Genomic DNA, 72,089 nt, shown 5'->3' with positions numbered 1-72,089 from the left:
CATTTTGTGTTTATACAGTATACTTTGACCACTTTACTGATGATAATCAAGGCGTGGTACAAGTGTAACAAGGATATTTGACTTCAGACAAAGAAACAGAAAACACAAACTAAACATGACCTGAATTAGACAAGTGACCCCTGTAAGAGAATAAGGTCAAGGTCATGTACTTTAAATTGACCATGTTAAAACGCATCATAACAACGGCCACCTGGCATGATGTTGGAGTCCCACAGGACCTGAGACCATATTGTGTACAGTACCTTGGGTTGGGCACGCTGACATCAAAGCGAGTCCACAGGCCACAGTGCTCACAGGCACCAGAGAAACAAACATTACAGGACTGGATCGCTTTCTTTAACAAACTGTGAAGAAAGTTGTTTCGTCAATTAATAGGCATATTAATTAAAGCAGTGGTTCTCAACCTTTTTGGGGCCAGTCCAATATCCAGGTCCCTTACCACCCCAACACCCAATTAAAAATTAGATTAATCTACTCTGAAAAATGATGTTTATTCATTATTCTGTGTTGCTTATATAATTTAGAAAACATGAATGCCAAAAAACTGTTTTTGGCAAACCTGTCTGTTAGAGTATGATTATTAGCCTACTATTAAGAGTAGCCTTAAGCGCAATACAATGCAATACATGCTCCTTCCAACGTACAAACTTTCAGAGAGGGAGTTGATGAAAGCTACATTTATTTACATCATAACATCGGAAGGAGGCAGAGCATGTATTGACCTTTAGACTACATATCATCGGTGTGCGGGACCAACCAGCTAACTCCATTTTCAGCTTCTTCTTTTTTTCCAATGAAAAGTATTAATGTTTGGGCCTGTGTATTATGGCATGTTTGTATTATGTTTGGGCCTAGTGGTCCTGGCATTATACCCACCAATCTGGGCCCCCTACAGTCATATGTGAAACCTGTTGTCTCCAACCTTGGAGTCAAATTTGACAATCTGCTCAAATTAGACAAACAGGTAAATGCTGTGGTCAGCTCCAGCTTCTATCATCTGAGACTGCTTGCCCGAATTAAATCAGTTCTGTCCTTCAATGATTTTGAGCACGTCATTCACGCCTTTATTTCCACACGTCTGGACTACTGTAACGCGCTATATGTCGGGCTAAATCAAGCCTCCTTGGCACGCCTGCAGCTAGTCCAAAATTCTGCGGCACGCCTCCTGACAGGAACCAGCAGGCGTGAGCACATTACGCCCGTGCTGGCCTCACTCCACTGGCTACCTGTTCGCTTCAGAATTGATTTTAAAATGTTATTGTTTGTTTTTAAATCCCTGAATGGCTTGGCACCTCAGTACCTCTCTGACCTCATAAAGGTCTATACCCCCCCAAGGTCACTGCGGTCTGCTGGCCAGCTAAGTCTCGAGGTCACAGTAGGACCAAATTAAAGACCAGAGGCGACCGAGCCTTCGCTGCCATAGCCCCCACCCTATGGAATGCGCTCCCCCCCATGTTAAAAGGGCCCCCACCATTGAGACTTTTAAATCTCGGTTAAGACACACCTTTACACCTTGGCATTTTAACCCCGCTTGAGAGTTTTCTGTGGTCTATGTCTGTGTGTTTTGCTGGTGTTTTCTGTGTTTTTAGCATATTTTAGCTTGTATTTTGCATGATTTTCTGTACAGCACTTTGTAAACCCTTAACCCTGGTTGTGAAATGTGCTATACAAATAAAGTGGATTGGATTGGATTGGATTAAAAAGCGCCTCTGACAAAAACTCCCAACTCCATTGGATCCTCAAACTGTCCGTCAACACCACGCAACCCCCTCACGCGCTCCCGTCCGGTTAGGTGTGGACTGTCATCCACGCACCATGTGCTGCCAACCCTAGGAGAGAGCGACAGTCGGCACACCGACTAGACGGAAAACACAGCTAGGATGTTAATTCATCCTTGACAGAACACGGGGGCCCTTCAGTCTCTCCCCAGCACTATATGAGGTCTTTAACGTGCTCTGGGAGCCTTGCGACCCCGCTGCCGCCTGTTAGTGGCAAGGGATTGGGGAGCCTACCCCCTAACCTCATCCCGTAGTCGTGTCCATTTGGTCAGCTAGCTGAGCTAGCAGCTAGCCACAGTTGCAGCCTGAGTTGTACTTGGTCGCGCGCCGGTCGGATCGCAAAAAGCATTAATTCCATGGCGTGCTCCCCGACAGGAGGCGGGTGTGGTCGCTGCGTTCGGCTCAATGTACAGTCAGGCCATCACAAGCTGAAAGCGACCGCCGGAGTGCTACAGTTACTAAGCGAGTGATGCTCCTGTGATCGGTGGGCTTTGAAAAGAAGACGCCGGGAAGCAGGAGACTTGAACTCTCTATCCAGGGTAACCTGGGTGTAGACCTCAAGTGGAAAGGGGTCTAGCCTGGGACTGCGCCCCGGTGGGGAGGTTCGAAAGACTTAAGTGGTTGTCAAGAGACTCACGAGCACGTTGGGTGATGCCTAGCAGAACATTTATGACCACGGGGGTAGCTGCACGGTCCATGGCCTCAGAAGGGTGCACACTTCGGGGCTGTGCGCGTGTTGGCTCCTTTTGTGCTCTGGCTTGATTTGATTCACATACAGCGAAGTGAGGTGTTTGTGTGTGCTGCTCAAAATATCTCCCCCTTATGGTAATGGTCAGTGCGTTTGGTGTACATTATGAGAACATGCCGGGTTTTGGGTGCAGAGTGGATGTCAAGTGATTTCATACATTGCTGACATTTGCTTTACAGTTTATTGCCAGTTGCGGTGGGCTGACTGAAACCTACACTAGTGTCAAAAGAATGCATACTTTACATCATCGATTTTGGTGCTAGATGTATCCAATTACCTTGCTCATCATTGACCTAACGTTTATTTCAATTACCATGTGACCACTGATTGACCAAGGTGTGATTAAGGTTATGTAATTTTGCTGTCATTAACCTTCCATTTCTCTGAAACAGGTCATGGGTTGCAGAAGAGAAGTGTACAATTTTGTACAGCCCGAGGATAATGTCAATTGACCTGTGCATAAAGCACAGGAAAGTTGTTTTGTTGTGTTTCCAATTACATTTTGTGTATGGTATGTGTTGTTGTGTATGTCAAAAAGGGTAAAGGAGGGTGGCACCCTGGCCTCTGCACATTCCTATGCTGTGTGCCCTGCCGGGTGTCAGGTCAAGGAGGGAAATAATATAATAGCAGATTGATATTGAGATACATAGTATAATGTTAAGTGACTTGTAGAAACTTTCATGTCGAAGTGTTGTAATGTTGCCGTTAATTTTTGTTAAATGGATATGCTTAGACTTATGGCAGAGTGACCAATACAGAGACACTTAAGTGTAAGGAAGGAGAGACAGTGACACGCACACACTCTCATACACAAGCACGCCACAAATTAGATAGTATAATAGTACAAATACAGTCGATAGTCCAGATAGTATAATTAAAGTCCAAAGCATAATACGGGCCAAAGACCTAAGTGAAAGACTTGCCACTAGACAATATTTACTACACAATTTTTTTTTTATATCAAGGAGGGTGACTACACAATAAATTTGACTAGTACCCATATCACTCTCAGCCAGACAGGAACATAACATTGTTTCATGGGGTTTAATCAGAGTGATTCTTTATAGTAGGGGGTACTAAGTGAAAAATCGTTACGCGGCGGATAAAAGCATGAAATTTGATACAGATGTCCCTTGGGTCATCCTAAAACATCCTAGAAGGGGTGCCCAAAAAAATCTTAAACAGGAAGTGAGTTATGGACAAAATCCAAAATGGCCACCTAAACTGTTGACCGTTGACTCAAAAGACACCAAAATAATCTCCAAAAAGCATAAAATGTGGCACACATGTCCCTTGGGTCATCCTAAGACATCCTAGAAGGGGTGCCCCAAAAAATCTGAAACAGGAAGTGAGTTATTGACCAAATTGAAAATGGCCGCCTAGTGTTGTCGATTGACTCAAAAGACAACTAAAGAATCTCCAAAAAGTATAAAATGTGTCACACATGTCCCTTGGGTCATCCTAAGACATCCTAGAAGGGGTGCCCAAAAAAGTCTTCAACAGGAAGTGAGTTATTGACTAAATTGAAAATGGCCGCCTACAGTGCTGGCGATTGACTCAAAAAGCCTATAGAATCTCCAAAAAGCATACAATTTGGCACATATGTCCCTTGGGTCATCCTAACACATCCTAGAAGGGGTGCCCAAAATAATCTGAAACAGGAAGTGAGTTATTGACTAAATTGAAAATGGCCGCCTACAGTGTTGAAAGATGATGCAAGATACCTAAATAATCTCATAAAAGCATGAAATGTGGTACAAATGTCCCTTGGGTGATCTGAACGCATCCTACAAGGGGTGCCCAAAAAGGTTTTAAACAGGAAGTGACCGCCTAAAGCAGTTGACACAAAAGAAAACATAAAGGGACGTCATAAAAGTGTATAATTTGGTACGTACATTGAGTGCTTCTTAATATATCCTAGAAGAGGTTATTTATTTGCTTGTTTATTAAACTTTTTAGGAAGGGACCATGTTGAAGAAATTCTAAATGGCTGTTTAAACAGTTGACCATGGCAGTCTGCATATTATGCAGACTCAATACGACAGGTTATGCAGTGCATAACCTGCCGTATTTTGTAGTCTACCTTCTGTTTTCATTTCTACATCACTTATTCATTTTACTTTCTGCATTATTTTTTTATTGTACTCTTTGAATCTTCTTTATTTATCTAACTCTCTGCATATTCTTATTTATTTTACTCTGCATCTTATCTTACTCTGCATATTCTTATTTTACTCTCTGCATCTTATTTATTTTGCACTTACATCTTACACTTACATCTTACACTTACATCTTCTTGCTTGTTTTACACTCTATCTTCTCATGTATTTTCTTCTTGATCATTACTGTTTTTTTGTGATTAGTGTTTAGTAACTACATGTATTCATGTGTGCCATTTCGCAATTACCAGCACATTGGCATAATGCTCTGCAAGGTAACCCAGCATCCCGGCATCTACACTTTCTCGAACAGAAGGGCTCAGCTTTGCAGCCACACTTGAGTTCTCTACAAACTTAAGCAGCCTCTGGCAAGAGTGTCCATAAAGGTGTCCACGAATCAGCGACTTTAATCCATCCATATTTGTCAGGAGATGGTAGAGATTGCATAGCTTTCAGGCTTCTGGACCAAATGCCAGATTGGCTGCTCGATTTGAATATTGTAGCAGTGTTTTCCATTGAGAGACTATTAAAACTTTTTTTGGCACCCCTTAGGATGCATTCAGATCACCCAAGGGACATTTGTACCAAATGTCATGCTTTTATATGAGATTATTTTTAACTTTTGCATCATCTGTCAACACTGTACACGGCCATTTTCAATTTAGTCAATAACTCACTTCCTGTTTCAGATAATTTCAGGCACCCCTTCTAGGATGTCTTAGGATGACCCAAGGGACATGTATGCCAAATTGTATGCTTTTATGAGATTCTTTAGTTGTCTTTTGAGTCAATGGATAACACTGTAGGCGGCCATTTTCAATTTTGTCAATAACTCAGTTCCTGCTTAAGATTTTTTTGGGCACCCCTTCTAGGATGTCTTAGGATGACCAAAAGGACATGTGTGCCAAATTGTATGCTTTTATGAGATTCTTTAGTTGTCTTTTGAGTCAATCGACAACACTAGGCGGCCATTTTCAATTTAGTCCATAACTCACTTCCTGTTTCAGATTCCTTTGGGCACCCCTTCTAGGATGTCTTAGGATGACCCAAGGGACATATGTGCCAAATTTTATGCTTTTTGGAGATTCTTTTGTTGTCTTTTGAGTCAACGGTCAACAGTTTAGGTGGCCATTTTGAATTTTGTCCATAACTCACTTCCTGTTTAAGATTTTTTTGGGCACCCCTTCTAGGATGTTTTAGGATGACCCAAGGGACATCTGTATCAAATTTCATGCTTTTATCCGCCGCGTAACGATTTGGCCCTTTTTTGTGCTTAGTACCCCCTACTATTAGAGACAGATGTAGTATTGAGAGACCAAACAGAGAGATTTTTACACGGCCCGACATCTATGCTGCCCAAGGCCACTGAACGACCCCAGAATACATAATAAGTTTGATTTTGATTTTGATAGTAATGTTGGGGGATGTAATCTGATCGTAGCGATCTCCCTGGCAGCTTTAGGCACATTAAATATGGGCTATCCCAATACACACCACAGAAACATTATATTGCCACCTGGGCCCCAATGCTGAACTTGACGAAGAACACCCCTGCACGATATCTACGCCCGACCTTTGACCTCAAGGAGGGTACGGATCTGACTGGCGCTTGGGGGTTGGGGCCCCTGTGTATAATACGGGGGGCTCCGGTCTCAGGCCCCAGGAGGGTACGGACCCGGGGGGCTCGGGAGTGGGACCTCCGCCTCTTAGCTCATTCAGTGCCAAGTACATTCGTTAATGGCACTGGATGGGTTGGGGGGGGGGCCTAGTCTTGGGCTCTGTCGGAACCTCCTCCTCCGGGCTCGGAAAAGTGACCACCTCAACCAGAGGAATTGGAGAAGAAACCAAAAATGCACACAGAGAAATAGATAAATGATTTTTTTTAAATATATATATATTACACATGTTAGAATAGTTGCTTGTAAAGGAAAACTCAGTGGGAATGCCCCACTGAGGGACCCTAAGTTTAGCAATGCAACATGGAATCAAATGATGTAATTGTCCCCAATAAGAGCTCATGTCCAGATGGTAGGTTTGGGACTGCCCCAGCCTAGTTCAGAGTTTCCCCTTCAAAGAAAAGGGTTTTCCTCGGCTCACATGACTCAAAAAGAGAATAATGGGACCTGATTTTTTAAACATGAAATATGTTATGCAAGTGGATAATTTCTATAAAGTACTGTTTAAGTGTTTAATCTTGTGTTGTTGTGGGTACTAAATTCGTACCCAAGGAGGGCTTGATGGTCCATTGTGGAACCTTGGGCCGTCAACCTTTACTTTATAGAGTGCAGTCAGAAGACAGGCCTTGATAGCCACAGCGTTGATATACTGAATGTAATAGATAAGAACTTCAGAATTCTCCAGGCGCTCAACCGAACGCTTGTTTGCATGCAGACTTAGATGTGGAGCGAATTGCCTTCGTGATATATCAGGTCGTATTGTTTTAATATCATTAATTTGCTGTTCTTTTATTCACATAGTATAGAGGGAATCTCCCTTGTTTGTCAATAAAGATGCCTTGCGCATGTAAAAGGTAATTTCTGTGTATGTCGTCTATAAACTGGACTTTAGGGTTTATTGAACCAAGAGTGACAGGTCTGTCACGGCACATCAGCAGTGAGCGAGGAGGAGGACCACGTAAACAAACTCCCCGTAGTCTGTTAAAACTATGCAGTGTACCTGTTTATCAAACTTAGCACTGACGCTAATCTTATGAAAACAAGTAATTATATTTCTAAAATCTATGAAGTGTTTAATAATGAGGAGAGCAATGTGACAAGAAGAAAGGAGTTCATAGCATTTCTGTCGCGCTAGTTCTACTCAAACTCTCCACTCCAACCCCTCTTTGCAGAAGTTATTGTAATATTTAAAGTCCAGTTTATTATTGTAGGTCTATATACTGGAAGTGTCATGAAGCATCAGGGCATTAATTCACACGTTGTGATGCATTGTGAGCTTGGAGATCCATTGTTAGCTTTTGGGAATTTATACCCTTTTGAAACCTCTCCCTCAGCAGCGAGTGTAGCCCTGAAACATGACTGTCATAGAGGATATGAGAATTAGCCTACTTTTAAAATATTCCTACATTAACTGGAGACGATATTGATTTAAATAAAAAATATGTTTCCAAATGTATGGAGTGTCTTTGTCAACATATCTTCTTGTTTTCTTAATAGTTGATGTGTTTCACATTTAATTTGCCACTTTAACGAGTTACCCATAATGTTAACATAGCAGAGGGTAAACGGCAGACAGACAAGTTGTCGCATTTCAGTGACATAACTGTCTTTACGAGCGCCGGGCGCCGACAGGCAGGACAGGCGGTCGCCTGCCCAACTAAGATCTCGCCTCCCCTAGAAACCCCAAACAACCCGAAAATGTGTCATTGCTTGCTTAATGTCCTCAAAGTCATGCATCCAACAAGCTTTGAACCGAGCAGATTGGACCTTCTGTTCCAGAGATAATGACCAAAACATATTGAAAACGGCCACTTTCGCCCTTTTTCTGGGTATTGAAAACCTCAAGGGATGCGTCTGTGACGTATATACCATGCGACCACTTAAACTCTAGATCTCCGATGCTAGCGGTTTTGACATACTGATGGAGTATATTATAGTACATGTATATTGTGGGTAGTATATCGAGATGACAGATATGGGACATTAAAAAGGATAAATTAAACAAATGGGACAGTTTATTAGAACACAAAAAAAGACGCTACAGCCTCAGTAGTTAACCAGTGAAATTACGGTATTTTACAATGCCTCTCATAGAGATTGCATTGAGAGCTGCAGTTCATCGTTCTAACGGACCTCGATTAGCGGCGCTGTGTCAAAAGTGGGCGTGAATTTGTAGGCCTTCCGCTTCCGGCCGTGTGTCTCTATACCATGACAGTCATGGTGCCGAGAGTTCCTGGTTTAGAGTGGTGTTTGATTTTTTTACATTGCCAACTCTCACATGTACATAATCATTCAGATTTCAAATATAAAGTGCTTACCCGCGAGCCACGGATGTTACAAGTTGAACCCATATCTCCCGTATTGTTCAATAAAAAGCATTTTAATCCGATCATCAGAGTGCAATACACCTCCCAACCATTAGTGTCGCATGGTTGAAAGCATCGGAGAAAATTTGGAGAAAATGGCCGGCGATCGGAACAAGCCAAACCCTAGACTATCCTCGTTTAAAAACCTACAGAAAACACAATTGTTAATCTGGCAATGAACACGGAGCTAAAGCAGTGTGTAAATCCTGCATTATATTAAATGACGCACTTCGCCAAATGGTAATGGCGACGGTACGTGCCGTTCACAAAACAGTCTCTAAACTGTACTTCAAATTAACAATAAACATTATTGATGACTTAATGGCTGTTGGGTTTTGATATTATGGTAAGTTTAATTGATCATATCTTGTAATAGTGTCTCTACCAGGCGATTAAACACGGTGCATATGTAAACATGTTTTGTAACAAGGAGCGAGACAAGAGGTAACCAGAAGACTCGCACCAAAACACGCTCGCCCCCATTTTTCTCACCGACCAGCGGTTCTTGTATTCTTGTATTTGTTTTACGGTTTGAAATAAGTTCAGGGTTAGGCATAGTTTTACTGAGGTTCAGTTTAGGAATAAGGTTATGTTTAGCAGTTTAGGCATAGTTTTACTGAGTTTAGGAATACCAGGTGAATACCGGCAGGTTTGCCCCGGGGCGACTGTGTTTTGGGGTGAGTGTTTTGACAGACGGAGCTGGAACGAGGGAAACAGATCTCCGGTCTCAGTGGTGCTTGTGCTGAAACTTGACTAATGCAATAAGATATAAGGATAATCTGATAAACCACATGAACCCCAGTTTACGTATTCTGGGGGGAACATAAACCAAACATTGCCAATCTAGCTCACAGTTACAACGCGTCGCGTTACAACGCGTCGCGTTCCGACGCGCTGTGAGCTCATAGATTGTCAATGTTTGGTCTTTTTAGTCACATATATCTTAATAATAAGTCAACTTTTCCGAGGGCGAGTGGACGATTGTGTTCCAGCTGTCCTTCTGATGGATTTTTCTTGGCTGACAATGTCTCTATCGTCCATAAAATAGCTCTGAAAGTGATCAAACGATCGTGTATGATGTAACTCTATGAGGCAGATCGTTCTGTTTTCCCCCGGGACAAAATCGAATGGGCGTTCCTGGGCGTTCCCGTCTATCTCCGTGTGTATCTATTGTTGTTCGGACTCCTAACTCCATTTCAGCTGGATTTCTGCTCGTCTGAAACTTCTAACTCCACTTGCGCTGGATTTGGGTAAAATGGTGATAATATAATGACACATGCAAGTATCTGACAATATATAAAGTCACTATACCAACTTTGATGAGGCAGTATTGCTTTGTTTTAAAAAATATAAGGTTTTCTTCATTTTCTGAAAAACGTTTTAGTTTAATTTAGTTTTTTCATTTCCTGAACAATGAGCGTTTTGGAGTTAGCAGGTTGCGTCTGGACAGCAGAGATATATGTACTGTACTGTACAGTATGTAATCACTTTCCAAATATACCAGATCTACAAGCTAACAACACGTCATGATGCAAAGCATGTTAGGGGGTACCATAAGGGCGTCCAGGCTTGTTGGGACACTGCTCAGGGGCACTGGTCCCCGGTGGACCCATAACAGAACCACCACTGCATCTGTGACCATTGGCAGTAGACTGAGGTGTAATATTGATGTTTCTAGAGATGAAGACATCTCTGGACCCATAGAGTACCGTCTCTCAGCTTCCCCTATACTGTAGCTGCCAGACAGGGGGGAAAAAAACTAAGATGAAGTCGAATTCCCAGTTCCCCTTAAAATAAAAAACAAAATGGCCGTATGTGATGAAGAAATAAGCCTCTCCTGTTGCCTGAGGGCCATTCATTCATGGGTGGGAGCCAGAGTGGATATTTATACAGGCTGTATTATGTTGTATGAGTCATTCTGGGGATAGATGAATACAGCATGTTCTCTCCATTCTCTATCGATCTAGGCTAGCAGATACCGCCTGGATTTAAGCTACGTGTGTGTGTGTGTGTGTGTGTGTGTGTGTGTGTGTGTGTGTGTGTGTGTGTGTGTGTGTGTGTGTGTGTGTGTGTGTGTGTGTGTGTGTGTGAGTGTGCATGTGTGCGTGCGTGCGTGCGTGTGCATGTGCATGTGCATGTGCATGTGCATGTGCATGTGCATGTGCATGTGCATGTGCATGTGCATGTGCATGTGCATGTGCATGTGCATGTCTGTGTGCATGTCTGTGTGTGTGCATGTCTGTGTGTCTGTTTTTCACAACGGTATGTATGTTGCATGTAATACAGGAACCCACTGAGCTCACACATTTTCATCGATGCATACCTCTTCAACACATGCATGCATGCACACACACACAATCTTAGATCCATACACTATTTTAAAGTAGTCAGTCCATCAATACATATTTGCGTACAACCTACAGTATTATTCCACTCAAGCAAAGACAGTCAAGCACACATTATGACACCAGGAATGTGTTCATTTTCAAATCCATTTTTCTATCTGATTTTGTTTGAAGTTGAATTACTTCAATAACACTATCTTTGGTAGCAAATATTAATATAATATTATTATATGTGACACTGGGTTAGAGGAAAGGTTATGAAGGGTGGCAGTGGCTCAGATGTTAAAGTGGCCGCTTGGGAATTGTAAGGTTCCTGGTTCAATTCTCTGCTCCTCCTGGCTTAGTGTTGGAGTGTCCTTGAACAAGACACTGAACCCCTGATTGCTCCCGATGAGCTGGTTGGTACCTCTCCTTGCCTCTCCGTCAGTGTTTAAATGGGTGAATGTGATGCACATTGTAAGGTGTCTTTGAAAAAGGCACTACTGTATATGAATGCACCATTTATGGGATCACTGAAATGGTTAGGGTTAATTCTCCAGGGAGCATCACCCCCCCCTTGTCACTTGTCTCTCTCTTTTGTTTTCCCTCTGTCTCAATATTATTTGCTTTTCCTCTTATATTGCCTCTGTTCCTCTCTCACTTTTTCTGTCTCCCTTCCTTGATCTCTAAGCCTAATGTGAACGCACAGTTACAACTAGAGACATTTTTGTCTCCGCCAGGCCGAAAGGCATGGCGAGAGAGTATGTTTTACCCCCTGTCCGTCCGTCCGTCCGTCCGTCCGTCCGTGTGTCCGTCCGTCATTCTGTCTGTGGACAGCTAATCTCTGGCACCGTTGGCTTGCTCGCAGTGAAACTGTGCACACACACGCCCTGGATGCCACAGCAGAGCCTCTGCCCCAAATTTTTCACATGGGCCTTTTTTAGCGCCACCAGGAGGCCGATTTGTGCAAAACATATTATTTGACAGTACTCCTACAGATTTTCTCCAAAAATCCCGCAAATCGGTACACAGTATCTCTATAGTCATTAAACGAAACAGGTCTTTCAGATTTTTCATATTCCATCCTAATTGGCTAAAAATGGCTTCCAAAGTTTGTAGGAGTGCTCCGTTTTGAACAAAATGCCTCAAATCATAAACACAGCATGCAATTTCCTTGAAATTTTGCACGCAGATTTCCACTATGCCGAGGAAGAAATGCCACTTGAAAATTTTCTAATCAGCCTCATGGTGGCGCTATAACAGGCCGATTCGTGTTTTTACCTATAACTGCACCGATCTGTGTAAAACTTTGTAAGCGCACTCCCTAGAGGTCAAGGAAAAACCTTTGCCCTGCATTTTTCACATCTGCCTTTTATAGCGCCACCAGGAGGCCGACTTATATAAAACATTTTTTTAATATTACTTCTTCCGATTTTATCCAAATTTCACGCAAATCGGTACACATGATCTCTATAGTCATGTGATCAAGACGGATGTGTTTGATTTTTCAGATTCCATCCTGATTGACTAAGATTGACATCTAAGGTTTGCAGTAGTGGCTTGTTTTGAACAAAATGCCGCAAATCATGAACGCAGCGTCCGATTGCGGTCAAACTGCACGCACATTCACACTATGTTGAGGAGCAAATGTCACCCTTTTCACATTGGCCTATTATAGCGCCACCAGGAGGCCACAATAACCTACCTGACCTGGCGGAGACCTGTGCTCCGAGGAGCACTTTTTCTAGTTATCACTCAATTAATTCTGAATCTGCTTACATTATTCAGGAAGGGTAATAAGTCCACAATGCGGGCCAAATTAATAAAAACTAAAAACATTTCTCATTCACTCTGACAACAACTTTTAAATGGATTTATAGATGATTCATCTAGCCTATAATACTACAGTATGCCATGCTAGACCATACGATTTCTACTGTATTAACAACAATAAGAGATTGATATTAGGGATTCCCATGTGACCCACAGAATTCCCACAAGACAGCAGTCAACATTTAGAGTCCTTTACAGGACAGGAAGAAATGATGTCCGTACAGGATGGGGACAGGCTTGAAAATATACATTTTGAACAGGAAAGGAGACAATGTTTGACAAATTTTGCAAATGACATAACAGTACAGGATTTACTTAAGTGTCACTCTCTCTATTGTGACTAAGTCTCATACGGTATGTGACTATTGACAACCTGTTTGAAATGTCAACACTTTTTGCAGATTTTTACATTTTTAACTAGATAGAGGCTTGAGTGGTCCGGACTCTTAATGTTCGGTTTAGGCATAGTGTTTGTGAGGTTATAGGTTTAGGGTTAAGGTTAGATTTCATTTAGGCATAGTCTTTGTGAAGTTAAAGGTCAGGGTTTTGGCGCCACCAGGAAGAGGGAGTCCCTTGAGTGCTCGTCACTTGAGCGCAAAACCCTGCAAAGCCCTGCACCTGCATTATCAGGAACATGTACAGTTTCAGTTTTGTGTGTCCTTTCCACTAAACATAATGACAAATATTCTACATGTTTACAGTTTAGGCAATTAGCAGCATGTTAAACTCGAAGAATTATTCACACAGCTAATTATTAAATACAAAATAAATAATTATCATAACAATTAAACAATAATGCTTTCTTCTGTTCCTGTAACATTTCATATGAAGGCATTGGGTGGATTATTAAATTGTTCCTCTGCAGTCCAAAACCCTGAAGCTATTTGGAGCTTTGCGGATCTCATTGCTATTCGAATTTGTTTTAGGCTAGCTAGCCAGCTGGCTGGCTGCAAATATGATTAAATCCCAGTGTCCAGACCAAAAAGCAACAGACACAGCCCTCAGCTGACGTCAGCACGAATGACAAACAGACCAGTGGTCAGCAAGTGCCCCAGTCTACTTTTCAGTGGTTTAGACACTGGCACTGGGCCAGGCAATATCTGCCATGTTGGAAAGACTGGTGCTGAATTCACACCAGCAGAGGTACAGTATAACACTGGCACGTTCTGAGAAAGCAGCAATGCATTGTCTATGGCGAGGAGTGACTGCTGCTTTCCCCACTGCGGCAGGAGGCGGAGCCAGCAAAAAGTGGATTAAAAGTTGATAAAGATCAACTTTACCGCTGACGCTTGTGTGACTTGAGATGAACAGAAACGGATTGAAGTAGGATACTGAATATTACTAACAAAGTTTTACACCAGCAGTTCTGTGATGTGATGTTAATCAAGTTTGAGCAACTGCATGGCCTATCATTTACAAAAAAATTATGTATGTTGCTTACAAACAAGTGAGAGTGAATCAAGGGCCTGGGTCTCTTAGCGACTACAAATAATGTGTTTGTTTTGTTTGTATCGAGCAGGTGGATGTGTGGCATCAGATGATATAGGAAGTTATCATTCACATAGTCTTTCAAGCCAAACAACTATTCCACAACCTTTGAATGCAAACCATTTGAATATTGTGTGAGCCAACAGTCTTGCTTGAGAGACTATCATTGACACAGGAACATATAAATCTACAAACACTCTCCTGTGGTGTCATTATGATGGCCATTTGTTTCATGTGGTAAATTCCACCCATCAAACATGATTTGACTCTGGGGAGGTCAACTAAACGTATCTGATCCCTGCATATAAATATATGTGTATTATTATTACTTCTGTTTTATTGCTGCTACAATGTATGAGGAACAACAACTAAATATACTGGGGGAAAAAAAGGAGATAGCGGGAGAGGTGGAATCCCCACAGTCAGGGCACTCGGAAGCATCTACAGTAAAAGCATTCTGGAACTTCCTGTGGAACCTCCAACGAAGTAGTAAATTATTCAGCTCATTTTAATCCTCCACAATCTGGAGAGCAGAGGAGCCCTAAATGGCTTTGTTATCCCAGCCAGAGAGACACAGACAAAGAGAATGCGATAGAGAGTGAGAGACATGTCTTGAGCATGCTGCCAGTAGCCATAGTAGTGAGAATATGTTCACATTTTGTGAATTAATCATCTCAGACCCAGTCACCGATCAGTCTTGCTCAAATATGGAGTTCCACACTGCTGTCATCAGTATGACATCATCTACTGTATATGATAATATAATATAGTATAATGAGATTCTCTGGCAGAGATATGCGCTCCACATGAGCGCACCTTTCTTTCAGTACTGTGGTGGCTCTTACAAACCTCAGGTTTTCTCCCTGTGTCCATTGCTGCAGAACTCATGCATGAAGGCCCTTTGACACCGAACACGGCAATGGCACAGCTACAGTACGTTCTAATACCCAATATTTCCAATAGCGTGCGACGGCGGTTTGCTGCTGCAGCGAGCAAAGTGGCACGCTCAGTCCAGAGGGTTCTGTGTTGAGCTCCACGCACGGGATGGTCAAAGTTCAACCTTGCTGAACTTTGACTGCTACGCTCTGTGATGAATACAAGCTTGGCAGAAACACGACATCCAGCCAGTGTGTTAAACATGGCGGTAAAAGTCAGCGTAACAACAAATTACATACTCTGGTAGCATGGAGTGGATACTTGACAAATCAGGATAATAAGAGCAGAATAGTGATGAACATACACAAAGAGGGTTCAACTGCCGCTTCTGTTGTTTTGCACCTTGCACTTCCAAACCTCCCAGTTTGGAGGGTGTCTGTTCCATATAAAACTTTATGAAACAGCTGCCTCTTGTACAGCTGATGTAGGACTAGGTCTATTCTGCCTCACGGGCTTTTGTTAAATTTGTCCCATTCATATCAGCTGACCCTCATTCCAACTTCATTGGTCAGAAGTGATTTAGCTGCTTGCCAGACAGCGTTATGGAGCATCTGCCCCTGGAGCTGCTTTAAGAGGCCTTGTCAGTTAGTAGTGATTTAGCTTCCTGCCAGACAACTTTATAGAGTATCTGCCTCCAAAAGCTGATATAGGAGTTTGCATCAGTCAGATGTGCAGTTCAGACAAACAATGCCCTTGTGCCAATTGAATATTGTCGCTGTATGTGTCCAGTGGAAACCACTGTCCAAAACCGTAAATGTTTATGAAATGAAAAGAGGGTTCGGACAAAAGTGATATACAGTATACTGCCAACAAACTCTTCTGTGGTCTGAACTCTGAACGCCAGACCCCGCCCCGGCGCCCGCTCAGTAATCTGTTCAATGAATCTGCCTCGCTCATTTAGATGCGCTGTGGGAAATTTGTCATTGAAGGTTTTGCCATTTCTTGCAACAGGTTGTGTTTATGCCTGGTCACTAGAGAGGGATTTCAGAGGTGTTTGTACCTCCTGGGTGTTGGCTCATGAGACTAGTACCTCTCTTCAGCCAACGGCTCTCAAAACTATCGCTGCTTTCACTGCTGGCAGAATGTGAGGTGCAAGAGCGTCTGGACTTATTTCGGACAGACCCATCCGAAGTACTGAATGACGTCGGTTTGTAGTTTAATGCCTACCCTGTCCGGACGTCGGATTGAGTATGTGCCAGGCTTTAGTCACAAGCTCTAACATTTTTCATTGATTAATCACTTTTATCACTTTGCCCTATTTTGGGCATGCCATTATAGCCAAATGTTTTGAAAGTATAAGATAGGACTTAAGTGGTTAAATATTTGTAAAACCTACAGAAAAACGTGTGTCCGGCCTGAGTCTGGCCGTCTATGCTTGAATGTTTGTGTGTGTGTGTGTGTGTGTGTGTGTGTGTGTGTGTGTGTGTGTGTGTGTGTGTGTGTGTGTGTGTGTGTGTGTGTGTGTGTGTGTGTGTGCGTGCGTGCGTGCAGGGTGACAGAGGTACTGTTGCATCAATCAGCTGGGTGTTGTGTACCATAGAATGTCAACACATTTACAAGGTTGTCCTGTGGTCACCAGTGCGCTGTCCCATTTTACTCCATTTTCACTGTTCCCATTGAAGACTTTGGTCTGAGTCAGCACTTCCAGACATCCTGGGCTTGTTGTGCCCTCTACTGCTAGCACGGGTATCTGCAACAGCATGCATTTGTATGCTGGGGGGGAGGGGGCGGGGGGGTTACATCAACAATAGGGACTAAACAAGGCTAAACAAGCAAGTGAAAAAGGCTGGCTCTGTCGTTGGTAGCTAAACAGGATGGTGTGGAGGTGGTGACGGAGGTGAGTAGGCCTACAATGAGGAAGCTGGTGGCCATCATGGGTAACCCTTCCCTCCAGAGAGAAATAGTAGGGCGACTGGCGAGTGGTGCAATGACACTAATGCTCGATTCACCATCAGGCATCCCGCTCAGTCCTTGGTTGTGGTCAAATGACCAATATGACTCTGGCTCTCTATCCATCAACAACCATAATAATGATAATCGTAATAATAATAATAATTATTGTAATTATGGGCTGGTCATAGCTGAGTTGTTAGTGAGCCCGCCTAGGGAGCCAGAGGCCCTGGTTGCCCCAGGTACGATTCCAGGCCAGGCCAGAATGTGTCGGTGAAATGAAATATGTCCCTGAGCAAGACTCTTAACCCCTAATTGCTCACAGGCCCTCATTGGAAACAAGACCGCAAGGACTTTCATGAACGGACCTGTTAAAGGAATTATATGATAGAATCTTGGAGTTTTTGATTGTGTAGTTGCTGACACCCCCCTCCCCCCCACCACTCTCCAGGTGGTTAGGTCACCTCTGCCTTGCATCCATTCATCTGCAGTTAGGCAGCCTGTCTTGTTTCATCTGCCTGGGTTGTCAGTACTATTCCCTGCGGTCACCTAGCCGTCCCACACTCCGTCACAAACATTAGCACAGAAGCCTGCACACACACTCACACACACACACACACACACACACACACACACACACACACACACACACACACACACACACACACACACACACACACACACACACACACACACACACACAGAAACACCCTGTCTGTTTGTTTGCTTCCTAACAAAAACAATGTACTTCTGAACACCCCCTCGCCCTCTCCCTTATGCCCTTCCCCCTTATGCCCTTCCCCCTTTCTTCTCTCTACTCTTCTTCCCTCGTTCTTTCATTCCTTTATTTTCCCCTGTTCCTGCTCTCCCTGGCTTTCATTTAAAACCCATTTCATCCCCTGGCCTTTCCTCATTCCATTCCCATCTCCTCCACTTTGTGTCACATAAGCACATACATGTATGCGACTGTCATGCACACACACGCATGTGTGCTGTGTGCACTGTGCGCGCGCGCGCACACACACACACTCACACACACACACACACACACACACACACACACACACACACACACACACACACACACACACACACACACACACACACACACTCACACACACACACACACACACACACACACACACACACACACACACACACACACACACACACACACACGCACACACACACGCTCAGGCGCACACACACACACACACACTCACGCACAGACGCTCACAGACCCGCACATGTATGCACGCACTCGCTCAGTGTACACACACACACACACACACACACACACACACACACACACACACACACACACACACACACACACACACACACACACACACACACACTCATCTCATCTGTTTAAGGATTCATAGGTCTTCCCCCAGTTTCTTCCCCCAGTTCTTTTCTATTTATCTTCTTCCTTTCTCCAACTCTTTCTCCAACTCCTGTCCCCCCCATTATTATTTTGTATTTTGTATTTTGTTTCGTTCTCGTCTTTTTCTGTCTTTATCTACCTTTCCTTTTGTCCAGTCCCACCTCTCTCCCTTTTCTGTTGTTGTACTTCTCTCCTGTTCAAGCTCATTTGTTGTTTCCTGTTATCCTTTTGTATCATCTGCCTCGATCATCTTCTGTTTCTCTTTCCTCCTCATCCTTTTATTCCCTTGTTTAGGGTCCTGCTAGTGGTATAGGGCTCTAAGAATGGAAATGTCGGCCGCTGTCGTTCTAACACTTTGGCAGTGGTGGAAAAAGTACTCAAATGTTTTACTTAAGTAAAAGTATCAATACTTCAATGTAGAAGTACTCTGTTACAAGTAAACGGCCTGAATTAAAAATGTACTTGAGTAAAAGTGCAAAAAGTATTGGTATCAAAATGTACTTAAAGTACCAAAATTAAAAGTAGCCTACTATAAATGTTTGAAAATAGCAGATCTACAAGCTCACAACGCGTCACGATGCGACGCGTTGTGAGCTTGTAGATCGGCTATTTTCAAATCGCCTAGGTATAAAGTAGGGCTAAAGTGTTTTATAACGTAATAATTTATATCTGCAAAGTAACTAGTAACTAAAGTTTTCAAATAATTGTATAAATATATAATAAAAGTGGTGTAAATGTACTACATTACATTACATTACAGTCATTTAGCAGACGCTTTTATCCAAAGCGACTTACAATAAGTGCATTCAACATAGGTAGGGAACAAAACTACTGTACTTATCACCAGAAGTCTTAAGTGCATTTCCTGCAAAAACAAGCAACCAAGAGTATACCTAGCGCTAAGGTAAAAGTGCAATATATCAGCTACCTACTTTCTTAAACAGATGAGACAAAATAGCAAAATCAAATGAGCACGAGCTAAAACAAATCTAGTTACTTTACACCACTGCACTTTGGTCCCAATCAACATCTTGAAAACTTCTTGATTGCATGACATTTATTGGGCACAGAGAGTGAACTCGACTGATTTGGGTGACCCCATGTTTCCTCTAGCACCACCCATAGGCCCAATTCTCATTTGCTAAATTGAATGGCCAGATTGCCAGTCTCTAAAGACCAAGGTGTTTGCTCCCGCAATGTCCAAACGCTTCTGCCAACCCATATGTTATTCATAAGCTCTGAAAATGTTTAGTAAATAAGTTGGATATCATGGTCATTTTCCCACTTCCGTATTTCCTGCACTGTTGCTTCAGTAACTCCTACTGGACTGTGGACTTCTACTATTAGTCAGTTAGTTAGGTAGCTGCTGAGCAGAATTGGAAAATCCCCAAAAATATTTTGAAATACATTTTTGTGAACACAGTGTGTCACGATTGGTTGAAAACCTGATGTAAGATGACAGATTTTTCTTCTCAAATTCTAATTTAATTTAATTAAATTATGAGACTATCTCTGGAGCATTTGAAGAGTTGCATAGTACATTTGTGGGTGTTGATTTATTCTAAATCTGAGAGTGTATAAAGTAATCAAATAAGGGTCCATTTGGTTACATTTGTACACTTTCAAAGTTAAAAAACGGAGGACTTTATTGTGTAGACTGGCTTGAGAGACTATTGGATTGGCGTACAGGTATATTCATGCTTCCCCGGAGGATGAACCCTACTGATTAAGGTGAACCCATAACCTTTTCCTCCAGTGCCACACCAAATTGTCAACTGCATGATGATCCTGCATTTCCAGGATTTCCTCCCTGCTTTTGCTACAATTAATATTGCATAATTCCTTGCATTGTTCAATTTTTCATTTGACAGCAAGGCAGTTGCATTATTCATTAGCTGTGTGAGATTGAAATATGAAGCCATGGAGAAAAAGGGAGGAGGAAAAAGGGTTGAAGTTGTGTTCTCCAGTGTGCGTATAATGTAATCCAAGAACAATGTCGTCATTAGAGGAGAACCGTGTAATTCACATTTTAGGTGATTTCATGTTCGATTTGTAATTTAAATTTGAATGAAAATGTTTATGTGGTCTAATATGGATTATGATATTACACAATTTACAACATTCAGGGCAGGAAATAATTGTAATCAAACTCAAGAAATCTATGCATTTTTTTAAAACTAGTTAAATAGGGAAAAATTAATAGTTTTAAAACTTGTTTGTGACTAAAGGTTTGGTAAATTATAGGGCATTCCAGAGACTAGGAGCATTGAGCATAGAACACCAGATTAACCAGCTGTTGTTCTTACTCTTGATAGACCACTCCCAGATGACATAAGAGACCAAGATGGCTCTAAAGTAATAACTTTTTCCATCCGCAAACAAGCATTCCAACATCAGCAGTGCCTACAGCATGTTGAAACCCCTGACAGAATTTAAGCAAACAGGGACAAAGGCCTTAAATGACAGTTAGGGCCTACTGTGCAGTGGCATGCACAGGCGATTTTAGCCTCTGTCAGGAGGGGGGGGCAAGATTTTGTCCAAAAAAAATGAAACACCATCTGTGAGGAAGTGAACACTAACAGTATCGTTAACGTGGTACACTATGGAAATAATGCCATTCAGATAATCCTTTATACCAGAGATTTTCATATTAAAGGGACTGAGTCGAGCATATACAGGTCATTATGGTTATATCTGTAAATTGCAGGTAGCCCACATGGGCTCACAGATCAACAAATTGTCAACGGATAACACTATAAATCTACTGTCACCAGTATGGATAATAAAGTGCCAATACATCATCCTATAAACATATGAACACTGAATAAAAAAGGTACTCCATCTCATCTGCAAAGTAGCCTACATAAGCCAATAAAAAAATTAAACTAGCAGTTGCAAAGTAAGCAAAACAAACAATGTAACAAATAATGTAACTTTCCATGTAAATGTCACAGCTTGCTTACATGTTATATCCTTCACGTACATGTCAGGGTGATAGATAGACAGTCCTTATTATTGTAGTTTGATAGATTGTCAGAGGAAAAAACTATGCTCTGCAGGGCAGAGCCGAGATCAAAGAGACAGAGCTCCATCCATGATGTCACCTTATTAACGCCTTGTTATAAGCACCTAGCAGGCTTTCATTTCACACACCATCTATTTACAGCAATGCCACTTATATGCAAATGACAAATCCGTATAAGAACTCAATAAATAGCTTGATTAATCAATTAATCAATCAATAGAACAGAACTGGGATGGCCAATCGTGGGGGGGAGGGGGGGGCTATACAATTGGCATTTCTTTTTTAATTAATTGAGAAAAGAAAAACGTGGTTTTCAGTTGTTCTCTCTCTCTATTACATTTGTACTAACACTGTTATTCTTATAAAGACTGAGCAGGTCATGTTCAGTGCTGTGGACTTATTGGTTGTTGGGGGTGCTGAACCTGTGATCCACCTCCGATTACAGGATGGTGTCATGCTGAGCCACATTGCTACCCCAAACATACAATGTGGGTCAATTCAATTCAATTCAATTCAAAGGAGCTTTATTGGCATAAGAAAACATAAATTTACATTGCCAAAGCAAGTGTCAAAAACATAATGAAACAAATTAGATGGGCTAGGCACCCACAGGGAATCGTACAAACATACAAGGCAGGCGATAGAAGTCAGAGACACAGAGATAGAAAGAGAGACAGAGAATAGTGTTCAGAGTGAATTTGGTGGAGTATCACTTGACTTTTGGCTCAGTTTACTTTGTGTTGCAAACTTGCAATGAATTACACAGAACACTCTTTCTCTCTGGGTTTGATTGAGATATTAGATTACAGTGCAACATTGCATATAGTGTGTGCAACTGTGCGCACGCACGCATGTGTATTTTGTGCGTGACTGTAGGCCTATGTGTATTCATGAGAAAGAAATGAGGACTGGGAGGCAGGGGCTTTAGCCATATCCCCGGACAAGAGATGGCTCTGCAGCAGTCAGTCTGGCACTTTTATGCAGATATGCATGAAGTTCTGGGTGTCCGAGTGTTGGTCAGGTTGTCATAGGGATGGGAAGGACAGACGTCTTGATGTGTTAGCCGATCTAAGTGTGCTGGAAGGGGTGTAGAACTGTATCATATCCTTGAGGTAGGGGGGTGCCATGCCCTTGTGTAACAATTGTAAACGTTGTAAACAGGCAGACCAGCAAGGAGAGAATTTCAGCAGTCAAGCCTGAAGATGACTGAAGCTTGGGTAAGGAGCTGTGTGCACATTCCTTAGTGAGGAACGGTCTGATCCCTGTATGTTGAAAAGCACAAATAGTAATCGCTACAATTACTGTCTAGTAAAAACTGTCAGTTTGAGCAAAAGTCACCAGGGTGTTGTCGAAGGAAATGGAATGATCCTGCAGAGGGCAAGACTTCCCATGGATGAAGAACATCTCTGTTCTGCCTATGTGTGTGAGTTTGCAAATCAAAACAGAGAGAACACACATTAGACACTTTAGAAAATGGAATTCCTGCATGGATTTCTGGGCATTTGCAGAGAGTTACCATGCATGCTACCCACTGACCGGTCTCTCCAAAGCCAAAAAGGGGGCATATACTTACTACTAACTCCTTCTCTCCCTCCTGTTCTCCTCTATATCTCAGTGATGAGAGGGGGTGTGTACCGCCTATCGTTCCTCCCACTCCGTCCCCTTCTATCTTGTCTCAGTGAGGAGGGAGGAGGTGTCAGAGCAGGTGTCACAGAAGTCCAGTATCGATCCACGTCAAGACGGAGGACGCACCTGAACACGCCCCCCTCTGGGATCACCTATCAGTTGGATGTGTCTCTGACCCTAACTCTCTGTCTCTGCTCTCCTGCTCCTTCTTAGAGAGAGAATTAGACAGAGAAGGAGGAAGAGGGAGGAAGGGGCAGAAGGAGGAAGAGAGATAGATGGCAGAAAACCAAAGACTCAGTGAACCATACAAAGGCCAGTGGACAGTAACTACCGTAAGTACATTCTTTTTTTTATTTTTTTGCAAGCTCATGACTTTCACTCCGCTACATTTCAAATACAAATATTGTACTTTTGACTCCATTACATTTCTAGAAAGGTACAAAAAATATTAACTAACCTATTTCAAATACTAGAAGTTCGGGCCGCTACGCGACCCTCACATCTAGAGTTCAGGCCGCTACGCGTCCCTCACACCTACGTTGCACCGCCGATCCGACCAATATGTCTGAGTCATATATAGTCATATATAGTGTAAAGCAGGGGTGTCAAACTCATTTTGGTGTCCGGGCAAGATTGGTCAAATGGTGACTTGAGGTGGGCAGGAACTGAATGCGCGCTCACACGCATTCAGTTATACAGCATTGTTTTTCAATCTGTTGTCTTGTCTCAGAAAACAAACAATGCAATTTGTAATAATAATAATAATAATAATAAGGGTAATAATAATAATAATAATAATAATAATAATAATAATAATAATAATAATAATAATAATAATAAGGGTAATAATAATAATAATAATAATAATAATAATTATTATTATTATTATTATTATAAACCATTTTAAGTAGAATAATTTGAAGTTAAACAATACCTGGTAATGTGTGTGGGTGGTTAAATAATTACATTTATAGAACAGTGGTGTAAAGTAACTAATTACATTTACTCAAGTACTGTACCTAAGTAAAGATTTGACGTATTTTTACTTTACTAGAGTATTTCCAATTTCCAGAACTTTCTACTCCACTACATCTCAGTCACTGCTATAACTACAGTATATCACTTTAAAAAATGTTTTATGAAGATTAGCTACTTTAATTATTTACATTTACAAAAATAGCAGATCTACAAGATCATAGTGTGGCACTCAGTGCCGCACTATGAGCTTGTATATCTGCTATTTTTGAATAGCCAAATAAATCTTAAAATGACACAGATGCTTTCCACAGAGAGAGATTATTGGGCAGGAAACCTTGACCATTACAAATATATAAATCTTTGGCCTACAAATATATACACTTGGGTCAGTGCAATGAATGGAGGAGTCTGAAAACCTTCCCAGAGTAAAACTTCTTTGGTAAGTATATTTGGTACCCAATACACTTCTAATATCTGATAATAATATCTAATAATCTGATCCTGATAGCATTATTGCAGACGCATGCGCTGTTGCCCACTACAGACGAACACCAAAACTCTCGCCCCAAAACAGTCACCCCGGGGGAAATCCGGTGATATTCACCTGGTATTCCTAAACGTAACCTCATTAAACTATGCCTAAACCTAACCTTATTCCTAAACGTAACCTCAGTAAAACTAATAATATGGCTAACCGTAAACTTATTTCTAACCTTATCCTCAGTAAAACAAATACAGGAGTACAAGAACCGCTTGTCAGCGAAAAGAAATGGGGGCGAGCGTGTATTGGGGCGAGTTTTCCGGTTATATTATATTGACGGCACGGTGGCTTGAAGTTGCAAGAGATTCTCTCTGTATGTTGACACAAACACACTGGAGCGATTTAGAAGCATTTTATAAGAAAACGAACGCTTATGTTGATATAACGTTAGTAGGCCTGTATGTGTTTTATTGTTGGACATGCGGCAGGTTATAGCCTAACATGGGCTTGACAGCCCCCCTCTTCTTCGCGGTTTGGCGGATCTGCTGAACGCCATATCGGCCCGCTCAGACCCACGGCACTTTCATCCCTGAGTAGGCCTACCTGCCAGGGGAGTACATGTGATGGCCCCATGAAGACAAAGCCACACATTTGCATTCCTATGGGCGAGGGTCGATTGGCTGTGTGTCCGCAGCGGACTATGAGTTTAAGGCAGCGGCAGCCTGAGCCCATGTTATTGTTCTCGAGGGGCTGGGTTCACACCTTCTTCAAACGGCGCGGAACACCTCAGCAGTACTCGCGGACCAAAATTGCCAGGGTTGATAAACACTGTGTTAGATGTTGTATCAATTTACTATTTTTAAAAGTATTTCGCAGGCCGCTATGGACCTTTCCACGGGCCGCAAAACGCCCGCGGGCCGCGAGTTTGACAAGTCTGGTGTAAAGGCTTTGGTCAGAGCAGAGCCATATAAGGAGACTTGGGTCACCTCTGTTCACTTCATCGGGCCAGTCTTCTACAGAGCCTTCTATTGGCGAATATAGTGACAAAGCCCTGAACCGGAAGTTTACGGAATGCGCTGGAGTCTATGAATGGAATGCACTGGAGTCTATGAGCATGTGTCACTATTTCGAGTTTACAAAAACCAGCGCTGACCGGCGCTGTTTTCTGCCCCAGAGGTGACGCAATTCTCTAATACAAGGCTCTGTTGGACCGGCGGTTCTGGACAACTGGAGATACATATTTGCCTATATTAGGACATAACGGTCTGGACAACCGGATTGGGTTTGTTTATTGTTATGCCTGAGTCAGAGTGACGTGGCCGTGGTCCTGCCTATATATGGGCGTATGGGGTTTGTTTATGGTTATGTCTGAGAGTGACTTGGCCGTGGTCCGGGCGGGCGCTTTCGTTAGTCAATTTTAATATACTGTAGGATAGTGAAAATAGCCGATCTACAAGCTCACAACGCAACGCGGTGCGACGAGCTAGTAAATCAGCTATTTTCCCTTTTATTTTTTCTGATTTATTTATTTCTTGGTATACGTTTCAATTACAACAGTGTCATTTGCAATGTTACTTTGTAATTTGTACTATTGAAGTATTTTGAGTATTTACTGTATATATTGTATACTTTGTCCACCACTGACAAAGGTACAGAGTGAAAGAGAGAGGGAGACTGTATCCTTGGCACGCACAGTGATGGATGTGGTACTGTAATCTCTAAAGCCACCTGGAGCATGAGTCTGACCGATTCTAACTCTCTCACCATCAAATGAAAAATTCTCACTATTTTCCCTCTCTGCCCCTCTCAATTTTTTTCAATTCAAAATGCTTTATTGGCATAATAAAATAAATTTTGCATTGCATCCTAACAATACTAAATGAATAACAAGCAATATAATGATAATGAAAACAAGTGAATAACAAACAATGAAACAATGATAACAGTGATATGCAGCAGTTAGTGAGTTTGTTTAGCCAGATGTAATCTCTCAAGAACAGATTCAGAGCTGCGCTACTGGATCTGTCGGGAGCCCCTTTCAGAACGTGTGAGCGTTCGCCTACAAGTGGGCGTGCCTTCAGATCAGGAAGCAGGCCGCCCTTTAACCAAATCAAATGTAGTGGGCGGGATTTACATCTGTGCGCTCGCTTCCCACTGAAAACAAACCCAAACTAATTTAACAATAGCGTCCTAGGAGCCGACAACAGCACGGAAAGTTAGTAACATTTTAACTCGTTCTTTCATCATAGAAACAAGTGGGCTAATAACCAAAACAATCCATGTTCTTTGGGAGAAATGGTGTTAGTGTTCCGTGGAGAAATATTGTTTGTGGGAATGAAAACATAAGCGCACCACCGGAAGTGGAGGGCTGAGGGCAGACCAAAACCCCAGTTTCCAGTTAGCGTCGGTCTATTTAATCACTCCCCCCAGAGTCAAATGCAAAAGTGAAAAACGCTGGGGGTGCTGTTTTTCCTTTTTATTTTACGATGGGTTCCCAGATTGAGCCAGATGTGCTAGGCGCTTCTATCTCTCTCTCTCTCTCTCTCTCTCTCTCTCTCTCACGCACGCACGCACACACGCACGCACGCACACACGTACACACTCTCTCTCTTCAGTCATTTCTTGCACGTCTTCCTTCTCTCTTCCTTATGTCTCCTGTCTCTCTACATCTAAATAAAGCATGAAATGCGGAAAAGAAAAAAGAAAAAAAGAACAATACCCCAAACTTAACATTTCCCAAAGCAGATAATCATGTAAGGTGCTGAAAGATTTTAGAAATGCATGGAAATCTTAAAGAGCTTTGCATGCTTTAGTCAGAGGATAGTACTGTAGATGCTGGGATATTGCTTGGGTGAACATTTGCCTGGAAGGTCTGCTTCAGCTAGGTACTGGTAGTCTTTGAAGTTGAAAAAGGCACCACAGCAATCTTCTTATAATTACAGTTTTTCTTAATTGCTTTGGCTCATTTCTCAAATGGGAATGAATATTCTCAAAGCAACATTCTCCAAACACACGTGGGCACTTCAGGCAAATCAGGTGAAACTGGTCTAAAGAAGGAGGAATTTCCCATATCTTAGATCACTAGTCACACATTTTCTTTTTGTATTACATTATATTGTGCTGTGTACGTTTTCTGATTACTGTTGCATATGGCAGTTACTTTATGTGAACACACGCACGCACGCACGCACGCACGCACGCACGCGCACACACACTAACCCAATAACTAACCCAATCTCAAGTATCTCTCTCTCCATTAATTCTGGACACCACGTCTTGACATCATGCTGTTTTTTATACTCATACTGACTATCAAGATGGTGCAATTATTTTTTTCTTGAGAAAAGGTTGTTAGAAGGTATTGACCTTTTCAACTCCCTACTCCCTGCTCAGCCCAGCTGGATGCAAGTCTCTTCTTTGGCTACTTTGTTGATTGCTGCACCCCACTGTATTCTATAAATGTATGAAAATGCTGGGAAAATGGGCTCTGAATTAAATGCATCTGAGGCTCACACAGAGGATAATTGCCAATTAATATCGCACACACAACAACAAATGATGGCTACTGATTGGTGGCTTGCTAATTATACATGAACACTTTCTGCAGCAAATACAGGCAAACAGGCAAACACCAACATCAGAGACATGAAGAGAAACATTTGTGGGAGTATGCCCATGTATGCTTTCTCATCCTACTGTAGATACAAACGCACACAAGCAGCACCCATTTACACCAACATGTAAATAATCGATTCACTTTAATCCCATACATACAGTATATTCACGCACACATGCACTGAGGAGTGAGGACCCCCTCGAACATGAGATGCTGCATCTCAAGTGGCTTATCCTCCAGTGAAATTTCAAATAAATTAATCAACAGGTGTTTTATTGAAGATAAGATAAATCTTTATTGATCCCGGAGGGAAATTCAGGTCTCATATAGCAACAGCAGTGAGAATGAACACATGCTGCTAGGGTTGAGCATCCAAATTGACAAGTACCGGGTACCCAAAAGTGATTGGAATAGATAGAATCCTAATAATTTAAGGGTCCTGCACCAGGTGTACAACAGCTGGATCAGAATTTTTCTTGTAATTTACATAGCATTTTATTACATATCTTAAAAATGTGCTCGTTTGCCTGTTAGCCTATCCCAGTGTTTTTTGTTCCCCCCCCCCCTTTTTTTTACCAATTTTTTCACCCAGTGCCGATTGCCTATGTAATCCTGGGCGCTACTCTCCCTCTGCCAGCCTGGGAAGAGCCCAGAACTGAGCTCATGCCTCCTTCAATGCATGAGGAGCTAGCAAGCCGCTTCTTATCACCTGACAGGGGGGAGTTCCCCCGGTAGGATGTAGCGCGTGGAAGGAACACGTTATTCCAACCAGTTCCTTTCCCCTCCATCAGGCACCCCTGCTGACCAGGGGGAGGCAGTATAGAGACCAGGACTACTGCATGTTTTTTTGTGAGGGTACCTACCCTAGGGGACACAGGGAGAACATGCAAACTCCACACAGAAAGGCCCTTTCGCCAACCCAACCTAGGGTATGGGCACTGATGACGTGGAGGAGAGGACACAGCCCCAACGCCCACAGCGTCCCCGGCGGGAATCGAACGCAGGACCTTCTAGCTGTGAGGCGACAGCTAGGTATGGTAATCCTAGTAATCTGTGTTCTGTTTGCTTGTTTGCCTGTTAGCCTATCCCAGTGTTGATTGTCTGTTTGAGTTCACCTGTGTCTAGTTAGTCTGTGTCTATTAGGCCTGTCCCTGACTAAGGATTTGTATAGTCGAATCTGATTGGCGACTAATTGCCAATAGTCGACTGGCAGTCGACTAAGGACACACCCCCCCCCCCCCAAAAAAAGTTTGTTGCCTTGTAGTATTTTTTTTTTTGCATGATTCGACTGAGATTGGCAGTCAAATCAGTCTGATTCGACTGCCAATCTCTCAGTCAAATCATGCAAAAAAAGTTATGCAATAGAGGAACATTCCATTTAGGCTGTAGGGGTGCTTAGTGTCTGATTTAACATATACTATTGGTTTATCCCAATAAATCATGATGTATATCCTATTTTTGGCAAACTATTAGTTAATTAATATAAAAAACTAGGCCAATCTCTCAGTCGAATAATAATACTTCTTTTAATATTATTTTTTTATAATTCGACTGAGAGATTGGCAGTCGACTCAGACACCCCTCGACTAATTAGTCGACTATTCGACTACCAGAGGTCAGGCCTAGTCTATATATTGTATATGCCCCTGTGTGTTCAATTCTTTGTCAGTTTGTCATCGTATTTGATGTTGTCAGTTCCTTGTGTAAATCCAACTTATTCTAGTCCTTGAGTATTTTTGAAGTTCCTTGTTCCTAGGGTTCCTCGTGTTTCCCTTGTGTGGGTTTTTGTTAATAAAACCTCTTGCAATTTCACTATTCTGCCTGTGCCTGTTCGTTCTGCACCTGAGTCCTACACCTCAAGAACCACAACGTGACACGACACTGTCTCTCTGCATTTGATGTATGCGCTTGCCTTGCTAATTGTAAGTCGCTCTGGGTGAGAGCGTCTGCTAAATGCTTAAATTGTAAATTGTAACTAATGCACAGGTCACAGCGGGTAATTCAAGTTCAAAACCCTCCTTTTTGTTTTCTCTCTCTTTCAGTGGCAGTCACACACTTAAACTTAAGAGAGTCAGTTTGTTCTCCTTCACAACAACAACCTTACTCTACCCTGAGCTAGCAGATTTGTCAGCTCTAAATAGGTTACCTTGATTGCTGCTACTGCTCACCTGTGCTTTCTCCAGGGACCATGTGAATGAAGCTTTGCATGCACAGCATCCAGACTAAATGGATGCATGCACATTGTTCTGTGTTTCTCCGTACAGGCGTTTTTCTTTGTCAGATGATGAAAAACATGTACGCTGGTTTTTCATCCGAAACCAAGGCGTGGCAGAGAAAACAGTGTGGGATTGTGCACATAGAAATTCGCATATAGTTCATATTGATGTGATTAAATGTTGGAAACACTGTGAAAATGAAAATGAAGAAGAAGCGTAATTTAACAGAGTGTGAAATCAAAACATTAGTTGACAATTTAGCAAACGGCATGGTAGTGGCATAACCCTAACCCCAACCAAAGAAAAATAAAATGTGAGTGGGAAGAAAAAAAATCTGCAGTAAATATGTTTATGCTATAGCGTTGCTTCAGAGCAACGAATTGTGGACGAATATTAATAGTGCCAATAATGCCTGGTATCCTGGATCAAACAACTGTCAGTGGCACTGTCACCAACATCCAAGAGAGACAGCAATACCCAGGTCAGGTGTGTATTTGTTTATAATTTTTAAGATTCATAGTGATTTGCACCATGGGGAAAAGGGCATTGAACCTCAGAGAAACTTCTTTGTGGCATCAGGCTCTGTCCATGGTGCTGAATACCACACACACACACACACACACACACACACACACACACACACACACACACACACACACACACTCACACACACTCTCACACACTCTCACACACTCTCACACACACACACACACACACACACACACACACACACACACACACACACACACACACACACACACACACACACACACACACACACACACACACACACACACACACACACACACACACACACACACAGTGGATCAGAATATCCTTAAATCAGGACAGACTTGCCAAAGAGGAGTGGATGATTCTTGAATATTTATTGACATCTTGCAACAAAAAGTTGTCTGTCAGTTGGCTGCTTCCTTGATTAACCCTTATGTATTAAGAATTAAATGTAAATAGTAATTTTCTAAATTATATCTGTTGGAGTTTGACCAACAGTGCAGGTAGCAGTTGTAGCATCAACGTTTTAAAGCAACGCTCTGTGTTAATCAGACGGTTTTAATTTAGCATTTTCCAACCAATTAGTCTAGAATTGGATCAATGAGTAGCAGGGAATTATTTTCACAAGCAGTACAAGGCAGATAAAAGAAGGAGCTTATATCGTGGCTATGCCCGTGTTATGATTTGCTTTTGTTTTGCTTTTTCAGATGAAAGGCAGTGCTCAGAATGTTATATGACCTGTGGCATCTATTCAGTCCACAGTGTTTTCCATGTGATACTGAACATGCAGAGAGAGAGAGGGGGGGAGAGAGAGAGAGAGAGAGAGAGAGAGAGAGAGAGAGAGAGAGAGAGAGAGAGAGAGAGAGAGAAAGAGAGAAAGAGAGAGAGAGGGAGAGAGCGAGAGAGAGAGAGAGCATTATGGAAGATCCTGAGGGGGTTTCTGCAGATTAGATATTCTTTCCTTATTACGTTCCTCTCCACACCCTCATTGCTCTCTCTTACTTCTCCCTACCACTACCCTGTACCTTTGCCTCCTCTGTTTATTTATCTTCCTCCCTACCACCTCTGTCATGACTTTCTTCCTTTATTTGTATGAATGGATACTGTGAGTCTCACAAACAGTTATATTATCTAGTTATCACAAGAAAAGAGGAGATTACCTACCTGGGTTGTATTTTAGAGGCTAATCTTTCCAGTGAGAAATGGCAACTAAAGTAATAAAGAACAAGATTTGTGTACAGGATCTCCTCACTGGTCAGTAGGAATACATTGAGAACTCTAGCTGGAGTACCATGGTGCCATAGCACCACAAAGGCCTTAAAAACAAGGCTCCAGACATCCCAAAACAAACTGGTCAGGCTACTACTTGGCCTCACACCTACAACTCATCTAAACCCTGCTCATTTTGCAAGTGTGGGATGGCTCAGGGTACACATTTTTCTTTTTGATTACAACTCGTTTATACAATATTTTTGCATAGTATCGTATATTTGTCTGTCACTAAATTATTCCTATGAATTGAATACACAGGACCCCAATGGAAACAAGCCATAATGCTTTCTTGGGTTCAATCCTTTCAGCATTGTATTTGTAAAACTGTACTTTCTGTGCTTTTTTTTTGCAAACTGTTAATAAAGTATTCAATCAATCAATCCTTTGCCCTCCTCATCCTCCTAGGCTGTTCCTTCTCTGTGAAACTGTAAACATATCCTGTCGTTTCACAATTACTCTTGTAGAGAAAGATGACAACAACAAAGGCTCTGTGATGCTTCAGATACGCAGCTGATGAGCCTGAAATCTTCAGGGAGATTCTAATTTGCTCCCTGTCATTTTCCTTTGAGGCCAAGGTGGAGAGAGGGAGAGAGTACTACATGCAGACAGTGAGCGAGATAGAAAGAAAGAAACTAACAGACAGAAAGTTGAAGAATCGGACAGACTGACATTAAGACAAACGGGGTAGCAAACAGTCAGAGACAACAAAGGGGGAAAGAGAGAGGGAAAAAAGATAATACCATTGGGGCTTATATTGTTTAGGCAGCCATAACAATGTTTTAAACGAGGAGGCGGAGATGGAGATGCATGGAGAATACCCTGCTCTCCTTTGTATCGTCGGCCTCCTCTGCCCCAAAGAGTGTGTGTGCGTGCGGGAATGAATGTGTGGTGTTAAACAAACACACGCTACAGTACATCATCACCATTCCAATAGCCCTCCTCATGTGACTATACGTTTAGGAACTGTTAGGTAAACAGACAGAGAGTAAGCAGGTAGTAACGAACAGGGATTAGGTAAAGAGTACCAGACAGAAAACTTGCTCGGCCCTCAGCACTTGGACTGCATGGGTAATGTGGTTGTTACGAACATTCGGGGCATACTCACCCATACTCGCCTATCCCCATAAATGGAGACAAAGCCTGACAGTATAGAATAGCTAGAAAGGGAGATTCCTAAAACATACCTAGCTCTGACATCAGAACACTCCTTCTAGAAACCCCATATATGGAGATAACCGGAACCATCCAGGACTGACATCATAGTCCCCGGTTTGGGCATGACGGACATAGCCAGCTCCATATATGGGTATGCCTGACACCACCTGACATCACCGCCGTGATGTGCTCAGCGACGCTTGAAGGATAACACGAATCCACAGAGCGCTTCCCTGTAGGTATGGCTCCGCCCCCTTTAGGTAGCGCCGCCATTACTGCGGTGTCAATATCAGTCAGCTGCTACTACGCTGAGTGCGGTGATATTGACACCGCAGTAATGGCGGCGCTACCTAAAGGGGCGGAGCCATACCTACAGGGAAGCGCTCTGTGGATTCGTGTATACAGAGTACCAGGACGACTGGCTGGCCGTACAAACCAGCTAGGCCTCTCAGTGGCTCTTGAGCCCGGTTCTAAACAACCAGCCGATTATCAGTGTTTCAGTGGTGAATAAGCTTTTAACAGGTATAGATATTGTAACTGTGTAGTCAAAATGCAAGATCAGTCCAAACAGTAGGCTACATAGGCAATCTAGCTCCAGTGGTGTGGTTTTGTAGAACGGTCAGTCAACAGGATAGTGAGCAATAATATAACATAAAAGTCTGTGTAAAATAATAATAATTATATATATATATATATATATATATATATATATATATATATATATATATATATATATATATATATATATATATATATATGTATATATATAATTTTAGTTTTTATATGCAGTATTGTCATAAATAAGGACGTTTAAAATCAGTCGTTCACATATTCACACTATGTCAAGATGACTCTAGTCTTGTCTATTCCAGCCTACTTTTACTTGCCAAATCATTTTTTAATTTGCACATGTTTTCTAAATTCTACTCATTACCATATCGCTTACTCTACTCTACTGTCTGATTTCTGAACAGGCGTATCTCAGCGTACCACTTTGGAAGGACCCGTTCCGTTCCGTCACAATTCCAAGATGGCGGCGTCCATACGAATGTGTTGTGCCCTCCGCGTTACACTCGGAGGTGAGATTTATCCGTATCTTTTATACTGTAGCATACGTTATACACCATTGTCATGTATATTGAATCACGGTCTGCATCGGCACCATTATATATAAACATTGTTGGCTGTCCTACAGATATTATGGCTGCCTAGTTAAGAGTCAGTAGAGTGTCATATTCCGGGAAATGCTGTCTTAACTACCGAGCATCCCTTAACTGCCAGGCTAATGTTTGATTGTTTTAGTTCATAGTGCCTACCATTACATTGGGAAAGAACATAGCTCGCTACCTTTTACCCAGCCCTAGTCGTAGAATACGACTGTCGTAGATGTATTTATGAATTTTCAATCTACGAGAGTCTTGGACACTATCCCCCATGGCCAAATGGACTCTCAGCCCAGCCTGTACGGGCTCCAAACATGTACACATGCAAATATAAAGGTGCTTGCCCCCAGCCCCAAATGTTATCTAACTGTCCGGAGTTCTAGTGCAATGTAAAAATCCATATTTTTCAATAAAGAAGTGTTTTAATGCCGTCTGTGGCCGATTCTGTCGGAAATTCACAATGGCGGTAGTGACGAAGGCGAACAGTCTTTTTACCCCCGGTCTGAGTAGCCCCGCCCTGTAGGCCCCGTAGGGGCCTACTGGGCGGTGCTTCTTTCACTCTACATTAGAAGAGTTGGGAACGTTGGGGGTTGTCACATTCTAATACAGCCCAAATACCCAATTTCAGCACCGGCCTCAGTGGCGCACCTCGCTAGTCATCAGACTCCCAATCCATTAGCATTGGGAGTCTGGGTTCGACTCCCGCATGGGACAATGCTTTTTCAAACACAGCAGACTACTTTTTTTCGCCGATAAAGTATAGTTTTGGACCATGACGCCAGGCGCGCCGACTTAGCAGACCTTGAGGCCGAGGAGTCGCGCCCGAGCGCCTCCAGGCGCGAGTGCCCGCGACGACCGGCCGATGGTCTGCTAGTCGACTAAGCGCCGTCCGAGTTATGTACCGATAGGCACAGAATCGTAAATGATGTTGTGGGGACTGCGTTTTCCCCAACTCGTTTCACTCAACTCGCCTGTCTCTCCCCGCACCCGCCCCGCCCCCCGCTACTGAGACCGGGGGTAAAAAGGCAGGTGACGAAGCGCATCCGGAAATACAATACATGTAAACAGGAAGTCAACGAGGGGGTGGGGACAGGCGAGATTAAAACACTTCTTTATTGAAGAATATGGATTATTACATTGCACTAGAACTCCGGACAGTTAACATTTGGGGTGTGGGGGTATTAGCACCTTTATTTTCTTGCATTTGTACATGTTTGGAGCCCGGACAGGCTAGAAGCTGAGAGTCCATTTGGCCATGAGGGATGAAAATGTAGATTGAAAATGTCAGAATCATAAAATATATCTACGAGAGTCAGCCCCTAAAATTAAAGAGTTACAATCCAAAAAACACCCATTATGGGATTAAAATACATTTCCCCTGGAAACCACCAGTGCATACTGACTTATCTTATAACTATAAGAGACACTATGTCTATTTGGCAAATATAAGCGGAGGTCTTAATGCAATTTATGTTGCATCTGTGGCTTGATATCCTCTGCACTGTACAGATGTCTACTGTTTAGATCAGGGGTCTTCAACAGGGGGTCCTCAGATTTATTACAGGGGGTCCGCCAAATCTTTGTATGATGGGGAACATTAGCCGAAAATAGCAGATCTACAGATCTAGAAGCTCACAATGCAGTTGTGAGCTTGTAGATCAGCTATTTTCGGAGAGTTGGTGTAGAGGGAAAAAGAGCAGACCAATACAGAGCCAACGGTCAAGTTGACTACCTAGGGTTTAAAAGGTTAACTGTCTGAATTTACACATGAACATGAATCCGATACAGTTTAATAACAATATTCCAGATATTTGTGTCAAATGTGAGCAGTTAAAGGGCATACTTTTTCACTGTACGTGGGAATGCAGAGAGATTGTGCCATTTTTTTATTTGTGAGATCTCACAAATAATTTATAAAATGCTGGTTGTAAGGTTACCGTTGGATTCAAAACCTTTCATTTTGGGGTTATACCCTGAAACCCTAGTCATTCCAAGGATTAATGGGATATTTCACTTTCAAACATGTTTGGGGTCATTTTAGCATCTACTCATGCTTTTGTGAGCACTCCAGACCGTTTTTAAGTTGCTTGATTCAGTATTTAGATATGACATTCATTTTATTAGACACGCCCCCTTCCTATACAAACCCATTGTAACTTTGAAGTTCAAAGTCTATTTTAGCTAGCCAGACTAATATCACTGCGTAGATATTAGTCTGGAATCTCTGTGTGTGGAACCTGCATTTCCGAGGGGCAAATACTGGGCCCTGATTGGTCCCTCACATCTTCGGAGGGAGAGAAATGAAATCTCTATTGCCACGGGCATTTTTTTTTTTGCAATAGCAGATTCGTCTGGAACCAGGCTATATTTTAGCCATGATAGATTCATCGAAAATACCCATTCCTGGTTCTGGTGACAGTGGTGACCGATATCGTCCTTCTAATACGTGAAGGGTGTGTTTTTTCACGTATTAGAAGGACAATATCCCTCACGTATTAGAAGGACAATGGCCCGGATTCATAAAGGGATTTACAACCATATTTTGTACGTACCGGCATTTAGGACAAATCCTACACCTGCAGTCGGATTCATAAAAGTTTTTTGTTCTGTGTTTTGTGCGTCAGGTGCGCACGTTCTCAGGTCAGCCCCGAGGCTGTCTTACCAGGGCTGAAATGTGCGTATGTCTTTAGAATGCTTTATTCTTCATGCCAAAATCAATTACAACAGTGGCAAACCTCAAATAAAATATATATGTGCCCAACATTTGTCAACACATATATATAAAAAATAAAAAATAAATGTCAAACGATGTATTGCTTGTAGCCTATGCATAATATAGACATGATGTAGATTCCACGGCTTTTTATTTATTTTCTAGGCTATGAGTTGCATTTAGAGCTGTGTTTGCCAGCGGGTCATCTCAGCGTGTGTCACGTAATAATGAAAATAGGCTATGATGCCTTAATGAAACTGCGGAGGGACTGACTTGCATCAGTGTCCGTGCCGCGGTATTAATTTGTAAAGCCGACTGTAGGCTACTGTATATTGATCACATGAACGCCACACACAACAGCCTAATAAATATTACCATCTGATGAGGAAACTAAAGTGGATGAAAGCTGTGTCCAGAAGATGATCCATTCCCCATTCCGACGTAGGACAGTGATATCCAAAATTAACTAATTTAATCAATAAGCTCAGGTCCATAATCGGATAGAAGCGTTCACTTGTATGCCCTGGATTTATTTTCAACATCATCTTTGTACCTCGGTAAAGGTGCGCTATGTTCATTAGAAAAGGCTCGCTTATATAATATCCTTTCCACGTTTTATTAGCCTTTTATTTGGTAATGGGGTTAAACCTTGTAAACTTCTTTATTCTCATTACACATGAAAGCATTTATTATGTGATCCGCTTCCAGACAGAACAGTACGTTGTCAAGGCGATGCGACACCGCATCTGTTAGCTTTGGACGAGGCGGAGTTGAACTTCAAACTTTCATCAGCGTTGCCAGATGTTGTGAGAGAAATAAGCAACCAGGTCTAGGAAAACAAGCCCAAAAGAAGCAACTGGCACTTAGGCCATTATAAGCACTGTAATTAAACCGTTGTGAGCTTGTAGATCTGCTATTTAAAAAAAAAATCTTGTAATAAAATGTGGAATATTTGGAAGATTTTTTAAACATTCTAACAACACAAATCTGCCTCCAGCTGGCACAAAACATGTTCAGATGGGGCTTATAGGGGCTTATAAGGGCTTATTTGGGGCGGCCATAGCTGAGTGGTTAGTGAGCCCGCCTAGGGAACCAGCTGGCCCTGGTTGCCCCAGGTTCGATTCCAGGCTATCCCAGCATATGTGCCGATGATATGAAATTTGTTCCTGAGCAAGACTCTTAACCCCAATTGCTCACAGGTTCTCATTGGAAACAAGACCGCAAGGACTTTCATGAACGACCTGTTAAAAGGAATTATCCTTATCCTTATAGGGATAAATTAGCATACATATTAACTTGGGGGTCCATGACATAAAAATATTTGAGAACCACCTGTTAAAACAATTGAACAATTGTGAAGCAAGCCCAAATAACCAACTACACTTTAGAAACAAGCCCAAAAACCCGCACCCCACAGCTACCAATATTTACAAGCAACTTTACAGAAAAATAAGCCCAAATTCGCTTATAATAAGCGGACATGGCAACGCTGTTTAGCACGGTTCAGCACGGTGACGTTAAAGTTGGATGCTGTTGGACGCAGCCTTCCAGAGTAAATCATCACACCTGGTCATACGCACTGGTTGTACGCACGTCTCTGTGATATACGAACCCCTTTGGGAATTGCACGTCCGTTTGTGACTACCAAAATACGACCGGCCTTTACGAACTTTATTTACCCCAAATTTACGACCCTCATTATGAATCGGGGCCATTATCAATCACGAGAACAAGGATGTGTTTTCAATGAATCTATCATGGTTAAAATGGAGTTTGAAGTTACAATGGGTTTGTTTGGAAGGGGGCGTCTGATTTATTTATATCAAATATCTAAATACTGAATCAAGCAAATTAAAAACTGCCTGGGGTGTTCACACAAGCCTGAGTAGACGTTAAAATTACCCCAAACATGTTTGAAAGTGAAATATCCCTTTAAAGGGGCCACGCCATGAATTTAATTTTTTTTTGTGGGGGGGGGTATTTTTTGGGCTCCCCAGTGTCTCTTGTACCCCAAAAAAATTCAGAATGGCAATGTTGCCTTGCCATTGCATTGATGATGGCCAGACAGAATTGCTCAGTAGCCCCCCCCTGCCCAAAAGGACGTTTTGGTATTGCAGCTGAAAGTGCTGTATAAGCCAGAGACAATTGACTTGGGATGAGTATATCTGAGTGATGATTTAGGCTCAAACCTTTTGAAAAAGGTTTGAGGGACATACACCATATGATATTAAATATCAAATATTTTTTTTAAATTCATGGTGTAGATCCTTTAAACGAATACTTGTGGGCATTTGCTTACTCCAGCAAAGCGCACAATTGCTTCATCATGGAAGAACATTCAAAGACCACGGGCGAGCCAATGGCTCAGGGAAATGAGCAGTTGCTGTGCTTTGGAAAGGATAACTTATATTCTGAAGAGGAAAAGTGAAATTTATGATAGGGTTTGGTGCCCTTTTTAGAAGGCTTTTATCCAACACGATGCTTCGAAAGGATGATAATGGAAATACCTCATGAACTGATGCAACTTAATGCACTTCATTGGACGCTGTTGCATCTGCCCTTTGTGTTGATCTGATTTATTTTCAATTATTTTTATTGGTCTTTTTTTGTTTTGTTTCTGCTTCTGTGTAAAGTATGTCTAAAGTATTGTGCAAAGTTTGTCTTATCATTTTGTTAAAACCATAAACATATTGTTTAATACAATACTTCCTCTCTTGAGCTGATGTTGAGTGTGAATGAATGTATGCACACGCACATGCTTTTTCCTGTTATGTAAATACGCATGCCCATATTTTGTGCTGTATGTGTCTTCATACCAATGCTTTGTTTTCATATACTATGTTTCTGTGCGTTTGTTCTTTAGGTGCGGTACCACTCCATCGCATAGGGGGAGCTCTCCAGCTCTCCCAGGTGGCCAGGCACACCTCAGTAGTGTCCCTCCAAAAGAGCCCTGTAGTTCCACTGGCCCCAACTGCAGCATGGCAGCAAATCAGACATGGCAGCTTCTTCAACAAACGTAAGTGTCAAACAAAGAGCTTTGTTCTAAATTGAGATAACCACTTTTTATTCTTTTTTTACAGTGGCGGCAATAGGCTTTTAAAATAAATCAGTGCATGTTATGAGAAACTTTTTGTTACCACTGCGCTCTGACCACTCTTGTGTGTTGTTGTAATGAACTGATAAGCGAATCAAAAAGCGGAGGGTTGCACACACAAGTCAATAATGTTTTCTTTTATTGCTCCATATGCCGTTTCGGCTATCCAGCCTTCATCATTGTTCTGATGACACTGATAATAGGCTAATAGAAATGAATGTAAGAACACTTTTTGAGGTCAGGGGCACAGTCAGAGTGGATATCATGTCCATAGCGCTCACACTCAGCGTTCAAACGTCTGTATGGAGCAATACAATAAAACATTCTTGACTTTTATTGAGACCCTCCACTTTTTGACACCTCTCGTGTATGTATGCAATGTATTATTGCTACCGGACAGAGTGGTGGACGCTCTTTATTATTTACCCTCCAAAGACTGCATGTAATCACCTTTGGCTATACTGGGTTCCTGTAATAATTTTACGTTCGCAAATGCAATCCTGGCAGGTGTTAAATTGGGACCCTTAGTAATTCCCAGACATTCATCTATTCTAAAAAGTATATTTTATTCTTATCGGTTAACGGTTGATCGCTAAAAAGTTCTGGTTACCGGTTACGATTATTAAATTTTTTCAAAATACCCATCTCTACCATCATGCATGTCTGCGATAGGCTAGTTTACAGACTGGCGGTACACTTAATATTGCTCAGTGATTGTGGAAAAAGAAATCTTGACGGATTTGAAAAAACAACCAATCACATAAAGGTTTATGCTCTATTGATAACCATGGTATGCTAATCTAAGTCTTGAGAAATTTGCTTGATATGGTATTATATTTTCAAAGCAATTTTTCTCTTTTAAAAATATTTTCCCAGATAGTTGGTGCCATAAAGGGGGTTGTTCTAGCTGGGTTAAAAATAAAGAACAAAAGAGGAATACTGGGCCCCTGTCCTTAAATTGATTGTCATATTTGTGACTGGAGCAAGTCAGCTCTTGTTCAAATTCAGTAGTCAACACTGTCAACCAATTTGGGGAAAGTCGACCTTAACTGTTTTTCTTTGAGCTCTTTTGGATGAATTATGAGCTAGCTAAATTCGTCATTTTCTCAGTGACAGAATTATTTTAAACGGGCATGTCAGGAGCTGTCAGAAACATCAAAGAAATGTCCTCATCACTCACACCACCTCTCTGTCTTGCTTTCTCTTTCTTTCTCTCTCAGTTTGAGATAATTACCTGTTATGCTTCTGTCAGCGCGTCTCCCCCCTTCCTGGCATATTTTGAGTAGCCAATTATATTTGCCCTTTTTTCAATGCCCCAATTTCATTGTTGTGCCAATTAACCCTTACCACACATGGCTGTGTTCCCACTGCTATTGTACTGCACCATGCTGGCTTACCTGCCAGTGAGGACTGAGAAGCCCCCCCCCACCGGGAGAATGTAGCACTACTCCTGCTATTCAACACGCTAAGGCAGCATGAAAGATTGCCCTCCCCATCTGGCGTCCCTCCTCCAAACAAGGCCAAGTGTGTTCATATAGATGCTCAGCTGAGCCGGATGCACCACAATGAATTCGAACCCTTAGACTCCGTGGTGGACATGTACGTTACCCCTGCGCCACCTGAGTGCCCATCTGTCAGCTTATCTTACTCAGTTTACAGCATGTGGCCATAAGCACACACGCACACGCACACTCAATACGGGATATTTATATCTACAGAGTATGTATCCTACTATTACGGTAACTATTAACTGTAAAAAATTATTAATAAAAAAAACTGTGTCTGGCTTTCTGCCTCATCTGTTTTTCTCCTTAGCGGGTTGACCAAACGATCTGAAGTTGCACATGGGCGTTGACCAATAGCATTATGCAGGGAGTGAGGAAGCCGATTATTCACGTTTCCCAAATTTAAGCTCTTTATTAGCATTTTTGCTATGGGATCTGCAGTCACGGTCACGGTCCCTGCAGGCTATATGATCTGTAGCCACGGTGGCGGTCCCATAACCCATACAAACAGTGCAAGGTCATGGCTACACCATCAGAAAGCCAGAAAAGAGAGAGAGAGAGAGCTGACTCCAAGGTGCCATGTTATAAAGGACTTTGATGCATAGGAAGCAGCAGACCCAACAAGGCTGTTGTTGTTTTTGTTGTGTATATACATGTGTGTAGTCAATACAGAAAATCCAATAAAGCACAGAAGCCTTAAAGTGATATTTTTTGGTAATAATTTTTCTTTGTTAAAAAGGTTAAAGTACTATATTCTGATAGTAATCATTGCTACAGAGCGTTTGTTCGGTTACAGGGTTATCTCCAGCTCTTTATTAAACAGAATATAGTACATTTTCAGGTAGGTGACAAAATGTAAGCCAGTCAGGAGAGGGCACTGAAAAGGCATTTTCTGTTTAATAAAGAGCTGGAGAGACATGGGAGACTCCTTTTATTGCAAAAACACTCTATAGCAATGAGTACTATCAGAATATACAGCTATTTAACACTTATTTTAACCAAAGTAAATCACTTACCCTACCTTTAATTACACAAAGGTCAAAGGTGTTTGCAAGAACCCACAAGTAGCATTCATTGTGCTACAGTGGCATAATGACCAATCACTGGATGGGGACATCTATACAGTTATGGGGCGCTTCTCATGAATTTTTCATCCTACTGGGGCTATCTGGGTGCACACATCCAGGGGTATGGACTAGTTTGTTTATTTCAGAGAGAAGTTTTACAGTTTTGCCCAACTACTCGTCTTTCTAATCTACACACTAAAATTCAGTATTGAGTAGGGTTGGGTATCGAAATTCGGTTCCAAGTAGGAACCGATTAAGAAATGGCGGGCACAGGGTACCCATAAAATAATTTAATTTCGGTTCTGCTGTCACGATTACAAATTTAAGTTGATGATTAATTGTCACTCAAATAATTGCGATTAACTCCGTATTTTACTGTGTACTTTTCAACTTTATTGTTGAAGGGAAGTGTTTGTCTTTTGTCTAGTGTGTGGTTTCCTGCTTAACAACATTATGAAATATTTGTTATTTTTCATGGCTTTTCTACTTCATTGGGTTGTATACTGTACAGGAGAGAGACAGGGAAGAAGAGACAGAGGAGGGAAAAGACATACTGTCCTGATGTGCTCAGCACACTAGCAGCTGTCATATCGTGTACGGTTTAATTGTGTAAGGCATGAAAAATGTCCCTGCACAATAACTGAGTCCCCGTAACCCATGTATGTGTGTGTAGACACACCCAAACAAAGCCTCATTTGGAGCTGTCACTCTGTCCCATAATGATGGCCTAGTATATTAATTAACATATCATCCAATAAACAGTCTGAGGCTGTGAGTGTGTTAATTAGCATACGTGCATATTGCATATGTGTGTGCATATTTGTTAATGAACATACTGATTGCGTGCTTTTGTGCTTTGTTAATTAACACTTAATAGGCCACAATCTAAATTATATGTATTGTAATGCTTGTTCTAACACATTAGGAAGTTTGAATTGTGTGTGTTGCCTGCCTTTTTGTGTCTGTTTTGTGCACATGTGTCTGTGTCTACTCTATGTTTTTGTTGTCTAATGATTCCAAATTATGAGTAAATGCAGCTTTGGAACTCTAGGTTAGTCTCCTAGATGAGAGAATGTCCTTTACAAAATGGAGAGAATGCATTTGAAGAAATGGGATAACCATTTTTTTATATTCCCCCTTAAATGGGAACATTATGCAGACAGACTGGCACAGTTCAGACTCTGAGCTGCTCTGGTGAATTTTAAACAGGGGTGGTCTCTGATTTCCCTCTGACCACGGTTCTTTGCAGAGATGAGGATTTAAGTGTGACTCAATGACTCTTGAACTTATTTGAACCTGGTTTGAAGTCATTTTGAGCTGTTGAGCTCATTTTTACATTATACAATTCATGTCTCCCTCTCTGACATCTCTATCTCTCTTTTTACCTCTCCAACCCTCTCATCTCCATCCCTTCGCATCTATTTAAAATGATCAAGACTATGTGTATTAGGCTGGAAAAAATATGCATACTTAATGTTCCCTCCATGATGTTTGGCCATAGGCGGATCAGTGGAACTGTTGATATTGTGAGCTCTCTGTCAGGCTTTTGAACCCACTCTTACTTTGTAAATCCTCCTTTTTGTGTATCTTCAGGGACTTTGGGGTCCTGTGTAGCTTCTGGGGCGTTTTGTTTGAAACCACAGCTTAGAAGAGAGTTCATTCTATGGAATGAACTCCCCATTGCAATTAGAACTGCAGACTCACTCCCGATCTTCTGCCATTATCTGAAGACCCACCTCTTCCGACTCCATCTCAGCCCGTAGCACTTGCCCTAGCCTTGACGACCTTGCAGGATTATGCAAAGGCTAAAATGTAACTTAGATAGCATGTTATCTATCATTGTTGGCCTGGCATCCTATAGTGTGTATAGTTTCAATGTAGGCTGATGATAGGTTCTTGGTTTACGTATGTATTAGTTATTATTATATTCATATTTTTTGGCATTTGATGTATTATGATGTTTTATCTTGTGTCCTTGCTTACTGTAAATCGCTCTGGATTAAGAGCGTCTGCTAAATGCCTAAACTGTAAACTATAGAAGAAGTAATACGATGTGTTGACGATCCATTCTGCCCTGTTTGTTTTTGGGTGCCATTGTGTGTCTGTTCATCTGTGTTGTTTCGTGTGTGTGTGTGTGTGTACAGTAACAGCGGAGGAGCTGTGGAGAGGTGTGATGGCTGAAACAGGGGCCGGGAACAAGAAGGGTCGAGGGAAGAGGTCCAAACGCAAAGTGAGGAGAGACCTCAACAGAGGACAGATTATCGGTGAAGGTGAGACTCTCTCCATGTGTCTGTAATGCTTATTATAACTTATTTGTATTTATGTATTTCTACTGTACATATTTAACAGTGTCTGTCTGTTTCTCTCTCTGTGTCTTAGTCTGTATATCTGTTTGTCAATATCTTTATCATTATTTGTCTTTATCACAGTCTGTTCGCCTATCAGAGAACGGGAAAGTCCCCGTCCTGTCCTCTGTTTTTCCATCCCTCTCTCTGTCTTTCAGCCTGTCTGAAGTTGGAGCAGCTAACTGATGCTAATGACTGAACCGATGGGCTGTTAGCTAGCTACAGTACATGACAGCCTACTTATAGAATATTCATTACACTGCACTGATGAATTCATTACTCATCTCTGTTAGAGATAAGTCAGTCTCAGCTCAATTAAGTTCGATGCGTTTTATTGGCATGAAAGTTGAGATTGAGAATAATGTTGTCAAAGTATCGGTATCTATCTGTGTCAGTATATCTAAATGCCCTGTTTTGTTTGTTTGTTTTTTGTGTTATGTCAGTGCATGTTTCAGTTAAGGATCAGATTTTAGAAGAGTGAATACAATTGTTATTTTGAAGACGATGTAATAAAGTGAACTTATACTGTATATTCCATGGGGAAATGTGTCCTCTGCATTTGACCCACTTGACTCACTATTAGGAGCAGTGGGCCGTCACTGAGCAGCACCGGGAGACCAGCTCCAGCTACTGTATAACGCTTGAAACCCCCACCGGACGCGCATGCATAAGCGCACAGACGCTCCATGTTAATGAATGCAGCCGTTCTCACTGGCCGCGCACGCACGCTCCACTCGCGCACATAAAGAATTTCTTCCTGCTCTGTCCGAACCCCCCCCCGCCCCAAACAAATAAAAAAAAAAGTGCGCACCTTCTCATTGAAATGCATTGACCAGACGTCCTGCTGTGGCCAGGTTTAGCGAGAACAGTCGCGCACAAACCTCCCCGCACAATAAAGCGTGTGATTGTTTGTTGGTGGGTTCCCAGCGTAAGGCCAATGCCTTTCCCATGGGCATTGGCAGTAGTATGTCCCTATAACTTGCATGTTACTTCTTATGCATTCTTAATTAATACAAAATCTAGATCACAACTTCATCAAAGAAAAGACACACTAAGACTAGTGTCCCTAATTGACTTTGCTGTCACTAATCTTATTGTTCATTTCTCAAAATATTGTCCCCTCTCTCTCTCCCTCTCCATCTCTGTGTCCCTCCAGGGCGTGGTGGTTTCCTGTGGCCTGGTCTGAATGCTCCAGTGGTGAAGGCAGGATCAGTGCAGTCCATGTCACGCAGGGCAGAGGCTGAACAGCTGGAGATGCGGGCTGAGATGGGTACACACACACACACACACACACACACACACACACACACACACACACACACACACACACACACACACACACACACACACACACACACACACACACACACACACACACACACACTCACACACTCACACAAAGGTTAGAAAGTTCAAAAGTCACCTTCTGACCTGTAGAATTTCTCAGAGATGGAGCAGCAATGATACAGTTGCAATACACGTTGAAACATTTAATTTAGGATTTGTTCACAAATTAACTTCTAGTAATAATTGGTTTAGTGCTATGTAATGTAAAAAATATGCTCTTTAAAAATGTGAATGCTTGTCTTTATTCCATATCCTAAATTGGAAAGTCGCTAAAGACATTAAGACACCTCACGGAGATCGGCTCATTACACGCACGGGGGTCCGGTAGAATCGGAAAAAAAATATCCGGACGCGATCCTCCATTCCAGAGCTATCGCCGTTTGAATGTGTCATGTTTTTTTGAAAAACTGCACAAAAACAACAGAAAGCCGAGAAAATTTGACTGTTATAAATCCTTTAACATGGAAGGTGCCTAGATTTTTTTTGTTGTGATCACGTGATTTCTGGGTGTACTCTTCTTCGGGGTGCTTGGATCATTCACAGGCTGCGGAACAGCGCCCTGCCCCCTACCCACCAAGGAAACTAAAAGTCGTCATAAGTCGTTCTTGGCAGTGTGGGCGTTTGGACGATGTCTCGTCATAAATTTGAGTTAGATAATAATCAGTTGATAAAAATAATAGTTTGTTTCTGCTCTAATGATAGACGCAGAACAGTGTTAAAATGTTTCTCAAGTGAAAACGGGCTTAGCTTGGTGAAATGGCTTTTTTTGCTAGCTGGCCAGCGAATTTGCTAAATGAAAACGGCACATCATCAACCAATCACAGATGCAACCTACCCACAGCCCGTTCACTCAGGCTATGGGAACAATACACACGCTGAGCAGACTAGCGCTGCTATTTAGGTCTCGTCAGTAGACTGCTGGCTGAGACTCGCTTATTGCCTGTTTTTCACTTCAAATGTTTTCAGATACATATTTTAATGTTCTGTTTACGTTTAAAAAAAAATGAGAAATACACCCTCTGGCCGTCATTTTGAGTTGGATAAAGAACGTAGCAGCCCAAGACCTAATTAAAAGCAGGTGCGAGTGGAGAGTGAGCTATGGCAATCACACAGGTGAATTAAATCAAGATTCATATATATTCATAAGTGTCTACGTCATCACGCAGTACGTTTGCTTTTGGCATAAAAATACACAAACATGTTTTTTTCATTTTGGCATCTTTTTTGGCATCTAGGGTCAGGTATGTCCTTATTATGACCAGGGATAAGCTCTATGAAACCGTATTTTTCATTTCCTTCTATTGTCTGAATGCAGTGCGACAGAGAGACGAGTGGGAGAAGAAGAGAAGAATGAGGGTGAAGAGGGAGAGAGGATGGAGTGGAAACTGTTGGGGGGGCATCAGCCTGGGACACCCAGATCCCGGCCCTAATGGAGGTCAGAACACACATACTGTACATGCACAGAAGGTTCTATGGATGGCTCTGTCTGTCTGTCTGTCTGTCTGTCTGTCTGTCTGTCTGTTTGTCTGCACTGATTTTGGTGACTCTATGGCCTTTCGTCTAGTTTTGTTGTTGAGGCCAAAGTTTCCATTACACAGTCGCACTATATATCTCAAAATTATAATGGGCGGATTGCTGTGAAACTAGCCTCGATCTCCAGGCTTTTATTGCTTAGTTTTGCTAAAAAATAAAAGCCTGGCCCATCCATAGCCTGTACTGGGTATGAGGAAGTGTTTCATTTCCCAACCAACCAGAGTGCAGTGGGCGTCGCTCGTAATGTTGTGTTAACGGGGCGGGGGTTGACGGACAGATCGGTGAACCAATGGGATCATGCGCAGTCTCTCGCCGGCTCTATACACCCGCCCCTTTATACACGAAATCAGGAGGGTTGCGGCAGGCTACTGTGAAACTTACTGAGTGCATTTATGCTCCCCGGAAGATGACCCCTAATTATTTTGCTCATCCTTTGGCTTTAATCTAGCACCACCCTTATGCCAAAAGTTCCACTTGCACACGTGACATCTCACAATGTAATTTAGGGTTTTTCCACGAGGATATGGAGCTGCCAGCCAGTAGGAAAAAATGGCCAGCCAGGGGAGGTCCAGGGGTATGCACCTGAACACGAGGACACGTGGCTCATTAATTATTCATAAGTCGTCTTCTGCCCTTCTAGGAAAAAATCTAATATACTCCATAGTGAAATAAAACCATTCATATTTGTCGTTTGCATTGGCTATTTTATCCCTGTGTAGTTGGCATTGTACATTTGCGCCAGGCGAGAGGAATGAGGGCATGAGGCTAATGTAAGATTTCTAACAGGTCGATGTACAGTGTCATCTGGCACAATCACACACGCACGCACGCACACAAACACCACACACTCCGAGAAATATACAGATTAAGAGAGATGGATCATTTGTATGATGGAGAGAGCGAGGGATAGAGGAATAGACTAATCTAGACAAGCAATGTAGGGGAGTGAAATATGGGTGCTGTACTCCTTGTTATGAGAGGCTGTGTCCTGCCTTAGTATGTATCAAGTTCTCCTTATCTATGTCTGTATGAGTGATTGACCAGTATGGTGGCCCATTAGGTCAAAAAGACTGATAGAACTGATGATTGGACAGAAGCGTCAGCTGTGTTCTCGCCTAATTTAGAAAGTCACATCTCTCTCTTTCCGTCTGTCTCGCTCAACCTCCCCGTTTTATTTCTCTCACTTCCCATCCTTCACTCCCTCTCTCTTGCTCCATTTTCTTTTAGCCTTCATCAACTCTTCACAATCTCTCTCTCCTATTCGTTTACCTCACCTGTTTACCAGTCCATCCCTCTGCCCCCCTGTCCTCTCACCATGTGGCATCATCTCCATCTCTCTAGCTCCCTCTCCCTGTCTGCATCTTCATCTTCATCCCTCTCTCCCTTCCCTGTCAGATTAATTTTTTTCCTCCATCCATCCATCTACGCTTGTACAAGGTTCATATTTCAGGGCAGCAGAGGAACTCATTCCAGTGAAGAAGAAGTGTGTTTCTGAACTTTTAACAACCTCGGAAACTTCAGAGAAATCTTCACAGAAATCTGTTCACTGCCGGTTACATAATCCAACAGCACCTCGCATATCTCTCACACACACACAAAAATACACACATGGGCATGCCGATGTAATTTAATACAGAAAACCAGAGAAAGAGAGAGGAAGATATGATGGATGTATTATTTTTAACACCCTCTGAAGCTTGTAGTAACCTGTCGACTCAGATGGATAAATTTGTATGGGAAAAAACATGTGTCAACTTAATTCAGCATACAATCGCTGTGGGAGGCAGTATATAACGCACCACAGAAATCTTACAGCTACAAGTTTTAGGTCCACTGTCTCCCTCTTAATCCTTTAAGACCGGGAATGCATCTGTGTCATTTTAAGATTTCTTTGCCTATTCAAAAATAGCAGATATACAAGCTCATAGCGCAGCACCAAGTGCCGCGCTGAGCTTGTAGATCTGTTTTTTGTTTTTTTTAATCATGAAAATGTGTGCAAATCTTTGAATATATATTTTTTCAAGCGAACATTTTGTAACTCAAATCTTTGCTTCTGGGGATTCTACAAATGTCTTATAAATCCTAACAGTTTTTTCAAAAAACGTATATTGCTATAATCAGTGGTTCTCAAACCTTTTCATATCAAGGACCACCCAAAATTATATGCATTTGGCCGTGGACCCCCATCTCAAAATATGTTATTCCAGGGACCCCCAGAAGCACGATTCACGATAAAAAAAAAAGCAGATCTACAAGCTCAGTGCCGCACTAGTATAAAATAATGGTTAAAGTGGTTACACAGATGCATTCCCGGTTTTAATGGGTTAAATCCAGTGTGCGGTCTACTTAAAATAACGTAATTGACGATGTTAACCAGTAGGTGTCCTACCCAACACCACTGCAGATGTGCTAGTTATATTGCATTACATACTCCACTCTACAGATTGGTTAAATTAATGTTTTATTCGTTAAAACAAGTCCCGGAATGTAGCTTTAATCTAAGATGTCTTTCTTTTTTTACTCTTAACGCAAGGCATAGTTAGAGACTTTTGTAGATGTCCTTTTCCTGTTTCTTGCTTTCTGTCATTCATTTGTCATCATCTTTCATGTTGGGACAAAAGGATGAAAGACAATGAACTAAAGAAAGGACCAGTCTAATAGACTGTTTCTCTTGGCCTTCTTTTTAAACTCTTTAAGGCAGCTTCTTATGCCAATATGCCATCATATTCAAGTTAATTCACATGTGTTCGCAGTCACACACACTAATACATTGTTTTCCGCTCTGTTCCCCTTTTCAAACATACTCTCTCTCTTTCTATCCCCCTTTCCTCTTTTGCTCACTGCCTCTCGGGTGAATTGACAAAAGGATTGTGCAGCTTTTGTGGCCGCTGAACCTGTACAAATAAGACAAAAAAAGCACCTGCAAAGGATGAAATGAATTGCGCCCCTAACTGCACTACCAAGCAAATAGTGTCTCAGTGCTCCATTGCTATTTGCACATATTTAAAGTAGGTAATACTAATATGCATACAAAATTGGCTCAAGATTGGGCTGTTTATATGCAAATGAGTGTCATACATTGCCAAAAAAAAGGCACAAAGATCCTATTCACAAACACCGGTGCTAATAGCCACACACAATTAGAGTGAAAGTTATTAGCATCTTCAGAGAGTTAGTGGTAACTAAAGCGTAAGGCTTTCTGTTGATCGTAACAGCAGTGATTGTTGCCAGGCAAAGTATCATCATCAGTTGTGATCAGGGGGGGATATTTTGATGGTGGTTTAGTACTGTGGTTTTCAAACTTTTTGTTTGTCAAAATCTCAAAGCACACCTGTATTCAGAGTGAAAACAGCTAATCTACAAGCTCAAAACGTGTCTCATTGAGACATGCAATTGGAGCTATATATATATATATATATATATATATTATATATATATATATATATATATTTTTTTTTAAACCGATTAATCAAAAAAAGCAAATATAGAATAATCCCTTAGAAAATAAGAAATAGTTGCACTGGGTAGGCACTGTGATGCATAAATTCATGGTGAAATCAGCGACTGCAATCCATTCAGTGTGCATAAGCCTCTGTGTTCCAGTACACAGAGGTTGTGTGAATGTGATGTACCGTACAGAGGGTTGGTTGTCATTGTTTATAGATGGCAGCAGACAGATGGTGGACTAATGTCTCACCAGAGAGACTTTCACCAGGTGTGTGTGTGTGTGTGTGTGTGTGTGTGTGTGTGTGTGTGTGTGTGTGTGTGTGTGTGTGTGTGTGTGTGTGTGTGTGTGTGTGTGTGTGTGTGTGTGTGTGTGTGTGTGTGTGTGTGTGTGTGTGTGTGTGTGTGTGTGTGTGTGCGCGCACGCACGCACACTCAAACATACTTTGTGTAAATGTTCCCCACTTAAAGTATGTATGTACATGTGTGGCTATCTTTGCCTGTGATAGTGTGTGTAAGGGAGAGGAATGCACATACATGCTTTGCTCCTGTCATGTGTATGTGCGTGTATTCTCCTAGGGCTCACTTGTCTGTGACTGGTGTTAATTGCTTTGCAGACGGGGTTCAGCTGCTCGAGTCAAAACCCCTCACTCAGAGGTCATCAAATACAATCAAGCTTCCTGTTCTGTCAAATAACCTGTGAATTTGTTACTCTGTGGACCATAGGGACTCAAGTTTAATCAATTTATGCTGTGCGCGTGTGCTCATGTTTTTCTGAAACATTAAATTTTTCCTGAACTTGTTTTATTTCCTGTCTTTTCTCCCATTATTTTACTCCTCAATTCCTTCTTTGCATCTCCCTTAATTCTTATTTTTTCTTTCTTTGCCTCTCTACACACAGAGACCTACGAGGAATTTGACTCCCGTGTGATTGAGGTAAGTGCTCCTCCAATGCGCACAAACTCCCAAATGAGATTTGAAAGGGTCACAGCCAAGGTTACAAATCACCACAGTTAGTCAAACATTGGGGGATGCTCCCCATATTTATTTTCTAAGACCATTACAAATGGCCTCAAGCTACAGCAATTTGTATCATCGTACAGCGAGTGAGACAGCTGACACTTAACGTAATTGGTATTAGCTTTGAGTAAACCTGCTTTTTGTAGAACACAGGTCTTGTTTTGAAAGTCACAGACACGCTTTGAATAATACTTTTAGCTTCCAACTCAAACTTTTCAAAAAAATCTTTTTTGAAAATAGCAGATCTAGCCAAAGTATAAAATAACGCTTATGTTTTGCATTAATATAAATCTGAAATGTAACTACTGTAGTAACTAAAGCTGTCAAATAATTAATTAGTGGAGTAAAAAGTACAATATTTGCACCACACATACACCAAAATGTTTACTTGCACTCGGATATATCTCAAATACAATGGGCAGATTTTCCATAAAACTCGCTGAGCTCATTCATGCTCCGTGGAGAATGAAACCTATCCATTTGAGTAATCACTTCATCTGAGGATGAAGAGGTTTGTGTTAGCCTGCCAAAAAAAATCTGAACATTAAATTTAATGTGTTTAACTCTTGCTCTTATCCATATTGACATTAACATTTAGAATCATCTTATATCATGTACCAGTATGGGAAACCAGTAATAAAGGTTATTTAAAAAAAATAGCAAATATAGCAGATTGACAAGTTCTGAATCTGTTCTTGGGTTATCTTGCAAACAAACAAACCTGAGACTGAATGATATATAATATGTTGTCACATGATTTTGTACTACTGTATGTGGAGAAATCTGTGTGTCAGATAGTGCAGCACTGTTTAGTTCAATGACTGGACATGAGTTTTCAGTTTCTCCTTGCCCTATGACCAATATTTCCACAAGTTTCATGGTTTTGCGTGTATCCATTTGGAAATTAAATGCTTTTTATGAGTAGCCACACCTACCGTTACCCCATCTTTGGACAATCTGTGTGGAAGGTTGATCCTTTTTTTTCCATGCTGCTAGACCAAATATTCTATAAAGTTTCATACAAATCCAATTATAACTTTTGGAGATCTCTTGCTAACTGACAAACAGACATAATGGGGAGAAAATGTAACCCCCATCCAACTACATTGCCGGAGGTAATTAGTTTCAGTACTGTACTGTGATATATAAGCATAGGTGTCACTTTTTCTTTTTCCAAATAATGGAATAACTAATTTTGGAACACTCATTATTATGATACCAGTTGGCTTTGAATTCATGCTTGTGAAGAAAGCATTGCATTTAGCCCAAAATCCTTATTAAAAGCCGTTTTAGTGTTCCTAAAATCCTTTATATTACAAAAAAGGTTTTACAGTTGTACTAAATAATATTGAGAAGAAACACATTTAAAATCTTCGCCTGAGGGTTGTATTTGAATTAGATGACCTCAGACGTTCATTAGAACATTTAAAAGTGAGTATGTTCTTTAACGGAAAGGGAAATGGGGTTATGGCATTGCTTTAGGTCACCTTACTTAATCCAGTTTTTCAGAAGTTAACTTGAAGGGTTCTGTATGAAAACTCAGACACAGAGAAGCCAGTGGGGTGTTCTAGTTTACTTTATGCCCAGTGGCTTTGAACTCTCTCTTTGATAATTTTGCAGTTCCTATGAGAGAACAGGTGTGTGAGCATTCTGCAGTCCCTGTGAGAGAACAGGTGTGTGTGCGTGTGCCCTTGCGTGCGTGCGTGCGTGCGTGCGTCTCAGATACCACACTACAGTGTGTGATATCTGTATGTGTGTGTGTATCCACATGGGTCTGTGTAGATGTGAGAACAATTATTGGGTGTTTTTTTTGCGTGTGGTCATTTTCCCACTTTTTCTCCCAGATTACTCGACCTCCCAATTACCCTAGTACAGTAGTCCCTTGTCACTGCTGACCACTACTGGTTGGTTCGTTAGGGAGGGTGTAGATGAGCACATCTCCCCTCTGCTCCATGTGAAGTAGCCAGCCGCTTCTTTTCACCTGACAGTGAGAAGTTACAGTATACACCGGGAGGATGTAACGCATGATGTGGAGTGACACTGACCAGGCGCCCTGACCAACCCGTCGGAGTCGCTAGTTCAGTGACAGAGAACGCCCTCCCCTCCTGGCTTCCCTCCCATGAGCACGGCCAATTGTGTTCATTAGAATGTTCGACAAAGCCGGAGGCACCTTGGAGGATTCAAATCCCTAGTCTCCGCGGTGGTGGGCAGAAACCACCCGAGCGCCTCGAGAATTGTATTGGCCAGTTTTTCTACAGCGGTAGTTCCCCACTACAACCACTTCCAGAAACACTATATTAAGCTCTTTGATTAGATTGTTAGGGACCATGTAAACAGAGTCAGGATCCGCCAGATGTAATTAAGCTTCTAATTTGGTCAGTGGAGAGACGGGGAAGGAAGCCTGCGAGGAGGAAGTGATATCAATATGACTGCAGTGACATTTCTAGTGATACTAGATAGGGTAGATACATGAAGTGATACAGCAATGACGTTATTAACCGTTTAAGCCCCATGTACTTAGTCATACGATGAATAGCAAAAATAGCAGATCTCGCAACGCATTGTGAGTTTGTAGATCTGCTATTCTTTTACTTTTTAATTTAATGGAAAATGATTGCCTGTAATGACATGTCCAAAATAGGGACGCCCGGTTAAACGTGGTTAACTGCTCATGATAATCTATATTGCATGTTAATGGACATCCTTGTGCAAGACGAGGAAGAGATGGCAAAAATACAACAATCAGATTGATTGACGGAGTGAGAGAAGGGCCTCCTGCACAGTAAAAGTTTGTTAATTTAACAGAGTGCAAAAATGATAGCCCATGCACTTTTGGTCACAAAGAGAATGAGTGATCTAGAGAGAAACTTCTGTAATAAATATAATTTGGTATAATACAGACATACTGTGTGTGTGTGCGTGTGCGTGCGTGCGAAAGATATAAGCTACATGTGGGTGGACCTAGTGCATTTAGCCTTCCTCTTCGTATTCTGCAGTAATTCAATTAACTCTAATGGCCCCTGTCAACTTAATGGGGTTAATCGCCCTCGTGCACTGGATCATTGTGTGTGTGTGTGTGTGTGTGTGTGTGTGTGTGCGTGTGTGTGTGTGCGCGCACACACGTTTGTCTGTGCATGCATGCATGTACATACATCCCCCCCCCCCCCCAAACCCCCAGTGTAGAGAATTTTATTATCAGCTTTGATGTTATACCAATCCAATGGAGACTTACCACGAGGGTTCTGGTTGTAAAACAATGCTATATGCTCCTGTAAAAGCCACACGTCTGTATGTAATCTACTGTAGTTTTAAGAATTCACGGTGTCATCGAAAAATACGTCGCAACCCACAATCCTAATCTGTAGCAGTGACATCTCTAATTGGTGGAGCTCGCATTACTATTGAAATATTACCGCCCTCCTGCGAATGTCACATGATCTATCCTAGATCTCATAGCCGGAGACACGATCGTAAAACCAGGGATCGTTGTCAAAAATCACTACCAGCAACTACAATATTTTACAACACTATCTAAAATATAAAGACAACAATTAAAAAGAAGCAAGCTAAACGATCATTTTGGCTGAAAGCATTGGAAAGGGATATGCACAATGGCGTATGGGAGAAGTAGTTTCTTCTGAAATATGTACCTTCACTTTTTTTTTGCAGTTCCCAATTATTCGTAGGATTTTTGTATGGTCAAGATTCGCTGGTTGGCTTGATTCCAGGCTTAAAACTCTGAATATAAAGATTTTCTGAAATGTCCAGGAGAAATTAATTGGATTTGTACCCTGGCACCAATGCCGGTGAAAAACATGGCGGTCTATTGAGCACATCTTAAAAAGCACTTTTTCACTTCTGCCCATAGGGGGCAGTACAAATGTGAAACGTTGCACCGTATGTCTTCTAAATACTGTTTTCCTCAAGTCCTGATGACTGCAACCCACGACACAGCCCTGGCTAGGCATCCCAGCCTGTTAATAAGTGCTGTGCTGTGTGCCCCTTTCTAGTTTCACATAGGATAGTGTAGATGGACAGGAAACCATGGGCAGAGAGACATACGAGACAAGATGGCGTCGGTTTTGAACCCCGGTCCTCGGGCTCACGCGACGCATATGGCCAACTCACTGAGCCATCAGTCACCCCCACTGTGCAGTGGCAAGGCAGGCGGTCACCTGCCCAACTAAGATCTCGCCTCCCCCTAAAAAAAGGTGTGCATGCTTAATGTCCTCAAAGTCAAGCTTTGAACTGAGCAGATTGAACCTTCCGTTCCAGAGATAATGGCCAAAACATCTTGAAAACGGCCACTTTCGCCGGTTTTCAATTGAAAAATCTCGCCTGCCCTAAATGTAAATCCTGGGGACGCCACTGCCACTGTGTACAGTAAAACAGCCACTATTGACCTACCAATTAAAAGTCCTTTGTGTGAGTATTTGTACAAGGGTTTTCCATTAAAAATCTACAGTAATGTAGCAGTTATTGATTCTCATTGTACAGCACACTGTAATTAGATTTACAGATGCTGTGTGTGTGTGTGTGTGTTGCTTTTGTTTGTAAGTCTATCTTGGCCTGCCTGTGTGTGCGTGTCTTTATTCCTTGTTTGTGTGTCACATTGATAGTCTTCCCTAGTTCTCCGGCCTACTGCATAAATAATAGCAGTGTCACAGGCATTTGGCTCCCTTGGAAACCAACGGGTGCTTTTATGGTGCCATCTCCCTATATAAATACATCCGCTGTTTGCGTGTGCGTGTGCGCGCCACTATAAATTCAGCCCTAATGAAATGAAAACGGCTTACTGGCATAAAAGGCTTGTCTCCCAAGGACAAAGTCACTTGCTAGACATCGGCAAACCAATCCCACAGCAGGCAGAGAGGAAGAGAATCAGACATGGGGAGAGAGAGAGAGAGAATCAGACAGAGCAGAAGAAATAAACGTTAAAGCCAGGTACAAAACCAATGTAGGATTTAGTAAGTCTTTGTTAGTGAACATAAGTCTTAGTCCTAGTTGGTGAACATTTTATTAAACATTTATTAAATTAACCTTTCTGCAAGTAATTGTTGGGTAATTGTCGACCCACATAGCCGTTTTCTTTTTCTTAAGGTTGAGCAAAAGTATGAATGTCAATGAATAACTGTTATTCACAAATATTTTGTGCTGTATTGTCATACAGTCCGGTCAGTGATTAGTGCACCGACATATCGGTCAGAGGCAGATTGAGCCAGGGCTAAAAGAGGACAGGACCATTTTGGGGGGACTTGGGGATGGAGAGAGTGCATGGTGACGAAGGAAGTATCATTATTATATATTGATCAGCCTGCAGTGAGAGGAGTAGATGAAGCAGAATAACCAGGGTCAAATGAGAGGAGTTGAAGTGGTTTTTGGGGGCGGTAGGGGGGGATAATGGGGGGCGTGTCACACCCGTGGCTCCAATCCAGGAAGCGAGGCGACTCGGAGAGGACCATGATCTCATTAAGTGTGATGAAGCGCCGTGGTTGGAAGCGGTTTCCAACATTAATTCTCGTCCCAGGAGACGGCGACCTTGGAAGTTTGCTTTAAAGTAAACGGGTATAACCTCACCCCCCTAACTTCAATGATGGGACCCGATTGGATTAAAGACAACAGCGGCTGAGTAGGGTTATCCAAGGCTCCAGTCAAAACGCTCACAGCTCAGCCAAAGAAATATTCATGTATGGGATATGAATGATAGTAAGAGCCGCTAATGCCCGTGCTATCAGGCTCCTATGACAAAACGGATGGGGCAGGGGGTACGCCCATCTGAGATCAAAGAAGCTTTTATATTCCAGGCATCCAGCTAGTATAGCTCTTATCCAGAGAGACATGCTAAAGTAAGTAAACACACAGGGATTCTCTGTCATCCTCTAGGACACTTCAAACAGGACTCATGCTTTCTGTGGGAGTCGAACTTGTGAACTTTCTTTGAACATTGAGATTCACAAAAAGCCATTCTATTCTTCCACAAAGACCATTTTGGACGTTCTCCATTGCATATGGATCATATTAAAAGGCTGTGCTGTGTGTGTTGGCTCGGTTGAGCCAACACACACAGAAAAACACTCAGTGTGATGTGTGTGTGCGTGCCCGCGCACACACAGACACACACAAGGCAGCTGAATTAATTCTCATTTAATTGTCTCCGCCAGGCCGAAAGGCATGGCGAGAGAGTATGTTTTTCACCCTGTCCGTCCGTCCGTGTGTCCGTGTGTGTGTCCGTCCGTCCGTCCGTCTGTGACCAGCTAATCTCCGGCACCGTTGGCTTGATCGCAGCGAAACTGTGCACACACACTGGATGCCAATTCAGAACCTTTGCCCCAAATATTTCTCATGGCCCTTTTACAGCGCCACCAGTGCTCCGTTTTGAACAAAATGCCTCAAATCATGAACACAGCATGCAATTTTCGTGAAACTTTGCACGCACATTCCCATTAGGCCGAATTTTCCAATCAGCCTCATGGTGGCGCTATAACAGGCCGATTCGTGTTTTTACCTATAACTGCACCAATCTGTGTAAAACTTTGTATGCACACTCCCTAGAGGTCAACAAAAAACCTTTGCCCTGCATTTTTCACATCTGCCTTTTATAGCGCCACCAGGAGGTCGACTTATGTAAAACACATTATTTTATACTACTCCTTCCAATTTTATCCAAATTTCACGCAAATCGGTACAGATAATCTCTATAGTCAAGACGGATGTGTTTGATTTTTCATATTCTATCCTGATTGGCTAAGATTGACATCTAAAGTTTGCATTATTGGCTTGTTTTGAACAAAATTCCGCAAATCCTGAACGCACTGTCCGATTGCGGTCAAACTTTGCACGCACATTCACACTATGTTGAGGAACAAATGCCACCCTTTTAACATTGGCCTGTTATAGCGCCACCAGCAGGTCTAATTTAGCAAAACAAATGTTTTTAACAAAATGCCTCAAATCATGAATGCAGTCAGTGTCGGATTGTCGTGCAAGGCCTAAGAAGAAATGGCACCCTTTTCACATTGGCCTATTATAGCGCCACCAGGAGGCCACAATAGCCTACCTGACCTGGCGGAGACCTGTGCGCCGAGGAGCACTTTTTCTAGTTTTCTCTCTCGCTTTCTGTGTCTCTCATTTGTGCTTGCTTACACAAACACACACACACAAACACACACAAATTAATTTGCATCCTTTGCACTCACTCTCACACACAGAAGAATGTGCGCGCGCACACACACACACACACACACACAGTAGAGATGATCTGTCCAAGTTGTCTGCTGACTGCATGTAATTCAACACAGTGACACACGCACAAAGGCACACGGCTATACAGTCACAAATGCACATCATAGAACCACATTTCTGGAGAGGACAAATTATGTTCATTTTACTCTGGAAGACCATTACAGATGCATTTTTGCACTGTCAGAGTTAAGTTAAATCCAGGAACATGCATGCCAACCTATGGTTTGTTTCAGCACATCGCCCTCCCTTTCCTGTCTCTCCACTTTACTCTCTCCTTCTCTCTCTCTCACACACACACATGCGCACGCACAAGCATAATAATCCATCTACAGTTGAAAGCATTAAATGGCCTGCCAGCTGTTGTCTCTGGTCTCTGGTACGCTAATGTATGAGCCAAGGTCATAGTCAAGTGAATGCTCAAGTGTGCCACAGAGTACATTGTCATCTTTTTCCTAAAGACCCAAAGAAGGCATCATTATGTATTTAAAAGTTAGGTATAATTGTCCTTCCAGGGGTATATGTGCAATATCTTGCAAATGAATAATTTACATCCAGGGTAGGATTGCAAGACTAAGATGGCCAATATTTTGCTTGATATTGCCATTCAGATATTGAAGATTTTCAGTGACATTTTAGTGCACTCTTTATGACCACCGGCGACAGCCGTCTACGTCGCACCGCCGATCTGACTGATATGCCCATATATGTAGATCTCTGTATCTCTGTCCTTGTCTAGTCTCGCGTAGACAGACAACCATTCCGAATGCTATATAGAGTCTGGAACTACACCTCCTGAAATCCGAGAGAAGAAGCGAGTCATCTGTTCATCATTTCCGTTCACGAAAATATAAATTAAAATATCTTTACATTACATTTTTCAATTTCCATTTCTGCTTAGCAGCAAGCAGTATGCTTAGATGATTTTGATTTATATTCTGATTAGTTTGCGTGACTGTAAAGAAAAACGGAAGTGGGGAGGAGGCTTCACATCCGCTTTATCGTTTCCTTGTCCCTTTTATGCCCATATATGAGATCTCTGTCATCAGTATATGCCCATATATGGGCATGCCCCTTTTTGTCGCCATATATGGAGTTGACTGATTTGTTTGCCGATGCCATGACGACAGAGGTTAGACAACATACACCATGTTTGGGCGTAGCTGCATTGGGAACTCCTTATATGGTGGTTATGGCTGTGTCATGGTGACATGAGCGTCACCAGTTTAGTTTTATCTATCTCACTTTGTCATATATCATATAAAATATATTGTCATATAATTTATTTTTTTTTGTCTTTTTTTTTTTTCAATTTATCCACACAGAACCAGAGATATCACGATCCAACGATTTCTAGCTCCATTCACTCCTTGGTTAACTTATTACTTTAAAATCCTGTATCTCGGCTCCTGTGTAAAAAAAATGTAAACACTGGCACTGGGGGAAGTAAAATAAAAAAAACCCTCTGGCAGGGAATGTGTTACATTCCCTGCCATGGACGGAGATCTCCGTCTTTTAAAAAAAAACGTCTTTCCGCGGTAAAAAATAAGTTTTCCCAGTGGATAGACGAGACCCTCCCCCACCCCCCGGACACTTTTTGTTTACATCCGCGTGCACGTCGTGGCTTCTGCGGCTCTCCAAAGATCGTCAAAACAAGGTCGTTAACGCTGGCAGAAGCTAAATAATTAATTGATTAATACCTGGCAGGGAATGACTGGATCACACGACCATCTTGCATTAAACGACTGTCGGTGACGTGTGCACACTTTTAACAACCCTAAAGAGATTTCCTTGTCATCTGCAAAATGTGCCTGTGGCTCTAGGTTAATTCTCACAAGATGTTTTAAAGATGGACAGCCACAGCTTATAGCCACACCGCAAAAATGTTCTATGATGCTTATGGAATCAATACATAGCAACAGGTCAGCAGAGGAAAACATTTAACGGTTGATAAAATGTATGCTAAAAAAAACATGCTGGAGGAGGGCTTTCAATAACTCTGTTTAGTTAATTTCTGCTTTCTATATTGTGCACTCCTCTGTCTGATGAACACAAACTTACACTTATTGAATCTAGCATCTCTTCATTCTCTGTTCTCTCTCTTTTTAGGTGTGTGTGTGTGTGTGTGTGCGTGTGCATGTGCATGCCTGTGTGTGTGGGGGTGCGGTAGAGGGGGGTTGATGAAATGCAGCAAGGCAAAATGCCTCTCCACAGCCCCTGACAAAACGTCATTTACTGAGCCGTGTGCAGCAGAATGTAAGCGTTTGCCATGACCCCAATATTTCTGGTGCATGTGTACTCTTGTGTTGACGACGCATGTAGCTAGCATTATTGTATTCGCATGAGGCAGAATACACAGAATGCATGTCTGTGCTTATTGCATGCATTGTACACTATGTATTTCTGTGTATGCTGTATTGTGTGTGTGTGTGTGTGTGTGTGTGTGTGTGTGTGTGTGTGTGTGTTGATGAAGTCATCCTAACCACGGACTGTTTTAGATGCTACCACTTGGCAAATGGCTTCGTAGCCACGGGGCAGTAGGCTGCGAAATAGATACTTCCCCCAGACAATCAGGTTTATGAATGAGCAGGCCAGGAAAAAGAACAATAATAGCTTCGGAAACGCTAAGCAGGCGCATTGAGAGCACATACTGTACACAGATGGTTAATATTCAGAAGTAGGAACCATGCATACAGAACCATCAAGCACCTCAAAGGGTGCTACTGCAGTATGAATAATGAATAATGAATAATCATTTTCTGCTTCTTAATTAGTTGTTATTGCTGCTATAATTAAGAAAAAAAATTGCATGCATGTATGTATGTATGTATGTATGTATGTATGTAACCCTGTTGATGTATTAACCCTGTTGATGTATTAACGTGTCTCCCCATGTCGCTCTCTTTACGTCTCTGAAGCCTTATTTAAATGTCAGGCGACACGGACGTGCCACAAAGTTATCATAAACATTTTCATCGAGCGCCAGGATCGTGTGACAAAATATCAATTATCCCTAGTTCTCTCTCTATCATACTCTGCTTCTCTCTGCCCCTCTCTTTCACATGGTAGCACGTCTCTGTTCTCTTGTTGGTGTCTTAGATGTCGAGTTCTTGTCTACCGAGGAGGAGCCCCCACCAAAAGGACATAGCACCTCCGTCCTACTCCTCCTGTTCACCTGCCATCAGGCATGGCCTTAGCCCATAGGAGTACATGCAGTGAAAAATATCACCATCCCCGCCCAGCTTCCTTCCCCCCGAACATGAGCATGGTTGGCAGGTGCTTTACTGTGCCACCCGAGTGCCCTAGTAATTGAAAACTTAACTGACCACACTACAATTTAACTTGTCATGAACCCGTTAATCCCACCCATTCTCCTCTAAGTGCTTCTAAGTATTGCATAATTTAATTGTTGTTGTGGTGTTTATACATTAACTGGAATTTAGAGCTATTTGAAGTAGGCAATTTGGAAGTGTGTGTGTGTGTGTGTGCGTGCGTGCGCAACTTAGCATCTACGTTTTTCTTTGTGAGCATTTGAGCACCTCTCAGTGTGTGTGTGTGCATACGTGTGTGCGTCTGTGTTTGAGAGGTTAGATAGTGTGCGGGTGCACAGTGATAGCCCTGAGAGTTTCTGTCAGAAGCATCTCCATCTGTGCTGTTACATGCATGAGTGTATAACATCGCCCAAGGTGTGTGTGTGTGAGAGAGGGAGAGATACAGTGAGGATAAGAGAAACCGAGATAAGATGACAGTGTATAATGGCACAGTGCAACTGAAAATAAATCTAGAAATTGAAAGAATGGATTGGTGTGAAATCTGATTTGTGGACATGTACATGTATAGGGTGTGTGTGTGTGTGTGTGTGTGTGTGTGTGTGTTTGTTTGCCTGCCTGCCTGCCTGCATTCGGAATGACATGTTGCTTGCAGACAGGCAAGTTGCTGACTGGTTCAGAAAACTTTAAAAGAAATAGTGGAACTTCTGACGTGTGTGTGTGTGTGTGTGTACTACAGTATGTGTGCCTCCATTGGGGAAATAATGTGACCACCAGTCCAGGAGTTATGTTTATCTACTGTCTCTCCTTCTTTCCTCCCTAAGCCTAAGTTTTACTTTTTTGCTCCTGCTGTGTGCTCTTCCGTCCGCTTTCACTTCCCTCTCATTCCCTCTCATTCCCTCTCTTCTTTACTCTCTTCTTTTCTCTCCTCCTCCTGTCCAATCTTTGGTGTATCAACATTGCCCCCTGGTGTTCATAAGGCAGTATTGTAGGTCATTAATCATAAATCAGGCTGGCTGGTCAGACAGACAAGGACGTATGTGTGTGTGTGTGTGTGTGTGTGTGTGTGTGTGTGTGTGTGTGTGTGTGTGTGTGCGCGTGCGCGCTAGACATATATAGTTAAAATATCTCAAAGATTGGAATCTGTGTGTTCTTCTTGGTAGGTCTTTTTGTGTTGCTTGGATCAGTGGTTGTGTGTGTGTGTGTGTGTGTTATCAATCGATGCTAGCCTCTTAAATCCTGCAAGGCTGTCTTGTCTGGAATGAAATGGCACTGAGACATTTACCATTGATCAAACCAGGCACATATACACACACACAATCACGCATGCGTCCGCGTGCGTGCACACACACACACACACACACACACACACACACACACACACACACAGTCATCCTGATCTCTGTCTGAATAAAATGATCAAGTGTTAGCACACATAAAAAAACTCAAAGACACACACCTCTCTGTTATTTTCTCCACCCCCATCTCTCTCTCTCTCTCTCTCTCTCTCTCTCTCTCTCTCTCTCTCTCTCTCTCTCTCTCTCTCTCTCTCTTCCCCCCCCACCCCTTCCCTCCTTTCTAGTACCGTCAGTCCAGAATGTGAAATTGCAGGCTCTGAACACACAGCCAGTCAGACAAATAGACTGTTGAAACCTAGATGCATTTTTAGTTGACCATCAAAGCAATTGTGAACCTATTGTATTGAGGTTTTGTGCATGGTACAGTGTGTATGTCACTCGGTCATTAATGATTTTGTACACTATCATCATCAAATCACTACACAAACTTCATATATTAAATCTCTAGCTCAATATCTGACCGTTTTGAAACCAAAATGAACATATATTTATGCAGGTTCTTTAAACGCGTAAAAGCCAGCTAATAATGCTCTTTAGTTTTATTAAGAGGCGAAAATTGGCATTGATTGGGAAATACGTCATCTTGAGAGAAATTACTACTGATTATTTTTTTCAAAAGAGACCTGGTACTAAGAACAAACATTCAAGATTTAGGAAAGCATTAAAAAATATATATTATAATTTTTTCTTCTTTTTTTTACAGGTGAAGAGTGTGTTCAACATGACAGCCAAGGAGGGCAGGAAGCGGTCAGTTAGCTGCCTGGTTGCCGTTGGAAATGGCGCTGGAGCCGCAGGTGAACCTTTCTTCCGAAACGCATACGTAGCCTACTCCAACTCGGGTCTTTTGAAGTATGAAAACGCACAGAAAAATTATCCTTATTCTAAAAACGGTACTTGGAATGAAAATGTTTCCAAAAAACATGCTCCATGGCGATTGATTTTTTGTCAGTGTTGGTATTAAACTAATCACAATTCACCACCACAATGCTAATTTGCTCTCCCATACCAGAGGAGGTGGACACTAATGGCTGATAGCAAAAGGCGTATATTGTATCATGCTACGCTCATTACATGCTATGTGATAAAAGACAATTGGACAATTATTGTGCTCAAAGAAAGGCAACCAAAAGGCGTGCATAATTGAGTTGTTTGCAGCACCCTCTGGTGAACAAATATGTGGATAGTGATATTGGACAGGCTAACACTCAACTAACTTCTGCTCATGTTTTGACTGGGACAGGCTTTGCGCTGGGAAAGGCCGCAGACAGAACAACTGCTCTTAGGAAGGTAGGATACAAAAACCTCTTAAAGCAAACTCGTTATATTTAGATAAATAGCTTCTCTACCTGTTGTTTAGTAATGCCCTTGGATTCCTTTGAGTTATACTGCTCCTAGTCAAAGTTGTTAGATGTCTTACTGTATGTAATCTGACTTGTCGTGTGATTTTATTGTGCAGGCCAAGAACAGAGCCATCCACTACCTGTACTACATAGAGCGATACAATGACCATACCAGTAAGTTGCTGTGTGTTTGTGTGGGCATGAGAAATAGAATGAGTGAGGGTGTATATCTCAGCAGGGATATATTTGGATATACATGGAGTTATTAAACCGCTTCAGTGTTTATGGCCAATATGAGGTTATTTTAAGCTGAAGACAATGAAAAGTCATTAGATTCGGGCCGGGAGACCAGGAAACAAGTTTCAGTCACTGTTAGGGGCATCTGGTTGACTCTCACTCTGATAACAAACAACACGCTTCCAAAGCCAACCTGGACCTCCTACAGGCATAGCAAATGTTCTGTTCTTGTGACGTACACTACAGCACATATTTGTGTGTGTATGTGTTTGTTCAACATTTAGTTATACAGAAAAGTTCCTTTTCACAGCACTCTACCCAGTTTGTGCGCATTTACCATTCCCCAACTCTCTCACCCTCCCTCCACTCTCTCTCACTCCACTTTCTCTCCATCCATTACCTCCCACTGTCCACCTTGCTACTGCAACGTCCCTCCCTCTCTCCACCCTGATACTTCAACATCCCTGTGGCTAAGGGGCTTCCTTAAATTAACTAAAGAGAACAACTGTATTGATCAAATGCTTAGATGTCAACAGATCTTCTCTCTACTCGCTCATGGAAAAATAAACCCCAAAAAAACAATTGAGAATATGCATAATTCTGTTTACCTGTCCTATTGATGCAAGTATATATCAATACTCACTTGATAAGTGTAAGAGATAAGTGCATAATGACACGTGAGTCAACAGTATCAAGTCAGAATTAGTAGAAGGGAACATTTCTATTGTTTTGCACAATTTATATTATGTTCATGTATAAACATCTGTGGTCTTTATGTAGATGTGATAAATATTCCATGCATGCATTTTAAAAGTGAACCGATTGATTTACTGATTCATGAATTTGACCCTATGGCACTGCTGTTGTTTTCTGTCCAACAGTTTATCATGACTTTGAATCCACCTCTAAAAGTACAACTCTCCGCATGAAAAAACAGAATCAAGGTTTGTGTTTCTTATGGAATAGTGTGTGTGTGTGTGTGTGTGTGTGTGTGTGTGTGTGTGTGTGTGTGTGTGTGTGTGTGTGTGTGTGTGTGTGTGTGTGTGTGTGTGTGTGTGTGTGTGTGTGTGTGTGTGTGTGTGTGTGTGTGTGTGTGTGTGTGTGTGTGTGTGTGTGTGTGTGTGTGCACACGCGCATTCGATTTCTGCATGGCAAATGCAACCTCATTCTCCACGCATTCTTCTGAACTCTCTCCTCTCCTCAGGCTACGGTCTCCATTGCCACCGTGCAGTCATCACTCTCTGCAAACTGATAGGGATAAAGGACATGTATTGCAAAGTGGAAGGTTCGGTCAATTACCTCAACATCACCAGAGCCCTCTTGTCTGGACTAGCCAATCAGGTGAGGGCACGTCACCCAACCCAAACATAAGGGCTGTTTCTACTGTAGTGTATGTTTACGGCTCTGTTTGAAGTGACAGACGATAACAAGTTTTGTTTGATTAGAAACCTTTTTCCAGTGACTCAAGTCTGTTGAAATGTTAAAGGGATTCTAGGCAACTTCAGAGATCAAAAAAAGAAAAAAACTGTTGTCAAACACCGCATATTTTTTAAATATACACCATATTTTTTAAGTTACCTAGAATCCCTTTAAAGCTTCACTGCACTTGAGACCTACAGTGCGAGTCACTCACAGTTCATACAATTTGAAGGTTCCCACTTGAAAAAGATGACGAAGATGGCCAAAACCTTAGCATTTCAATGTCAGTCTTGTCAACCCCTTATAAAGAATGCCTTTTATCTTCTTAGTAGTTTTTATGCGTGCAGACATTCAAATTGTTTGTGCTTATAAATCTGCCTGAAATGTATTTGACTACTTAAGACTTAACCTAATGACGCTTTGTTGACTGGGGTCCCCCAGGAGTCTATACATGCCCCCCTCCTTTTTACCCCTCTACACCAAATGTCTTTGGCGAAAATAGCCGATCTACAAGCTTACAATGCGTCGCGACACATCGCCTATCATGACATGCCCAGAATAGGGACGCTACTGTAGGTCTCATGTCATTAATGTCTATTTTATTCGCACCGCTCCTTTCTGCACCTTCATTGCTCCTCCGTCCTCTCACGTCCTCTCTCACTTCTCCTCCACCAGGAGACACACCACACTTTGGCAGAGAAGAAGCAGCTCCATGTGGTGGAGTTCTGCTCGGAGCGCGGGCCCCTACCCACAGTGGTGGCGAGCCCGGGGCAAGGGCCGCGGTCCGACCCGGAGGCCGAGGACGAGATCCCCAACACGCGCCTTCACTGGGACGATGTACGCGCAGCACAGGGGGGCAAACGCTCAGTGTGGGCGAGCGTCAAGCGTAACGTCTGGTAGACGGAGACCTAAATTAGCAGACTTGGGAATTGAATCCAGCACTCCCAAGACTGGACTATACAGGATTGGGTACTTGGTCTGGAATGAGTCAGTCTCTATGTCTTGGCTGATGCTTTTTGAGGACTTGTGATGCTTGGAACACCCAAGTGTATTTGCACCAACAGATAGTTACATGAAGAGTTATGTCCATTTCAGGCAATATCATTTTCTTATGGTCCAGGCACTTGGGGTAATTTTGCCCTGTATTCTATTATTCAGCTGCCTGCAGCAGAATCCCAGGTGGAACTATAGGAAAACATTTGCTGCCACTGGAAACTGCCTAGTGCACACTTTTATGTACAGTCATGGTTGTTTGTGCAGAGGAATTAGAACATCTATCTCCACAATACGTACCGAAGGTGAGAACATGGTCTCCGCTTCTACTAGCAAGTAGAAAGTGTTTTTTTATGTTGTTTGGGGCTGTCACAGTCATAGATGGGCTACTATCTTACATTTTTATTTGCAATAAAAATGTGTAGAAATAAACTTTGGTTACCTCTCTCAACTCTCAATCTTTGTGTTGTGACATTTCTGTTCAACTAAATGTTTCTAATGTGACTCATTATAAAACTAAATGTAGCATAATATCGTCGTGAAAATAGTCATTCAAGCTCTAGATCTGCTATTTTCACTGCTTTTGTGCAACGCTTGTATGATGATGAAGTAGTGCATTGATTTACAGGGGGAAAAAAATTGATAGGCCTATATGAGGTGTCCACTCGACAGCAACAATATGGCGTATTTGGGGTAAAATATATTATAGTATTATTATTATTATAGGGTAACAGGATAGGTGGCCACTAGGGACATCTGGGCACCTCGATGTAAAATTGGCTATTTTGTCCAAAATGTTAAAATAAATAAATAAAATATTTAGTAAAGTAAGTAAAGTATACATGATTAGAACATGCTTAAACATTCGAAAATTAAGGTCTAATATTTCTATAATTGCTTCAAAACCTGTTTGGGGCATCAACAAGGAGTTGAGGATAACATTAAGTCTGATAATGATGTACTGTGCACGTTCACATCATGTATACTTTACATTACTAAAAAACATTTTTCAAACATTTTATTTTTTAAATATTTTTGACAAAATAGCCAATTTTACATCGAGATGTCCAGATGTCCCTAGTGCCCACCTATCCTGTATCCTTATTATAGCACCGGATATAGTAATGTTTTGTTCATGGTATACTGTAGCATGGTGTGTTTGTTTGTATTCAACATAGTCGTTTTTTGCATAATAGTATGACATTTTGCATTTTTCTTATTTGGCATTTTTTAGATTTAGATCGGAAAGTTTAGAGAGACAGGACACCAAGGGGCAGAAAGGGGTCTGTCTTATTATCTTGATTCATTTGACAGAGAAATGCAAAATCTCCATCCTGGGAACCTGACGAATCTGCATATTTCATATTTCGTTTTGCACATGGTGAATGTCAGGATATGTATCCTATCTCAATAAAACTTGGCAAATAAAAATATTCATAAATATTTGAATATTCAAAAATGTCATTAAAGAGTGCAGTTTCCCATGTTTTTTTCTTTTGGTATATAAATATTTAGATGATATAGCCCATGGTTCTCAACCTTTCCAGGCCGTGACCCCCCCAAGATAATTATATTTGAACTGGGGACCCCCCACCCTGACAAGCACTTTTTGTATGTAGGCATGTAGGCATTTCATTTAGTTAGTGTGGTTGCCCGAATGGGCAACCAGACTATTGTTTTACAGAAACTTTATCTCTAGATAAACAATTTTTCTATTCGCATCTCCTCCCACAGTTTATTTTTCCCAATTTAGTGCCATATGTCAAAATGACCGGCCTCACCGGGAATCGTGTGCTTGTATTTTGCTAAGAGATTGGTTGCATAGTTTTATTGATATTGATTTATTAGTGCATTAAATGTCCCCATCCACTTTAATGGAAAAGTGAAAAAACTCAAATTCAAGTATTTTTTTCTCAGAAACCGTAAGAGCTAGAGTTACCAGATTTGGAGGGGAGGTTTATAATTTAGTCCGAAATTATTTAAATAAATAATCACACCATTCGGCCTCATGGTGGCGCTATAACAGCCCACTTTACGTTTTTGGCCTATAACTTTTGAACCGTAGGTCCTAGAATAAAAATCTTTTTCCCCCTAGATTCCTTGGGTCATGACGCAACTCCCCATATAGGCCACGCCCATTTGCGTCAGGATAGATTTTCCGCCATTTTGAATTTTCTTCAAAACACACTTTTAGCTCCTCCTCCCACATATTTTCTCCAAATTTCACAAAAATCAGTACACATAATCTCTGGACCCATGCGATAATCTGGAGTGAAACAGAATTTTGATAGTCCGTACCGTTCGTCCGTAAATGGCTTCCGAAGTTAGTAGGAGGGGCCCGTTTTACCAAAAAGGCCAAAAATCACGAACGAAACGTCCGGTCAATCCCAAATTTGAATCAAATGTCGAGGGTGGTTTACTCAACGAATCTCCAAAAGCATTTCCACTTTGATCCACAGGGGGCGCCACAAATGCACAAAACGTAACCGTTTGATGCAAAAACATGATTTTTGGGGGGATCACTCCTCTCAAAATGAAAAGCAGGTGATCTCAGGAGTTACAGGACGATGTCATTGGCCCGCTACATTTGTGGGAGGGGCCTATTTATTTAGTGGGAGGGGCCTATTTCTTAAAATCAAAACGCCATGTATCATGAACGCAGGATCCAATCATCACCAAATTCGAATGGCACGTCGCGCGGCCTCTGACGGTATTCCTCCAAGCGTATTCCTCAAGTCCCGGCGGCCGCGACCGGCGTCGGCGCAACCACACTTTGCAATTTCCCAGAATTGCGACGCGTCTAGTTAGTGTGGTTGCCCTAACAGGGCAACCAGACTATAGTTCTAGGGATACTTTACACAATCTTCTAGATAAACAATATTTCAAACTGCTACTCCTCCCACAGTTTTTATCCCCCAATATTGTGCCATATCTCAAAATGACCGTCTTGACCTGGAATCGTGCGCTTGTATTTTGCTAAGAGATTGGTTAAATAGTTTAATTGATATTGATTTATTAGTGCATTAAATTTCCCCATCCGCTTTAATGTAAAAGTGAAAAAACTCAAATTCAAGTATTTTTTTCTCAGAAACCGTAAGAGCTAGAGTTACCAGATTTGGAGGGGAGGTTCATGATTTAGTCCGAAATTATTGAAAAAATAATTAAACTAATCGGCCACATGGTGGTGCTATAACAGCGCCCTTTACGTTTTGGCCTATAACTCTTGAACCGTAGGTCGTAAAATCAAAATGTCTTTTCCCCTGGATTCCTTGGGTCACTACGCATCTCCCCACATAGGCCACCCCCATTTGCGTCAGGATAGATTTTCCGCCATTTTGAATTTTCTTCAAAACACACTTTTTGCACCTTTTCCTATTTTTTTTTTCCAAATCTCACAAAAATCGGTACACGTGATCTATGGACTCATGCGATAAACCTATCCAAACGGCATTTTGATAGTCCTTACCGTTCGTCCGTAATTGGCTTCCAAAGTTAGTGGGAGGAGCCCGTTTTAC

At 42.0% G+C, this 72,089-nt stretch overlaps 1 protein-coding gene across 1 annotated transcript; it reads left to right on the top strand.

Moving 5' to 3' along the window:
* Positions 1 to 34,512: 34,512 nt before the first annotated feature.
* mrps5 (mitochondrial ribosomal protein S5) lies at positions 34,513 to 70,043 on the top strand. The gene is made up of 12 exons (XM_080448773.1): positions 34,513 to 34,567; positions 40,228 to 40,380; positions 45,175 to 45,300; positions 46,532 to 46,645; positions 48,038 to 48,157; positions 52,601 to 52,635; positions 65,289 to 65,379; positions 65,826 to 65,872; positions 66,042 to 66,099; positions 67,044 to 67,106; positions 67,367 to 67,503; positions 68,257 to 70,043. Exons 1-12 carry the CDS (start codon positions 34,519 to 34,521, stop codon positions 68,479 to 68,481), a joined length of 1,218 nt encoding a protein of 405 aa, XP_080304899.1. The 5' UTR covers positions 34,513 to 34,518; the 3' UTR covers positions 68,482 to 70,043.
* Positions 70,044 to 72,089: the final 2,046 nt, after the last annotated feature.

The sequence above is a fragment of the Gymnoscopelus braueri genome (genome assembly GCF_963280865.1).
Source record: "Gymnoscopelus braueri genome assembly, chromosome: 14".
Classification (NCBI taxonomy): domain Eukaryota; kingdom Metazoa; phylum Chordata; class Actinopteri; order Myctophiformes; family Myctophidae; genus Gymnoscopelus; species Gymnoscopelus braueri.
The sequence above is the reverse complement of the archived record's forward strand: the minus strand, read 5'-3'. Positions and strand labels throughout refer to the sequence as shown.

Bases quoted from the DNA above. Each gene is read 5' to 3' on its own strand.
- mrps5 (XM_080448773.1), top strand. From the start codon at position 34,519: ATGGCGGCGTCCATACGAATGTGTTGTGCCCTCCGCGTTACACTCGGA. The intron at 34,568-40,227 runs GTGAGATTTATC...TTTGTTCTTTAG, and splicing joins CCTCCGCGTTACACTCGGAG to GTGCGGTACCACTCCATCGC. The intron at 46,646-48,037 runs GTACACACACAC...GTCTGAATGCAG, and splicing joins GGAGATGCGGGCTGAGATGG to TGCGACAGAGAGACGAGTGG.